We start from the raw sequence: 71,076 nt of genomic DNA, 5'->3' as shown, positions 1-71,076 counted from the left end.
GACAAAAGTATCTGTGACCTAAACTGATGTATCTTGTGAGGTGAAAAACTGTTTGCCTTCTTTGTGTTGGTCCTAATGCAGAGAAAAGAAGAACCAGAGAGGCCAGTTTGGAAGACTTTAGTTCCTACTGGTTTCCATGATGAAATTTCCACTGCAGTCAGGCTAGTGTCCACATTTGTCTCTACGTGACCATTCAAAATGTTTAGCCTCACCCGATCTCTGGATTTCCACTGAATATTATTTATATTAGTATTTTAGACTATGGGTTATTGAAATTCTTGGTGCTAAAGTACATGAGCTAACACTTATTTAGATACCCATCTTAAACACTTTGTATTCATTCACACAATGAAAAACTATGCAATCATTAAGAGAAATAAGTTAGAGCTATAAAGAACTCATGAATCTCAGTACATATTGTTCAGTGACAAAATTACATGATACCTAATGTAGCTAGCTAATTCATTGTATGTACTCACAGTCTGAGAGTCCTCTCTTCCTCTTGTCTCCTTTCAAACCCCCTCCAAAGACATCCTTATCTCCATGATCATATCTCCCTTATTCATGTTCATGTTCAGTCACTAACATCCATGTTACTGAATTGGATGATCAGCTCTCTTATTTAATCTGAATTGAACTGCCATCAATATTTGACACAGCTGATCACTACCTCCTTCTTGAGACATTGTCTTCATACGACTTCCTGGACACAACCCTCTCCTAGATTTTCCTTCTCTTCACTCAATATTTTCAGTCTTCTTTGTTAACTCTTTCACATCTTTATGACCTCTGAATGTTTGAGTGTCCAAGATTCAGGCCTTAAACTTCTATCTATGTATTAATTTTGGTGGTTTCTTTTAGCCTCAAGGCTTCAAATTCTATGACTATGCAGATGGCTCAAAAATCCACTCCATATAAATGTCTGAAGGCATCAACTAACTTGACACCCCCAAAACTAAGTTTCTGATTTTCACCTTATACACACCCCCAAAACCTTCCCCTTCCACAATCTTCCATATGCCAGTTAATGAAAACTCCATTCTTCCTATTAGTCAAGGTCAAAAACATGTCAACCTTGACCTCTCTCTTTCACATCCCAAATACAATCCATAAGAAATCACTGTGCATGCTACCTTCAGAATCATTTCAGAATCTTGACTGTTTACCACTTTTTCTGCTACTTCTTTGTCAAACTTACTAAGCTCTCTTGCCTGAATCATTGTCATAGCCTCCTAACATATGCCTGCCATTAGGTCCTTCGGTCTCATCTCAACAAGGAAGCCGTAATAATCCACTTGAAATATGTCAGATCAGGTTACTTTGCTGAAAACCTCGCAATGTCTTCTACCTCACCGAGGATAATATCCAAAGTCCTTACACTTATCAACAAGAACCTAAATGATCAGTTATCTCTCTCCCCCAGTTCTCCACATTCCTTAATGACTCTGACCTCTCCTACTCTCCCCTCTCTTGTTCACTATGCTTCAGACTCATAGAACTCCTTAATATTGTCTGAGCATTCAGGTCATTTGCTGTTTCCTCTGCTTATGATGGAAGTCTTGGCTCAAATATTACCTGCACGTTGAACTGTCCTATGACCACCCTTTTTATTTCCTATATATCTTCATGACTTATTTTTCTGCACAGCATTTACAGTTTTCCTCAGTACCATAGTGACATATAGTCATATGCCACATAATGATGTTTCAATGACAAGACTACATATATGACAGTAGTCTCATAAATTATAATGAAGTTGAAGCATCCCCATCACCTAGTGATGTCTAGCCATTGTAATATTGTAGCATAACACATTACTCACATGTTTGTAGCAATGATGGTGTAACCTACTGCACAGCCAGTTGTATAAATGTACAGGTCTGCCAGGCGAAGTGGCTCATGCCTGTAATCCCAGCACTTTGGGAAGCCGAGGCCGGTGGATCACCTGAGGTCAGGAGTTTGAGACCAGCCTGGCCAACATGGAGAAACCCCGTCTCTACTAAAAATACAAAATTAGCCGGACGTGGTGACACATGCCTGTAATCCCAGCTATACAGGAAGCTGAGGCAAGAGAATCTCTTAAACCCGGGAGGCAGAGGTTGCGGTGAGCTGAGCCCATACCAAAAAAAAAAAAAAAAAAGAAAAGTATAGGTCTACCTCATTTTCTTGCCTTTCAGATTTTTTTTTTTTTTTTTTTTTTTTTACAAATTGAAGGTTTGTGATAATCCTGCATAAAGCATGTGCTCACTCTGTGTCTCTGTGTCACATCTCGGTAATTCTGACAATATTTAAAACTGTTTTATTATTATTATTATATCCATTATTGTGGTCTGTGATCAAAGATTTTAGATGTTACTATTGAAATTGTTTGGGGATGCCACAAACCATGCCCACACAAGATGACAAACAATCAGCAAGTGTGTGTTCTGACTTTCCCCAAACAAACCATTCCCCAGTCACTCTCCCTCTCCTTGGACCACCCTATTCCCAGAGACACAATAATATTAAAATCAGGGCAATTAATAATCCTACAATGACTTCTAACTGTTTAAGTGAAAGGAAGAGTCACACATCTTCCACTAAATCAAAAGCTCGAAATGATTAAGCTTAGTGAGGAAGGCTGTCAAAAGCCAGGCCAAAAGCTAGGCCTCTTGTGCCAAACAACCAAGTTATGAATGCAAAGGAAAAATTCTAGAAGGAAATTAAAAGTGCTACTCTGGTGAACACAGAAATCATAAGAAAGTGAAACAGCCTTATTGCTGATATGGAAAAAGCTTTAGTGGCCTGGATAGAAGATAAAGCCAGCCACAACATTCTCTTAAACCCAAGCCTAATCCAGATTAAGGCCTAATTTTCTTCATTTCTATGAAGGCTGAGAAAGGTAAGAAAGTACAGAAGAAAAGTTCAAGGCTAACAGAGGTTGGTTTATGAGGTTTAAAGGAAAAAGCCGTCTCTGTAACATAAAAGTGCAAGGTAAAGTAACAAATGATGATGTAGAAGCTGCAGCAAGTTATCCAGAAGATCAAAAAGGTGACTACACTAAACAGCAGATTTTTCAGTGTAGACAGAACAGCCTTCCGTTGGAAGAAGATGCCATCTAGGATTTTCACAGCTAGAGAGAAGTCAATGCCTAGCTTCAAAGTTTTGAAGGATAGCCTGATTCTCTTGTTAGAGGCTAATGCAGATGGTAAGTTTAAATTGAAGCCAGTGCTCATTTGTCATTTCAAAAATCCTACAGTCCTGAAGAATTATGCTAAATCTACTCTGCCTATGCTCCATAAATGGAAGACGAAAGACTGAGTGACAGCACACCTGTTTAGAACATGGTTTACTAAATACTTTAAACTCACTGTTGAGACCTTCTGCTCAGAAAAAAAAAATAGGTCTTTCTCCATATCAGCAATAAGACTGTTTCACATTCTCATGATTTGTATATTTACTGATTTGTATATTATATATGATTTATATATATGTATATATTTGTATACATATATATGATTTGCATATTTACTAGTAGCACTTTTAATTTCCTTCTAGAACTAAATAGTACTGCTCTTTGACAATGCAACTAGTTGCTCAAGAGCTCTAATTAAAATGCACAAGATTAATGTTTTCATGCTTGCTAATACAGCTTCCATTCTGTAGCCCATAGATCAATGATAAAGACATTCACATGTTATTATTCAAAAAATACATTTTGTAAGTCTATAGCTACCACAAATAGGGATTCTGCTTATGGATCAGGAAAAAGCAAATTGAAAACCTTCTGGAAAAGATAAACCATTCTAGATGCTATTAAGAATATCCTGGGCTGGGCGCAGTGGCTCATACCTGTAATCCCAGCATTGTGGGAGGCCAAGGTGGGCGGATCACCTGAGGTCAGGAGTTTAAGACCATCCTGACCAACATGGAGAAACTCCATCTCTACTAAAAATACAAAATTTGCTAGACGCGGTGGCGCATCCCTGTAATCACAACTACTCGGGAGGCTGAGGCAGGAGAATCGCTTGAACCTGGCAGGTGGAGGTTGCAGTGAGCCAAGATCACGCCATTGTATCCAGCCTGGGCAACAAGAGCGAAACTCCATCTCAAAAAAAAAAAAAAAATCCTTGATTCTTGGAGTGGTCAAAATATCAACATTAAGAGGATTTGGAAAAAGTTGATTCCAGACCTCATTGATGACTTTCAAGGGCTCGAGACTTCAGTGGAAGAAGTCAATGCAGATGTGGTAAAAATAGCAAGATAACTAGATTTAGAAGTGGAGTCTAAAGATGTCATTGAATTGCTGCAGCCTCATAATAAAACTTGAATGGATAAGGATTTGCTTTTTATGGATAAGCAAAGAAAGTGGTTTCTTAAAAGGGAATCTATTCCTGGCGAAGATGCAATGAACACTGTTGAAATGACAAGGGGCTTAGAATATTACATATATTTATTTGATAAAGCAGTGGCAGGGTTTGAGAGGATTTACTTCAATCTTGAAATAAGTTCTACTGTGGGAAAATGCTCATGGCCAGGAGTGGTGGCTCACGCATGTAATCCCAACACTTCGGGAGGCTGAGACAGAAGGATTGCTTGAGCTCAGGAGCTCAAGACCAGCCTGAGCAGCATAGCAAGATTCCATCTCTATTAAGAATTTCAAAAATTAGCTGGGCATGGCTGTGTGTGCCTGTAGTTCCAGCTACTTGAGAGGCTGAAGTGGGAGGATTGTGAGCCCAGAAGGTCAAGGCTGCAGTGAGCTATGATTATGCAACTACACTACACCTGGGCAATAGAATGAGCCTCTCTCTCAAAAAATATAAATAAAATAAATAAAAATAAAATAAAATGCTTTTAAACACCATCTTGTGCTATACAAAAATATCTCATAAAAGGAAGTGTTAATTGCTACAGTAAATTTCATTACCTTATTTTAGTAAATTACCACAGCCACCCCAACCTTCAGCAACCACCACCCTGATCAATGCACAGCCATCAGTACTAAGGCAAGTCCTTTACCAACAAAAAGAAATATTACTTACTGGAGGCTCATTAATCATTAGCATTTTTAGTCATAAAGTATTTTTAATTAAGGTATGTACATTGTTTTCTAACACATAATACTATCACACACTTAACAGACTACAGTATAGTGTAAACATAACTTTTACATGCACTGGAAAACCAAAAATATTTATGCATTGTGCTTTATTTTGATATTTGCTTTATTGCAATGGTCTGGAACCTAACCCTCAATATCATTGAGGTATGCTTGTACAGCACATACAATTATGTGTGGTACACAATATTTGATAATGATAATAAATGGCTATGTTACTGTTTTACATATTTACTATATTATCCTTTTTTTGTTATTTTAGAGTGTATTCCTTCTACTTACAAATATATGTACATATATATATACATACACATATATATATATATAAACTAGAAACAGCATCATACAGGTCCTTCAAGAGGAATTCCAGAAGAAGGCATTGTTATTAGGAGATGACAGTTCCATGCATGTTATTGCCCCTGAAGACCTTTCAGTAAGACAAGACGTGGACGGGGAGGACAGTGATATTGATGAACCTGAACTTGTGTAGGCCTAGGATAATGTGTGTGTTTGTATCTTAGCTTTTAACAAAAAAGTTCAAGAAGTAAAAAAGAAATAAAATATTTTAAAAATAGAAAAAATCTTGTAGAATAAGGATATAAAGAAAGAAAATACTTTTGTACAGCTATATAATGTGTTTGTGTTTTAAGCTGCTACTACAAAAAAAAGTCAATTTTTTTAAATTTAAAATGTATAAAGTAAAAAAGTTACACTAACATAAGGTTAATCTATTATTGAAGATTTTTTAAACAAATTTAGTGTAGCCTATGTGTACAATATTTATAAAGCCTATACTAGTGTACAGTAATGTTCTAGGCCTTCACATTCACTCACCACTTCCTCACTGACTCACCCAGAGCAACTTACAGTCCGAAAAGCTCCAGTCATGGTAAATGCCCTGTACAGGTGTACCACTTTTTGTCTTTTATACAGTATTTTTACTGTACCTTTTCTAGGTTGAGATACATGTAGATACACAAATGCTTACCACTGTGTGGCAGTTGCCTACAATATTTAGTACAATAACATGCTATACAGGCTTGTAGCCTAGAAGCAATAGGCTATACCATCTAGGTTTATGTAAATGTACTCTATGATGTTTGTAGACAACAAAATTGCCTAATGATGCATTTTTCAGAACATATCCCCATCGTTAAGCAATGCATGACTGTACTTACTTATTTAATTTTACATCTGTTTGCCTCCCCTAAAATTTAAGCTCCATGAAGGCAAGAATTTTTGTTCATTTCATTCAATATTGAATCTCCAGTGCATTCAATTAATATGTATTAAGTAGAGAAATGAATTTATATGATACTATATATTTTCTATGGAGCGTGTGTGTGTCTTCAAACCAAGTTTAGCTTAGGGAGAGTCGGGAGTAGGATAATGGTAAATGGGTCATGATTGGCAGGGAGTGAAGGAGACTATCAAAATACTTTCTCCCTCTATTGTTTTCAGTTTTTAAATATGATATAGTCATTATCTTTATATAATGAAGTTATTATTTGTTAATGATAATATAATGCATGATATTACAGTATGCCTGTGGACCAGGGTGTGTATCTAATTCAAGCTGTGAAAAATCTGATTATTGGCCTGGTGCGGTGGCTCACGCCTGTAATCCCAGCACTTTAGGAGGCTAAGGCAGGCAGATCACCTGAGGTCAGGAGTTCGAGACCAGCCTCAACATGGAGAAACTCTGTCTCTATTAAAAATACAAAATTAGCCGGGCGTGGTGGTGCATGCCTGTAATCCCAGCTACTCGAGAGGCTAAGGCAGGAGAATTGTTTGAACCTGGGAGGCAGAGGTTACAGTGAGTCAAGATTGAACCATTGCACTCCAGCCTGGGCAACAAAAGCAAAACTCCATCTCAAAAAAAAAAAAAAAAAAAGAAAAAGAAAGAAAGAAAGAAAAGAAAAAGAAAAAAGAAAAATCTGATTATCTTTCACAGGAACTTAATTTAGAATTGGGTCAGTGTGGACTAAGTCAGTCAGAGAACTGTGAGGACTAGAACCATAGGTCACATGAATTTGAGACAAAGGTCAACTAATGCCACATATCAGGTGAATTTATGGAGAGATAAAGGGACCATGAATAAGGAAATAAAGCTTACATGAAAGGAAAAACAGGAGCATAGCTGCATCAGACGTGTGGAGACAGAAAGCACATGGCCTCCTACTTCTCAGTGCCATTCACGTGTAGAAACTACATTTTGTTTTCTGTCCACATTCTTTCCTTTCATAAGCATCCTTCAACTTGAACTACTTTAAATAGAATTTTATTCCTTGAGATAGTAGATTCTTAACCTAAATACACAATAGCTTCTCCTCTGGATAAACTAAGGCAATACCCCAACAGTTGAAAAAAAAATGCAAAATACCAGAAAATGTACTCAATGCTGAATACATGCTTTTAACCAAAAGGTATGAGAAGGCCAAAACCAAGGTGGATTCTTGCCTTTGCAGAGTTGTTCAAATGTACGTTAATTTGCACTACTCTCATTATTTCTTTTTAAGGTTAATTGCTATTAAAACTATTCTTTAATGGAAATCCCTTAATCCTGCCATACTGTCCCATCAATTAAAACAACTATTTTCAGCCTCAATATCCCAAATGCTTGGTGTGTAGATTTGCATGTAATTCACTACTAATAATGAAGTACCTAAATTTATTAGCTGTTTCTCCTTTCTATGAGTTCAAACAATTTATAAATTCCCATATGTGTTCAGAAGTAGAAGAGAAATTAGTGGGGGTTACAGCTAGCTCCACAGAGTCACACATTATCCTCAGTCTAGTTTACTATGTCCCAACCCTTACCCTGGAATATCCAAAGCGAGTATGTGACACTAGTGTGAGCTTCATATTGCCACCTTCCTATTGTACAGGTTGCTTACTCAGAAAAGCAGTCTCTATCCTCTCAGGTTAAGGTAACCAACCAAAAATGTCTATCATATTGTTCTGTCTCAGTATTGTACTTATCAGTATCCAATATTTCCTGTTTGTTTCTTTTTCCTTTCTTTCTCTTCTTGTCTTTCTTTCCCACCAGAACATAAGTTCTCTGAGACTTGAAACCCAAGAAGCTGTTTTCTTTATCACCATTCCCCCAGCACAACCCAGTAGAATATGTTATACTTAGCACAAAAGAGGCTCTCAGCAAATATTTGTTCAGAGGAATAAATGACTGGCTTAATGAACATGCCAAGCTAGGTGCCCCCCGCCCCAGGGCCTTTACCTTTCTCTTTACTCAGCTAGACTCGCCTACTCTTGTTATTTTCATGACTGGCTCGTTTACATCATTGAGGTCTCAGCTCAAATGTTGCCTTCTTAGACAGGCCACAGTTGGTCACCCTAGCCTCTCCACCCTCTAAAACCCTCTCTATCCCATCACTCTGTTTTAGTTCAAGGAAAGCACTTGTGACTATCTGAAGTTACTTTTTCTGTCATTTCACTGTTTCTGTTGTTACCCATCCCCCTGCTAGAATATAAGCTCCATGAGGAATTTTGACTTATTCATCTTTATATTTCCATAACCTAGAAGAGGTCCTGGCACATAGGAAGCATTAATAAATGCTTGTTAAACATGTGAATAAAACATTGAATATTGCAGTTTAAAAATATATGCTCACACATAGTATCGCTGTTTTTCAGTATTGGGATACAGACAACAAACTAAATTGCTATATGCGTAAGTAGTGTTTTTTACAATAAAATTGCACACATAATATAGATTAAAAGATTGCCAAATTATATTTTTAAATGCATTTAGAATCTTGTCTGTGTGCAAGTAGCTTATGATCAGTAGCTGTTCAACTCTGATTACCCTCACCTTGCTTCTAAGAGAAAACATTTTCTTGTATAAATTGGAAAATGAAATTGAAAGGAATCTCTGCTATTCAGACCTAAAAAAACATGTGCCACTATCCAACATATATGTGAATGCAAACAGACACAAATCCTAGAGGAAGAAAATTCCCAATCCAAAAAATCCTTCCCATGCCTACATCCCCAAATGTAATTAAGTCACACTTCATAACAGTCTCAGATCTAAAAGAAAAAAAAAAAAAGTCCTTCTATGAGTCCGATAATCACAATTACTACCACCAAAAGTCATTGGTTACTGAGTTGCCCATAGCTGACTGACTGGAATTGTCAAATGTAGAGATATTTACTACTAAGATCAGCTCCATCTTACAGTCCTGCAGTTCTCCAGCTATGTAACCATTCTCAACCAGTCTATAGGCAACTGTGACATCTCCCTTACACTCATCATCTTCTGGGAGCCTTTTCTGATTAACTTCACTCACTCAATCATTTGGTCAGTCAGTCAATCAACTATTATTTATGGAGTATCTATTATGTAACAGTCATGTTCGGGGCACTAGAAATATATCAGTGAACAAAATAGACAAAAATCCTCACCTTCACGGAGCTTACATTCTTTTTTTTTTTTTTTTTTTTTTGAGACGGAGTCTCGCTGTGTCTCCCAGGCTGGAGTGCAGTGGCGTGATCTCGGCTCACTGCAAGCTCCGCCTCCCGGGTTCACGCCATTCTCCTGCCTCAGCCTCCCTAGAAGCTGGGACTACAGGCGCCCGCCACCACGCCCGGCTAATTTTTTTGTATTTTTAGTAGAGACGGGGTTTCACCATGTTAGCTGGGATGGTCTCGATCTCCTGACCTTGTGATCCACTGGCCTCGGCCTCCCAAATGCTGGGATTACAGGCGTGAGCCACCACGCCCGGCCGGAGCTTACATTCTAATTGCATTGCATTCATGTTAAAAACAGGTAAATACAGAGATGGCGAAGAGTAGATATTTGGAAAAGATGAATATAGATAGTCACAGATACATCAACAGATGGGAGTGTTGATACATAATTATTCTATATCTCCTGGGACACCCAGAATTATATAACTAAATAGTATATTTGGTATGAATCAAGTATGTTGCTTTCCAGTTGTTTTCTTGTAACATTATGTCTGCATGTGATCTTCATTATGGGTTTCCCTTGGGCAGAAAGTATGTTCTTCACTTTCTTGATACTATATTCACGGACAAAGTTGAAAAGTGCCCGCAAATAGACTATGAGCTCATTAACTGACTGTTAAATAATACGTTGCATTTATAAGATGCTTTTTAACTTTTTAAAAGGCACTTTCCCTCATAGAAGTAAAAAGTAGAAGAGAGGTTACTGGAGGCTGGAAATGGTAGTGGGAAGGGAGGAATACGGAAAGACTTATTCAGGGTACAAAATTACAGCTAGATGGGAGGAAAGAGTTACAGTATTCCATACTACTGCAGAATGACTGTAGTTAGAAATAATATATAGCTTCAAATAGCTAGAAGGAGGATATTGAATTTTCCCAACACAAAGAATTGATACGTAGCAACAAAAAGAAGTGAAATTATGGATATGCTAAAATTACTCTGATCTGATCACTGTACACTATATGTATTGAAACATCACTATGTACCATATATATATATGATTATCATATATCAATTTAAACTTTAAAAATTTAGAGGCATTTTCATGTACATTATTATTATGAATAACATGTACATGTTCTCATTCTAATGCTAGATCAAAAAGAAGGCTAGGGATTGCAGTAAGGGGCATAGTACAAGTAGTATGTTTGAGACCACCAACTTTGTTTGCTAAGAGCCCAACTAGAGTCTTCTTTTGCTTTTTCTGAATGTCTAACAAAATTCAGACTGTAGAAAATACAAGCATCAGGCAGTTTTAAAGCACAATACTAGGCAGGGAGCAGTGGCTCACACCTGTAATCCTAACACTTTGGGAGGCTGGGGGAGGTGGGTCATTTGAGCCCTGGAGTTTGAGACTAACCTGGGCAACATGGTCAAACCCAGTGTCTACTAAAACATACAAATATATATATGTATGTGTATATATATATATATAGAGAGAGAGAGAGAGAGAGAGAGCCAGGTGTGGTAGTGCACCTGTACTCCCAGCTACTCAGGAAGCTGAGGTGAGATGATTGACTGAGAAGTCGAGACTGATGGCACTCCAGCCTGTGAGACTGGAGTAAGACTCTGTCTCAAAAAAAATATTAAATATAACTTATTAAAACGCAGATTTCTGATGACCACCCCTACCCCAGGCATTCTGGTTTATTAGACTTAAAGTGATGCCCAGGAATTTTTAACAAACACCTCCTAGGTGATTTGGATGCAAGTCCTGAGAAACACTGGTCTAGAGAAAGCTTACTTGACTGCAAAGAATGGGTGAGGGAAGGTCAGTAATTTGATGCCAAACTGGGCCTGTTCAGATATAGTTTGGTACCAAAGCTCTGTTACGGCAGGCATAACACAGTGATAAGCCCCTTTTTCTGAGTTCTATAAGAAGAACCACTGCTGCTGGAGATGTGTTGACCAGGATCTAGCTCCAATGGGGACAGAACTAGGATACTTCTAATGTCCTGGTCTCATGGTAGGGTCTAGGGCTATAGACCTTAGAAGATATTAAGGTCTCAGACAGTAAAAGCTAGTTATAGCAAGTTCAGGGAAGAAAACTAAGACAGTATTACACTTTGTGAGCCAGAAAGATAATTTTGCCACTTTGCACGACTTGCTTGTTCTCATCTCTAATATTCCGTATCTGGTTATAAAATGGGGAACAACAATGTAAACTAAAAATAAAGGCCTACCATAAAAACCCAAATCCAAAGATTATCATTTAATCCCACATTTCATAATGAATTATAGCTGAGCATGTGAATGTGTTTTCAAACTCCAGCAGGAATGACCTGGAAATAAAGTGTAAAGATCAACTATGTTACGGAAGAAGAAACAATGAGGCAGGAGTTAATTCTGAACTTCAAAACTCCACGTTTCCCACCAGGAAAGTGAATGGCCCAGCACTATGCTATAGCAATAATCTCATTTTAAAAACTATAACTATCATTATTTTTGCCACATACTGAGAGAAGTTTTGTCATAATCAATGCGGAAAAAAACTACTAGCAGAATGTAACAACTAGATATTTCCATAGATGTCAGAACAATTAGATCACAAACATTCAAGTAACTGCAAGTTTAAATTATTAAATAATATCGTTTTCTTGCAAGGTGTTACAAATTGATATGTAATATATAAGAAGGCCTGGAAAAATATGAGTCCCTATGTAAACCAGAGGGAGTATTTTTATACATGTGAAATTCAAGATTGAGAGAGGTTCACTGCTTTGTTGAACTACATATCTAGGTTGCCCAGGATGAGAGAAACAAACTTGTAACCTTCAAATTTTAAAGTTCAAACATTTTCATTAAAACTTCTGACTTCTCTGCTGATAGAGAAATGGATATGTCAACATTTAGGGGATTTTTCCTGTCTTTACATGTCATATTTAACAATTTTTAAGAAAAAATTTAAGCCTATGAAGAAGAAGAGAAAATACTATCATGAATTACCAAGTACCCATCACCCAGCAATGAAAATCTTGGTTCTTCTTACATTCACTCACTCCCTTCTCACCCACACTTATTTGAGGCAAATTCCAGGTATCATATCATTTCATCCATAAATAGTTCAGCATAGATCTCTAAAAGATAAGTGCTTTATTTCTTAAAAAAAAAAATAGCCACAACATATGGTTTTATATAATTTAATGACGTTTAAAAATTACATTTAAATCTCAGGCATAAACACATGAATTATTTTATTGATAATTGGGAAGTTGCTGTAGGTAGCTCAAGGCTGAAATCCAGTGGTTTTCAGTGACAGTTTTTCACACCATAGTTTTCTTTATACCAGTACAAGTTCATATGATTTTTTTTTTTCAAAAAAACCCACAAATTCTTACCATATCTTCTTACACTCAGAAATTTTTGAATGAATTATTTTTATTCTACCATACTTATTGGGCCCTGAGAATTATGAGATTTCCCACTTGAAGCTTCCATTTTCATTGATTATAATGATAATCAACTAAATTATCCTCTTCCTCTAGAGAACTACAGAGCTTCTTGGTTCCAGCGGCTAATAAAGGCTCTGGTATCGAATGCAGCACTTTGTTAAAAGGAGTGAGAATAATGACGCAAAACCTCAAACCAGGCAGTGTTCAGAAAACATACTAGTTGTCTTTGAAAGCCATTTGCTTGGTAACAATCATTAACTATATATCAGTTAAATAATAAATAGTTGCATATAAATAATAAGATATCTAGGATATGCTTCAAAATAATCTTGAAGGAGAATAGTGAATGGAAGTATATACAAAATGAGATTGACCATAAATTGATAAATGTTGAAGCTGGATGATAGAGGTTTATTATATTATTCTCTCTATTTGTGTATATGTTTAAAATTGTTCAAAATAATTTTTTATAAAGAGAACATGAATCACATGAAAACGACAAAATATACACAAAACAAAGTATTCAAACACTCTTTGCAAATGCTCCTGCCCAAATTCACTCATCTAAACAGCTAGCAAGTACTAATCAAACTGCTGTATGTTACACCACTCTCCAATTGAATCAAAGAACAGCAACAAAGGAGTGAAAACAGGAATTTATAGAATTTGAATGCAATCAGTTTCAGAGAACATGAATTATTCCCTGGTTTCATGAGGGTTACTATCGATGTTAAAAGCAGGACATAACATTTTCTTTAAAAATACTGCCAGAGAACAAGTCAGTCTCAGGGAAAGGAAAAATGTGACTTAATATTTCAGAATAAATTGAAAATTTATGAAAAATTTGTGAGTCCCAACACTTTTATAGTAAATACTTTAAGCTGAATAAAAATGAACAACTGAACTGTAATAAAAGTAAGAAAAGGCTTATTTGCTAGTGACAAGGAAATCTGTATTTAAATCTAACAAGTAATAAAAGGGGGAGGAATACTGCATAATTCTGCAAAGTTTAAGTGTTCTGATGGCCAAGCAGTGTCTTTTTTTCAAATCTTTTTCTGGAGTTGTTAGAACTTGATCTCTGCTTGGTCTGACACCCTTCAACCATGAAGTGGACATCCTGGGAGCAAAATGCTCTGACCAGCCCTGGGGCCCAGCATTCACAGAGTCTAAGCCCATCATGGGAGTCCAAGCTAGCTGACTGCAGATGGGCACGCCGACAAAACTGCCTCCAAAAGACAGAGGCCTAGAGAGGATTCAGACAGCGAGCTCACAGCACCTTTTAAAAATTTCATATTGCCTTAGGTTCCAGAGCTAGGATGAGGAGAAGAGAAGGAGGAAGAGGCCAGAAGGGGAAGGGAACAGGGGATGGATGAAGGAGAAGTTTGGGATATATTTTGTTCTTATTGAAAAGAGCACGTGACACCCAACATCTTCTAAAGAGAACCAAAAAGTTTAAAAATTCTAATTTCATGTATGCTTCTCTTCTGGTAAATACTATATTTTACTTTGTATATGGTTTAACTATATATGTCTCTCCTGTTAAATTCCTGGCGTGAAGAAAGTATTTGGAATTTATTTTTGTAATGCAATAGTCTATATAACAATGGTCATATTTGTCTTTAATGTTTTTTGAGTTAATTAATTAATCAATCAATCAATCCATTCAGGTGCAGTCAGCTGATAGGTAAGTAACAAGCCACAGCTGCAGAACCTGTAGGTTGAATAATGTACTCAACATATTTTACTCGTCACACTGATCCAGCGATAAGAATATGTAGAAGAGTTGTTATGCTTTCCTCTTATTTTTATTGCTTAACATAGTGAGATTTATATAGCGTTCAGTGAATATAGCAAACATATTTCACATATATTTATGAATGTCCAGAACCTAAAGTTCACACTCTACCAAATGCATGCCCTTTAACAACTGAATTTAACATTGCTTCCATCTTGTAGGTACATTCTATCCCCTATTCGGAAAAATATTATGCATTATTATTCACATAAATAAAACATTAGGACAGTATTTTGTTTTCAAACTAAGAGAGAAAGGTAGGTTTTCTGTAATTTCCCTTGTTTAACAGAGTGCTTATTTCTGAAACAAGACTCTCAGAAAAAGAAAAATTTTAACAATGAGGTTTCACAGTATGAATTGTTAGTTAACTGCATTTATACCCAAGTCAATTAAGTAGACTACCCTTATTTAAATGTTTTTATGAATAAAATACTATCTTTAAAAGTTTCTTTTCTTTTAATCGATAAGCAAGAATAAGCCAAATCACTCCTTTCAGAACTGTACAAAAATGTAGAAAGCATGTTGTCCAGGACACTGAAGTTAACAAGTAAAAAAGCTAAGAGCCAAGGACATCAACTGACTTTACCAGATCAGAGAGTGAAATCATAACTGAAACATCACCAAAAATCACATAACCCCAATAGAATATTGTCTAAATTGTACAAGTCACCTATTTGAAGGCAAATACACATAATGACATTAAAATTTGACACTTCCATTTAATTATTGGTGTAAATCTGTAAATATTTATTGATTTGAAAACCATAATAATATTAGCTGAATTTTTTAATCTAGTGGATTTCCTGGGATTTTTTTCTGGCCAAAGTGTTATACACATAGTCTGCAATATATCTTAGACCCACAAATTTCAGCCTGCTGTACCAAAAATAGCAGAGTCCTCAAGAAAGATTTATAGTACGTGAAAGAAGTGGTAGATAAAACAGAAACACAGCACTGAAGTTCCTGAATGCTGATTAACTGTTGCCCTCAATTCCAAATATTTTTCAATCTCATTAACACACATGTTTGAAATTTTAAATAAAAGTCTAGGTATTACAAGCTGTAAAAATAGTTAATAATCGTTAAAGAAAAAAATTTGGATGCTGAACTTTTACTTGTTTTTATTTATCCCAAATGAGGTTTCTTTTCATTGTTCTTATTTTTGTGCAGGTATCTCTTTTTTTCTAATACTCTTAACACACCAACTCCTGAATGTTTTTATTGATGCATGTTTATGAAATTTTATACATGTATTATTGTGACCAACTTAGCTTTCTAAAATTCACCTTCATAAAGATTTAAATACCACAAATATATTATCCTTTATATGAGAATGAGCTTCCTTTTCACTCCTATTTTATAAAGTAATTATTACACATTTCTGAGAAATCAATATATATGTGTTAAGTGTTTACCATGTAATTAATGGTTAAAAATAAATCACTAAGTTAAGAATAAAATCACCACCAACATAATTCTGGAGAAAAGCCCATCTACAGTGATATGAAATTTCCAAAAGAAAATTAAAATTTAGTTCATTGATTTTTCTGTCTATTAAACACTAAACAAGTTGCCCTATAAAGTACTTTTCTGGATATTTGTACCTCCTATAAAATATAACTAAAGAGCTTTTTATTCTGACCCTGTAGATAACTGACAAATACATTTACATGCATACTTACAAAGATAATCTTATATTTTCAAGAACTGCTATTTACTGACAATATGCAGTGATACATGTGAGTTCTATTTTTTTACACAATTTCTTCCAGGAGGAGTTTTTAATTCAGTCAGTTAATTTCAAGGAAATTAGTTATGACAAATGAGATAATAGTCAAGTCACTGGAATTTGCAGAGCATTGTTTCCACTTATATAAAAATTATCTAAATTTGGGTAGGTTTTAACGTTTAATTCTAATTTCTCTTTGTTCTTTTTCCGGCAAATCACTTTACTATCACCTGTGGAATTCCGTTATGAATGACATTTTTTTTTTTTTTTCACTTTGCAAGGAAGAGCCCAAGAGAGAATTCGCTTCACAACAACCCTGCTCTGTCCTGTATTCATTCGGCAATGATCCTCAGAAGAAGGATTTTGAAAATGCATTGGAACTAGAACCAAGAACGCATGTGATTTTGAAGACTTTATTGCTCCCTAAAATTCTATTTTTTTAAGCTACTTCTTATAATTCTTTTTAAAACAAAAGAAAAAAAGGAAAAGTGCTTTTGCTGTAACAAATGAAAGGCTATGTTCCTGATGCCGAATTTCACTGTTCATTTCTTTTGGCCTTGTTGGTGTGGGGAGGGGCTGTTTTTGTTTCCTTTTTATTTAATAATAACAATAATAATATCAGATATTGGCTAAGGATCTGACCAAACGGAAGGGGTGATATGAACAAGATAAATCCAGCTTTAGGAAGCAAATACCCTTCGGCTGACAGCCCCTCATGCTGGAATCTACAAGGAAATTGTAGCAATGTGGTTCCCACAAGAACAAATATTGACACTTCCACTAGGAATCCCCCACACCAAGTGGAAAGTGCGGAGCTCATACCTACAAAAGAGTGGACCCAAGGGGCAGACCTGGAGGGAGGAGGGTGAGAACTTAGTAACAACGCCTTAAGAAACCAAATCACTGTTTCTTACTGCATTTTACCTTTTCCTTTCCTGCTGCCTCCTGCCAGAAGAAAAATATATATATATTTATCGGTTGCCAGCAGAATAGCTTGCGCTTTCTTTGCAACATTTCGTGCCTGATAATTAATGATGCCCACGCCGGGCGCCTGTGGCCTGGACTCGGGTTCCAGCCGCCGGCAGCCCCTGACGTCAGTGGCTGAGCTGCCTGCGTCAGGTCCCCAGCAGCCCCCGGGTGGCCTGGACTGGAGCTCCGGGGGCATGCGGGGAGGGAGTCCTGTGCAGGGTCGGATAAAACCTCAGAACTGGCGAAAGGGGCTTTCCTCGCACTCGCCCGAAAGTCCTGTCGCAGTTAGAATGGCAGCGTTTGCTGCTCCGGGGAACTCACAGGCACTTTAGACTGCGACAGAGTCTGGAGGCCCAAACCCGTTATAGGCTCTTGGGGTAAAACGGGGTTAAAGTTCTAGAAAAAAGAACCAGGGAGAAACAGGGCAAGTCTATGAACAGTGAGTGCTTCCTTCCCTCCACTCTTACATGGGTCAACGTAATACTGTTTGCCACTGACTCCAAAAACGTGGACCTTAAACGAAATGGACCCACCGTTTCTACCTCAACTTGACACAACTTGGAAGTTGGAGATCCCGGAGAGTTTCTCATCCGTGAGCTGGTGCTGGAACCCGCCACTGAGGGAAAATGAACTTGACCTCGCACTTAACTAACCACAGTCTTCCCTCTTTCCTTACTCTCCCACCCTCCTCCACCTTTTCCTTCTTTCCCCATTCTTCTCACCTTTTACAACCCTCCCACACTGGGGAGTTATCAAGATTATTGAAAGGTTTGATTTTCCAAGGGGGATCTTGGACTCTATCGTCTAGAAAAGTGTGTTCAATCCCCCGCAGTTGCCCGTGTACTGAGAGTCGGGGGACCCGAGTTTGGGAAGCCATCGGCGCATGCTTGGGACTGAGTCTACAGAACTACGTCTGGAAAAAACCCTGTAGCTCTCAAGGGCCCTATCCTCTCTGGATTTCTTCAGCGTAGGCTGTTGGGAAATAATTTCTCTTCCCTGGAATCCTCAGAGTATCTTTTTTTCATGATAGTGGTTGCCTTTCTCATTTAACTTTCCATCTTTTCATCTACAGCCGGAGGACAGGGGGGAGTGAGGCAGAGACTCCCTGAATAAAGATTTGAGACCACAACTGATGTTTTTTTGCGTTTTCTCTTGGAATAAATTCAGGTCCCAGGAACCGCGCCTGCATGGCTCCGGCAAAACCCGGCGGCAGAAAACAACACTCAGGTGCGGAAAATTGCCTCTGCCGCTGCGATCTGCACCCCAGGACAGCAGCTGAAGGAAGTCAGCCATTGGAGGGCTGCGGGGCTCAGAGCTAGAACACAATTTCGCTTCGCCCTCCCGCTTCCACCAGTGGCGGGAACTCGGGCAGGAGTGAATTTCTCCCCTTCTCCAGTTGAAAGCAGTTAGCGGGCTCTGTTATTGGGGGAAAGAGAATAAAAGCATTTTCTGGGAATGCGCTTTTAAAACTTAGAATTTTAATGACAACTGAAGTAAAAGAACCCCTTTGCCGAGCCGGTCAATAAATACTGGGTGAGCCGCCTCACCCGCCAAGCAAGTGGCCTCCCAGTCCTGGCCGCAGCGACGTCTCCAACTCCAGCCCCATCTGTGAGGCCGAAACGCTGCAGGTTCAGCCGCAGAGCACCAGACCAGGGACTTAGTGGCCAGCCTGCCTTCCCTTTCTGAGCTCCAAAGTCTGGGAATAAGTCGAACCAAATTAAATCGAGACGCATCTACTTTCAAAAGGCTTTAAAAACCTGTGACTATCCCCTTTCCATGTGCCCCACTGCCTGGTGGATATAAATTGTCACACTCTAGTATCTCCAGCGAGTAAAACAGAAACACACACACATATGAATCTCAAAAAAAGTATTGCCATAACTGTGACACTGTCTTCACAGTCTTGACTGGTGTTAGGATTTCTCAGAACAGAATTCATTAAAAAGAGGTGATTAACCTTATTTATAAGCATTGCCTCAAAGTGGCGACTTAAAGGACTTTAGGAATTATTCAAAAAATGTTTCTGTTTTGTTGTTTTGCTTTGTTTTGCATGTTTGTTGTCGTTTTTATTTGGGGGGTTTTGTTTTGTTTTTAAGGAGCTAGGAATGTGTCTTTTACCCGGTGTCCTTCGCTGCCCTTTTCAGGGAGCAATCGGGCTGCCTGACACTTGATTAAGCCTCAGGACTTAGAAAGATCATTTCCTCGAACACTAATTTGAGCGAAATCTGGATTGAGAGTGTAGGTTTACACGCCCAGCTCGAATGTCTAATGTATCAAATCCTCGTTAACGAACGGCCCGCTCCGTGGCCGTGTCAGCCAAAGGTCAGCCCCTTGCAACAGGGCACTGTGGTTCAAAAGCAGTCTTCCAGCGCCCTACCTCCCCCTCCCACCCCAAAATCCATCTTTCACATTTCAATAATAAAGCGTACGGAGCTCCAACTAGAAACGCCAAGGCTGTTTTTCTTTATTTACTTCTTTCTTCACATTAGTGACATGTAAACGACATGACCTAAAGCAACTATTGAAAAATTAAGTTTATTTTTTCCAGTGGGAAGGGAGTGCAGTCACTGGACAAGGTAATTGTCGAAGCATCCTCAAGAGGCACATATATTTGAAAAGCTATGACTCTTAGAAACCTTAACTTAAAATAGTAATAGTAACAATTTCACAGCATTCAAATGGAAACCGCCCAGTAAACTTTGTTGGAGACCTTAGTGGTTAGAAACTGCTTAGGGAAAGGGACAATTCTCTTCCCCCGCTCCCCCTTTCCTCTTTTAGAGACCAGCAGAAAGCTCATTCTTAAAAGATGGCTTTGGTGTCCACAGGACCAAGAGGATCCAGAAGAGTGGGCCTGCACTCTTTTCGCTCCCGCCTCACTGGGGGGCCCCGAGACAATCCTGACTACCCTGGAGTGTACCGCGTGTAAACGTATACACCCCAGCGGCAGAGGACGAATTGGCGCGGCAGTTCCAAATCAGCCCAACTCATCGGCGCGCGCCTCAGGCCACGCGCGCGCACGCTGTCGCGGGCCGCGTCCGCTAGTGAGGTGGTGGGGCGGGGTAGGGGAGGAACGCGACTTACCAGGTCTGGGATCTAGATTTCGGGCAAAGTTGGTAGCTGAGAGGCCAGCAGACAGATTCAGTCCTACCGGAGACGGGCAATTTGGGGAGGGCTACGGCGCGAGTGGAGGGAAAGGAAAGCACCAGTGCGGTTTGGGGGGGTCCCCCTTCCCTTGGTCCATGCCCACGCTCCCGCCGCCGCCTCCACATACTAAGCTCGGCCTGGCCGGGAGAGGACCCAGAGCCCGCCTCGCCGCCATCGAGCCAGAGCCTCCGGGGCTCCCGGGCTCTGGCGCCGACCCCAGGGACGCCTGGGGGCGGGGGAGGGACGGCGCCACTCTCCAGCCCGGGTACCCGCGTTGCCGGCACGGACGCTAGCTGCCAAGCTGAGCAGCCGGACAAGTCCGCTGCGCCGGGCCGCTGGCTTGCAGACCCCGACCCGCTCCCGCCCCCGCCCCTCCCTTCCCTCAAGCCCCTCGCCAAATGAAAAGGGTTCTTTGGGCCTTGGCCTTTTGGGAAAGACGCAAGAACCCACGCTGGGTTTGAGTTTTCCGTTCAGAGCGAGGCCCACACAGGTCATCGTTAGCTTGGAGTCCGCAGAGTCTAAATAGCCCACTCTTCACAATACTCAAACACAAAAGGACCCAAATCACGAATGGGTTTCTTCTGAGGTGGTCCCTGTGGCGGGGGTTTGGAGAAACAAGGGTTTCTGAGCCCCTGACTAAACGCTGGGAGCCCTGGCTTCCAGAACCCTAGGACAGAAGAACTCAAATCCTCATGCCCCGGCCACTTTCCTCCTAGTCATGAGTAGTGAGGGGTGAGTGGCTTCTGCCAGGCCTCTGTGGGCCTAGCACTCGGTGGCAGTGGGTGAGGGTCATTGAGTCCGGCAAAGAGACCTGGAGCAGATGCTCTTCAGCCATCCTTGCGTTATTGAGCTCGGAGACTCGGGAGTTTGGGTAGGAAGAAAGGCACTGTCCTGGCAGGAACATTTCCAAAGCCTCCCTCCCTGCGTCCTCAGGTTCCACGCTGAAGGGTTGGGGAGTTGTGGTTGTCAGGTGAAATGATACTGTGGTCCCCGTATTCCAGAACTGGCACAGATGGAGCTGGCCCTGGGATAAACTGCAGTGCGAGCCGGGCACTGACCTAGGCATCTCCTGTTCCCAGTAAGGGGAAATGAAATGATAGACTCCACGAAGTGGGTCTATCTCTTCAGTTGAAAGTAAAAATCTAGAGTAGGATTGGAATCTGTCGGCAACCACTACTGTTGTTATGGGACCCAGGATGCTGACTAAAACACCCAAAGGCTGTAGATGTTCCTCGGTCAGAGTTTGGAGTGACCCAGGGACCCTCCCTTGCCCCTCCTCTTTGTTTACAAGCGTTGGCCACTCCACCTAGACAGATTATACGCTCACTCTGGAAATGTCAGCACATTGGCCACAAAATACCATGCAGATCCCCAAGGACGTCACTACAGAGGAAAGCAATAATCCAGCGACTGAATTCAGGTGTCTCTCACCAAACCCTACATTTTCTGGTCTCTAGGCCAGGGCAGATCCTCCACCAGTCCCGACGTTTGCACTACTTAAGCACGTTTGGATTTAACAGCACCATTTCAACTCCAAGACAGGCAAGCTGACTAGTATTATTTCCAAAGGGTCAAGTGGAAACCATGGAACAGTCGTTCAAGCAAATGGCTTCTAGTATCCCAAAGGGGGCGGTGGGAGGCTGGGGAAATGCCAGAGAGCAAGAGGAACTAGGAAAAAAGAGTGGGAGAGAGAGGCGGAGAGACAAAGACAAGCCGACACCCAGACTTAGATCTGGGCAAAGGATGAGGGTAGGGCCTAGGAAACCTCCCCCATGCCGCTGCCCGGTCACCTCGGGCCTGAGCTCTGACTAGGGGTAGGCTAAGTCTTCTCCGAGGGGCTAGGGATATGAGAACAGCCGGGGCTACAGCTCCGGCTTGGGAGAGGATAAGAGAAGAAGGCCTCCTTGATAGGCCCGGTGTGAACCGGAAGCCCAGCCACCCGAAGCACTGCGGTGTGGCCGGCTGGGGCTCCAGCAGGCCGCAGCCCCCGGCCCTCAGCGAAGGAGAGGCCCTGACAGGCCCGCTCAAGTCGCCATTCCAATGGCAGCAGCCCCAGGTTGCTCTAGCCTCTGCTGTCGGCTCGGCATTGTGAACTCACTTAAACCAGCGCGGTTTGAAAACAAACACGTGCAGCTACCCTGCCGCACTATTTTGGGAGCCTAGCCAGAGACTTTCACAGGCCGGAGCCTCTGCGTGGTTCTCTCTCCAGCCCGCGAGGGCGGGGGAGTCTCATGCATATTCATCAGCACGTGGAACCGCGGGCCGCAGGCCGCGCATGCGCACATCTCGCCCTGCCCGGCCAGAGCCTGCCGCCACGATTTGGAAAGCGCCCGCCGGGCTGCGGGTGGCTGGAGGGTCCCTCAAATGCTGACGACCCAGCTTTCCGTGGAGGTATTGTGGGGAAGTCTCGCTGTTGCACCCCCTACACCTACCCCCGAAGACTGTTTCCATGCTTTCAATAAATCCACCAATGCAAAAATTTCCCTTTTCGCACTTCATCTCACCCCTGTCCTTTCTCCACAACTTTCAGTTTTCTTAGTCAGAGGCTAGATTTTCCCGGATGAACGGAACATGTTTAGAAAGGAATCGCGATGCAAGTTTCTCTCGCCGTTTACGTTCCCGCTTTCTGTAACTTAATGGACATTGATACACAAAAGAAAGATGTAAAATAACAAGTTTTTAAAGTTTGCTAAGGTCGGACGGCTTGGGTTTGCTTGCTATTGTTGTTTTTAAAGATTGATTCCAATATGTTTATACCCATGTTCAATAGTTGATTCTTGTGTGTACTGTAGGTGAAAATGTCACTGTGTAACTTTCACAACACGTGAATTTTCCTGCACATGCTTACAGAGATGTCTCACAACCATCAGAGGCAACCAAAGTATTGTGAACAGTTGACACACTGTCAGTCTGTAGCATCTTCACTGCCAAATGATATTTCCACTCTAGATAGCTAAGTCCGGTTTTTTAAAAACTCACCTTTATTATATAACATCAGTTGGAAACTTCATACTGTTTTAGTTCTTCACTCTAAAATGGATATCAACTTTAGGAACTGATGACAGATCCCAGCTTCCACAGTAAAAATAGCCTCTGGTTTGGCCTGGTGTGTTTCCTCTTGCTAAGGAAGAGACTCTGGAGCAAACCAGCCTTGCATAGATTTAAGGAGAACAGTATTCATAATTTGCACCTATTACGCCATTATATTTGCAATAAACTTTGAGGAAAAGGATTGACTGTGACATAAGAAGTTAACATTTTTTGTATTTCTTGGCCCAAAATAGTGGTTATCATTTTTTTAAAAATTGCTGTATGCTTACCCATAATAACCCTACTTTCTATATTTAACTAGTTTAAATGGTACATATTACAGAAGATGGACAGGGTGGTTAAAAAACTGAAAGAGAGACTCTCATGAGTAACTTGTACCTTTAGCGGCTTGAGGCACAGACAAGATCAATCCTTCCATTGCCACACTATTTTCAATAATTCTAAAACAGTTGATATCAACTGTGACTATCTTTATGAAAACGCTTTCCCCCCTCAAATATGAACACATAATTCTAAGAACTAACTACATTTGATGCTACAAGGAAGACAGAACTCTGTACTGAGAGAGGAGGAGATAAATTTGTAATCAGTATTTTAAGTTGGAAAAAGAAAATAAATGGAAGTTAGGAATGTGTAAGAGCTGATGTCTTTATATCTAGTCCACAGCCAAGGGCACAAGTGCCTTTATTTTGAGCGTGCCAGACCACATAGAGTAACTCCTCATAACATCTTAAACTAAATCCTCTCTTTAAGGTCTAGGGCCTTCTCCAACTCACTTCCTGAACAGCAGTATGCTCAGGTAACAACTCCAACAGCACTGACTCACAAGGGGTCCCAGACACTGATTTAATGTTGGCCTCAAAAAGAAAACTTCTGGAAGGTTTTGGGGCTAGGTGAGGTACTTGAGGGTATAATTCTCTGGCCAGCCCTTTAAAAGTTCTGAGAAAACTTCACAATAAAAGCATCTAAATGCCAGGCCCATCAGCAAAGAAGGTTAGTGCTACTTTCATTGTCAGAAAAAAAAAAAAAAAAAAAAAAAAAAAAGATAAGCAGATGGGGCAATTGAAAGGTTACATCTTTCTTTTGGAGGTGGTTTGCTTTTTAAAGGTTAACTTGAATGCTTGACTTTAAAAAATCAAAATCATCAGCTGCAAACGCTTAAAGCAGTTGGGGGTAGCTTTTGAAGAAGAAAACAAAGGATCTGAAATGTTTGAAAATTACTTAGCCCCCACATAAATGGTGCTTGTATATTTATATGCTTGCTCTATAAATGCACATACACACATACCACAACTCATTTCTCTTCATTTCTCAAATATGATTGCTTGTACTTAGGCATTTTCTGTTGACACAACATAACTTTTTAATAACTTGTTAGCTGTTCTAATCATTTGATATTATTCAGAATACAATGCAATTACAAAACGAACCAGGAAAGCATTCTGCCTAAGTCAGAATCTAGAAACAGGAAACAGGCCATTTGCAGCATCTTCAGCTCCTGCTAAACAGAGTCTAAGAATATATTTTGCTATTCACATTTGTGTATTTCAAAACCTAATAGTCCATGAAAAAAAGTATGAAGAATACATCTCAAGAAGCAAATATTAAAAGTGCCAGCAAAATAATAGACTACATTTAAGTTCGAAGCATTATTTTAGGCCACCTACATCATTAATGACTTTTTCTTTGTGATAGGTGTTGGAAAAGAGAATGCACAGGAGGGTTGCCTTAAATGTTGGCTTCTATTACATTTATTTGCTGTGAGTGAGATTATTCACAAATGCTAACGCACTACTCTTCAAATGTTTTCTTAAAAATTATTTGGCCTTCAAAGTCTAAATAGATATTTGAAATATGAAGTCATTTTGAGGTACACACTTACCCCTAAAATGTATCGTTAAAATATCCTACTTAAATCATATGTCATAGTGTGATATTTAATTATTACACTATGATATTAAAGCAAAAGGGGCATCAGATACATAACAAAAATTAGACACTTATAATTCCAAATTTGAGGTAAACTACACTTAGGAATAGGAATGTTCAAAGAAAAGACGAACTCATCATTTACTATTTTCTTTTAAAAACCAGCGAAATTACAAAAGTACCATTATTACCATATTTGTCATTATCACACTCATATCAGGTTATCAGACAACCTGATCTCAATGAAAGTGGGAAGGATTATTAATTGCAGTGTTATCTTTTCTAGAGAGAAGAGATTTCTTTATTCCTCTTTCTGTTTTTAACTATTATACTTAATGTCTGGAGTCACTTCAAATGCAATTCTGTTAATCAATTTCAAACTTCCAAACCAACTGGGGCTAGCTTTTGCTTCACAAATTTTTGGAGCTAGCAGCAGTTCCTGCTTAGGTATTCAACTTCCATAAATCTCACTAAACTTTGCAAGGTGGCGCTCTTTTCATGAAAAAGCCAATATTATTGTTATAATCAGAATAACATTTTTAAAAAGTTAAACACCACCCTCCCCAGTGTTTGATGTGCAGCAAAGTCCTTACTCAGCAAATAAGACTTTGTTGACTAACAGTGACAAATATAAATAGTAAGACATGAAAAGACAAGTCAACAAAAGATTCTTAAAGAGAACTGAACATTTTTATCTTGTAATGGGCCAATGGTTTAATCTGAAAAATTAATTTCACTTTAAAATAGATGTATCCTAAGGGGTTATTATACTTTGTGGGGTTTTTCCTCTTGTTTTCTTTCTCAGAGTCAAATATGGTCTATGGCTTCCTGAACACATATAGTATATTAAAGAATCAGGTCCACGGCCCTCCTTGCCCAGTGAGGTCAGTTTCTGCCGCCTGCTCTGCACCTCCACACCCTAGCAGCTACAGCCAAGGGCCTGATTTGTGATCTCCGGCTACGTTGTCTGCCTAATGGGGCGATCATGCAAGCTACAACCAGAGACAAAGAAGCCTGCGTTCCTACCAGCGCAGCTAACTTCATGGAAGCAGCATAGCTTGCAAATCTATCAAACTAAACTGCAAGAAAGACAATCTGATTTAGAGAAAAGGCGTTCTGCCACAGTCATTAAGCACAAGTAATTTAGATTTTTTATATTGTCTCCTCATTTACAAATTTACTGTATCAACGCCAACCAATGGAACGAATTTCTTAAGTAAATGAGAAATAAATAAAAGAGATAGAAAGATAATCAAATTACTTAAAATAATCCTCTTCCCTAGATGTATTTTTGAGAGAACTAATAACACTGGCAAAATCATAGGAATAATAACATATCATAGGAAGTAATTAATTTAAATTAGCATCATGTTTGAAGAATATAAGTGAAACGCTTTATGGACATTTACTTTTGTACAAAGAAGGAAGGCCTGGAAAAGCATGCATCGACATCCTGAAAATTAGTTATGGTCATAAACGGTTTAATTGAAGACAGCAATTTAAAATATGATATTGTAAATCTGCAACTCGGTTTCAGCCAGGGGAATTTAATCTACGGGGCAGCGGAACCCTCGGCTGCAAGTTCATTTGCAATGTTGCAGAGCGAGCCCCTGAGCTTCTGACAATTCGTCTACATTAATATTGATGTCGCCTGTGCAATCTATTTCTGTTATTTTTATGGTTGTTATTCTACATCTGCAAAGGTCATTTAAATTATACCGCGACCGAAAATTTGTTTCATAAATTTTGATATAAATACTAATTACACTCTCTCGCAGAGCCAGCAGGGTAGCATTCATTTATCACGTTTATACGACCTGCAATGACAGAAAGGGAAGGCAAGGGAGACTGCAGAGCTTTTCCGGAGACCCTTTAAGACTGGCAGAAGAGGCAGCAGGTTGCTGGTGGGTGAAGAAGAAATTCCTACCACAATCACTGAGATTTAAGAATCTTTAATAAGGTACGAAAGGTTACCAAACAGTTCTGGAAACTAAAGTGTACATACGAGTTCTTCTAACCATAAATATTGAAGAGCTGTAACATGGATAAACCGGCCCTTTACATGCGGATAAATATGGAAACTAGGAATTATATACATTATGTGGTTGTATCTTTTGCCAAAAGTAACGGACAGTTATAGTTTATATCTTTTTTAATATCACTTTACATAAACAAATGGAACAGTTTGACACGCAGATCCAGGCTCGTACTATACGAATTCTTGACAGGACGGGAAACAACATTTTACTGCACTAAAGTACTTAGACTTTTGGACGAAATGTTTGCACTTTATACAAAAAAAGCACATTAATACCAATAATATTCGGTTAGGTCGACGTGGAGACTGTAATCGTACAAAGTAATTCACATTTTGGTACACATTTACTAGAACATTCTTGCCATTCAGTACAAACAGTTGGCTTTCGGCCGCCCACCCCTCCCCCTCCCCCCACCCGCCCAGCCCCTCCCCCCTCCCCCAATGCAAAGACCACAACGCCACAATCCCACCCACCCGCTCCAACCGCGATATAACTATTTACAGAATTCAACAGTACAGTTTTAAGCTAATAATTCTGTATTTACAAGAAAACAAAGAAAAAAAAGCTGAAGCCCCAGAGAGCCCGTACGGATCCGACAAGAAACTGGCCCTCGGGGTAGGCGGCATTTGGTCAGGTGGCCTCCTCCCCCTAGACCCCCTACCGCACCTTGGGTACCAAGCCTTCGCCAAAAAAGGAAAAATAATGAAAGCGAAAGGAAATTTTTAAAGGTTGATACTTCCTCTGTTACTCGTCCTGGGTCTATTGGCAGATTTTTTAAAAAGGATTGCGGGGTCTGTGTGGGGGGTTGTTTTGATTCGCAGGGTTCTTTCAGTAATGTTGTGTATACGTGTGTGATCAGTCTCTTAAATAGGGTTTTGTTCGGTGTTTTGTTTCTGATTTTAAACGTACCATTCGTTAAAATTGGAAGAGAGCGCGCTGTGGCCGGCTGTGTGGTGGACTGCGGAGGAGGAGGGAGATAAGGAGCTGGTGGTCGGGTTGTCTGTGGAGGGAGACACGATGGTGGGAGGCGTGGAGGATTCGTAGCCGGAGCTGGCGGCCGGCGAAGGCTGCGAGCCCTGCGAGGAGGATTCGTGGACCTGCAGGAATAAAGTCGCGTTTTTACGGACATAAAGAGCCAGTGTGGCGGCCGCCTAGAGTGGCGACTGCCGCGAGTGCCCTTCCTCCTGGACCTCTTGGAGCCCCCTGAACACAGGCGAGGCCCGATCAGCGGGACCTTGGGCTTGGTGCCCTTTCACAGGCCTGCAGACACCGTGCTCCCGGGAAAGTCAGCGTCCCCAAGACTCACAAAAGAAAAATAGGTCTCGGAAGGGGGAGCGTGGATTTGAGGCTAGAGACTGCACTTTCTTTCCCTGAACTTTGCTTGCCCGTGTTTAGGTGAGCCGGAGCTCAGGCCTGGGCGCAGGAGTCCAACTCTTGAGTCTCACCGGCCAGCAGCAAGGGCCGCAGTTTCGGCAGCGTCAACCCCCAGCAAAAGCCCTAGCTCCGGGCCAAATTCAGTGGCGGCCATTGCTCGTACTCGCCTCTTTTAACTTTTATTGTGAAACCAAGAATTTAAAACGGCCTTGGGCACTCCCATCCCCTTTTCCAGGTCCCGCCCTACCCTCTCTGCCCAGCTCCACTGAGTGGAACCTTTGCCTTCCCGCTTCCTCTGGCTCCCGCCACCGCCTGGCTGCCACTCGCCGCTCGACCCCAAGCCGAGAGCCAAGAGAGCTCCTGCCTCAAAGGGGACGACGAGAGCGCGGCGATTACCTTCATGTGTTTGCGCAGCGAACTGGGATGCGTGTAGGACTTGTCGCACATCTTGCAAAGATAGGGCTTGTCGCTCGTGTGCACGTGCATGTGCTTCTTGCGGTCGCTGCTGTTAGCGAAGCGCCGGTCACAGCCCTCAAACTCGCACTTGAAGGGCTTCTCCCCTGGTGCGAAAGTAGAATGAGAGGGGTCTAATTAGAAAAAAATCCCGCGGCCGTTTTTCAAAAACTAAACAAATGTAAAAAAATAAAAATAAATAAATAAATAAAAAAGCCAGCAGCCCAGGATTAGCGCTTTTTGCAAGTTTAAAAACCCGGAACGTCAATAAATTCTTATATCTGCAGTTGAATTATAAATATTTTAACTCTATTTTAATCCCTAATACAATTAGATCTACATTTTATTTTTAGGTTTAAAAAAAAAATAGGAGGAGGAGGAGGAGTCAGTTTTTAGCATCAGGTCTGGAAACTCGTATTACCCAGAGTTATATACACGATTTCGAATTGCTTCCACCTGGCTCCCGATTTCTAGTTTTCACGTTTGCGGCTTATTCTCCTGCCCTATTGCTTTTCTCTCCTCCCCCTGCCCCCTCCCCGACGCTCCGCATCCCCTCGTCGCCTCCTCCAACCCACCCCACTCCCTACATACACTCGCATTTTATAGCGTAATCTGGGCGGTAGAGAACTCAACACCGCAAATTCTTCCCTGACTCGGGCGTTAAACCCAAAGTCCCAAGCACGGTTCTCAGACCTCACCCGGGAAAATCAGAATAGGAAAGCAGACCCAATTCCTGGCCTCGTGGGGGCAGGGGGCCCAGAATGTTTTGCCTGATGCCAGGCTACAACCCTGAGCTCGCGGGAACTTTTTTTTTTTTTTTTTTTAACTGTTCCGGACCTGTGTCTTAATTATTTTTAAAGGCCAAAACGGGGAATCCGGTGTTTTGAAAACCACCCTCACGGAGTCTAACAGACAAAAAGGTCTTCCTTGCCTTCCTCGGACTTTCTCCACCCCTCAAGCCCACTCTTAAAACTAGTCACTACTAAAACTGAACTCTTCAAATGTACATAAATCTCCAAAAGTCTCCGTAATCCCAAATTATTTCTTTTCTCCACTCTGTCTCAATTCTTTCTGTCTCTATTTTGTTTCTTTCTACGCCCTTAATCCGGCCTCCTCAATTTCCTCAGCTCATTCCTTTGGCAAAGTCCTCAGTGAAGTGCACGGAGAGAGATGTTGGCAGCAAGCAAGCGTTTAGATTTGTCTGCAGCCTGAGCAGCTGGCGCCTCCGTGGCTGCCCGGAGCCAGCCACTTTCCCCGGCTTCGAAAGCACCAAGGTCTCCGCCAAACCAGGTTTGGCTTCCTGTTCTCCGACCTTTTATGTTTCTCATTTAAACAATCTGTATCCCCAGATCCTTTTCGTCCGCCCTCTGTGTGGAGATATATATATATATATGATTTTTTTTTCCCGTAATTTCAAGCCCCAAACTAAAAATCAGCGCACAATTTCCCTGCCTGCCTGCCGGAACCTGACGCCCGGGATCCCACCGAGGCTGCGTTTGTGCGACCTGGCCGCTGACTTTCGGTTTGGGTCCCAGGCCCAAGTGGGAATGGGTAGGGGTCCTGCAGCTGTTTCCGTACCTGTGTGCGTCCTTTTGTGGATCTTTAAGTTCTCGGAGCGCGCGAAGACCTTGCCACAGCCAGGGAAGGGGCAGGGAAAGGGCTTCTCCCCCGTGTGCACGCGGATGTGGTTAACCAGTTTGTATTTGGCTTTGAAGGGCTTGCCCTCGCGCGGACACTCCTCCCAGAAGCAGATGTGATTACTCTGCTCCGGGCCACCTACGTGCTCCACGGTGACGTGCGTGACTAGCTCGTGCATGGTGCTAAAAGTTTTGTTGCACGACTTTTTGGGGTTGGCCAGCTGCTCGGGTTCGATCCACTTGCAGATGAGCTCTTGCTTGATGGGTTGGCGCATGTAGCGGAAGAAGGCGCCGGCGCCGTGATGCGCGGCCATGTTCACGTTCATGGGCCCGTAGCCGTGCAGCTGCGGCGCAGCATAGTGCTCGGAACGCGGGCTGGTCACCTGGCCGTACTGCTCCGGTCGCGGGTACATATCCCCCGAGAAGCCGAGCCTCATCTGCCCGTTGACCACGTTAGGCGACGCGTGGCCGGCAGCCTGCTCGTGAAGCCCTGGGAAGAGGAGGTGGCCCGCGGCGTCCGTGTGGCCGTGTGGGCCCCCGAAGCCCCCGGCCGATGCAGCAAAGAGGCTGTGCTGTGCGCTGGCTGCCGCCGCCGCGTCGCCAAAACCCCGGTTGCGGAACAGAAAGTCCCGCGTGGAGTTGAAGGCTGCGCTGGAATAGGAGCCGACGTGGCCCGGGTGATGGTGATGGCCGAGGGCCGCAGCAGCCGCGTAGCCTGGCGCCTGCGACGTGAAGGCTGTCTGGCCGGCCGAAGCCAGCTCGTGCGAACTAGGGTTGAGCTTGAAGGCGCCCATGCCGTCGGCGAACGGGTTGATGCCCAGGCCCACGTCTCGTTCGGCCACGTCGCCCGCGGAGTGGTGGCGGGACGCGCCAAAGGTGGTCACGCCGATCGCTGGGTACTGGGGGCCGGCGTCCAGGAGCATCGTGGCTGCTCGGGGCGAGCCCCGGCCTCCCCCGCCCCCCCCACCCTCGCCAGCCGAGGAGGGAAAATCGGGAGGAGGAGGAGGAGGAACAAGAGGAGGAGGAAGAAGAGGAAGAAGAGGAGGAGGGAGGGGGAGTCGACCCACCTCGCGAAGTCCTAGCCTGCAGGCAACGGCGCGGCGCGCCCGGGCGTTGGCCCGGCCAAACGCAAAGTAGCCGGACGGCTGCGGGCCGCGAGTAAGACAGGCTCCAGCGCCCGCCAGGCAGACCCTGCCGGCCCGGCTCGCACTTTCTCGCCGCTTAGTCTCTGCCGGGAGGGCCGCGCGTCAAGGCTGCCCGGGGAAAGGCATGGAGCATCTCAGCCCCCCAAAAAAACTTCCTCCTGGATTTGTAGCATAGAGGAATGTGAGCGCCAGAGCCGCGACAGCTTCGCTCTCTCTCCGCCTCGCGCCGCGCGCCCCTCCTCACTTCTCCACTAGCCCCTCGCTCTTTCTTTTCTCTCTCTCTCCTTTCTCTCACGCTCGCCTCCTCGCTCCTTCACTCTCCTTTTTTCCCTCTCTGCTTTTTGCAAAAAAAAAAAAAAAAAAAAAAAAAAAAAAAGTGGGTGGGGGGAGAAGAAAGAAAGAAAAAGCCAAAGAAAAGGCGCAAATCATGCACAATATTGTCTTTTGCGGTTTATCTTCCTGGGGAGAAACTTTCACCTCCTCAGCCGGGCGGTGAGCGCGAGACTGATAGCAGCAATCATTCCTGCAGATAAATGAATTGAAAGGACGACACCGTCCCCCCCTTGATGAATGGGAGCAGGGGGAGGTGTCACGTGCTGCCGACGCTGGCGCCCATTGGTGCGTTTGCACTCCCCCCGCCCGCAGCTGCCGCGCCAACGGAGGGCGCGCCGAGGCGCCGCGCGCAGCTCATTGGCCCGCCCGCCTCATCAATCCCAGGTATTGTAAAGCGCTTGACATCCCCTTTTGACAAACCAGGGCTGCCAGGAGTAGCAACTTTTTTTTTAGTCAAATTTTTTCCCTCTTCTCACGGAAATTTTTTTTTCTTTTCTTTTCTTTTTTTCTTTTTTCTTTTCTTTTCTTTTCTTTTTTTTTCTTTCTTTCTTTTTTTTTTTTTTTTTTTTTTTTGCCACGATGTCTTTTCCTTCTCACAGTCATATACATTCCTCCTTCTCCCTTGCCCCCACCACCCCCGCGCGGCCCTTCCCGAAACCTACTCTTCGCTGAGCGATTAGAGATTTCGGACGTCTCCGGGCGCAGGAGGCGGGGATGGGGCTGGTAAACACAGCAAAGGCACTTCCAGAATGTCCCGATTCAGCAACTTTCTTTTCTTTCTTCCCCCTTCCCCCCCGCTTCAAGGGCAGCAAAAGAGGCTTTTGTTATTTGCTCCTTTTGAAGTTTGTTTCCCTCTTGCTTGGTCCCCCTCCTGTTTATAATTTAAGATCTTGGGAGCACACGGGCACTATGCTCTCTTTACAAGAAATGTAATTTCTCAGTGTAACCGGTAGCCTCTGTATTTCTCGCTTTTATCTAATCAGACTTCCTGCACCACCGCACCCCCTCCCAAAACACACACACAAACACACTCACATTCACACACACAGGTGGATGAACGCTTAAGTTCCCAGGTTATTGAGGTTTGAGTTTTTTAATGGCAAATTTGAAATGTTGTTGTCAGTTTCCTTTACTTTTTCCCTGTCTTGCATTATTTTTCTCTTTTCTCCCTTTCCGTTGTCTCCTTCGACTGCCCCCGCTAACCCTGTCTCTCCTCACTCCTGTTCCCTACTTGGGCCCCTTTCATTCAGGTAAAACTGTAAATTTCCCAATGCGCCATTGTTCCCTTGGGCTGCCCAAAGCTCCCTAGAGATCCCCGAATACTTTTTTGGTATTTAAATCCCCAGTAGATAGGACCAATGTAAATTTTGTGACATTCAAACCTTTTCTAGTTCACAAATCAGTCACCCTTGTCACAGTTATTGAAATTCCGCAACTCGCCACACCAGGACGGTGGAAAAAGCGGGCGCGGTCTTTGTTGCCGACCAGGCTTTTGATCGCCAGAGAAAATTTACTTACCTTCAGATGAGTGAGCAGAAAAAGAAATAACACTCCCTTTGATTTAGTTAGGAAAATGCAGACATTTGGATTCAGTGCAAACATACAACACTCGCTTGTTTTCGCGATGCGGCCCTCGATTAACCTGTCTTTGCCTAGCGCAAAGTCTATTCAACAACTGCGCGTAGTTTCTTTTTGTCCCTTCCACAAAGAGCCATTGACTATATATTAAAATGATTGTTGAAAGGTAGGGGAGTATGGTACTTAAAAGCAGGAAAAAAAAAATCCCTGTGACTCAATCAATTAAGCCGAGCAACATTTATGCATTTCAAAAAATGCACGCGGATGCGGGGGGTTGTGGGGATGAAGGTTGCATTTCTCCGCAGCTCTGTTTAAAACCCAACAGTCCTGGCCGAGGGTTTAGCTGAAGCGTCTGCATATTCATTAGGTCTAATTATTTTCTAGTAAGGAAAACACAAAAAGCCAAGAGTCGGAATCCTTCAATTTACCCTTTGTTTCTAACTTCATTTGGCTTCTTTGCAGCTGAATCAAAGCCCTAAACTCTTTTTCCAGACAAAGAAACCTCAACTCATCCTTTCACAGGCGGCCCGGTTAGGAAACTCACCAGTGCCCCAGCGAGAGGAAAATGAAAATGAATATATTTTTTGCCCTGACGCCAGCGCTGACTGCACCGGCTGGAGGAAGGCAGGGTCAGCGTCCGCCGCTCCTCGCCTGTCTGGTTTTCTGGTCTTCTCACCGACTAGATTCTCGCTTGGGGCTGGCCGGCCGGACTGCCCTTTCCATGGGCTGTGCTTGCTCACAAGTCGGCTTGGGTATCCGAGATGATTTCCCGGTGCCTGAAGGGACCTGACTGAGCATTTGTGCTTGTGCTGGGAAATAGAAATTCGAGAAAAAAAAAAAATTGTCCTGTTCCCATCAACAAGTCTGAGTCTAGCAGCCCAGCATTTCCCACCAAATTTGAGTGGAATGGAATGAGGAGTGGAGGTAAGGAAAGGACTGAGGCATTTTCAAAAATTATTATACACTTCGTTAGAAAAAAAAAAAAAAGATATATCGGAGCAACTAAGTCTTTCTACCTACAAGGGGAAGTTGGATCCTACTTCCCCTAGAGTTGAGAAAACCTCATCTGCAAGAAGTTTTCTCTAGAGGCTGTATTCCTCTCACTAGGGAGAACATATATTGAACCCACCTCGTCCGCATTTCAGGAAACACACGCGCGCGCACACACACACACACAACAAGGGAGGGGACCTAAGGGGGAAGGGTAGCTGTTGGGAGGGGGAGAGGGAAAATAATTCTTCAAAAAAGAAAAGTCAGTCTTCTCCTCTCCAGTCTGTGGAAAATCCAACGGGGACGTTTACAAGAGGATATTTTTAGGAAACACATCCAAATACACAGGGGTAAGAGTGAATGTGAGAAAAAAAAAAAAAGTTGTGGGTTGTAGAAGTTATCAAGTGGGATTTGCGGCGCTCTCTGCAGGAAACGCGAGCGGCTCCAGTTCAAAGCCACATGCACCAACGTGACATATAAGCCATTAAAATATCATCCTGACGGCTCATTTCTGCTTCATCATACATTCCCTAACTGCTTCCCGAAAGCTGGAAAAGGAGAAATGAAGGATGACCGCCTCGCTGGAACCACAAAAGAGAGGCTTGGAGGGGTTTGTGGTCCCCTCTCAGCCACCCCGAAATGATGTGCAGAAATGAGGCGATCCTGGCAACAGGTGGAGTGGGGTAAGTGCGTGAGTCCAGGGGGCAGACAGATAAGACCTGTACCTCCAGCGACCGGGTAGCAAGTGCCCTCAAGCGGGCCACTGGCACCCAAACCCCAGTGGGGGAAGAGGCCCAGCCAGTCTTTCTGCCCCATCTCCTCCTTCACCCCCCCCCCCCCCCACAACCGTGGATACAGGCCCCACCCCACTGACAATGAGGGGAGGAGGGGGGCCCTTCTGCAAAGGGGCAGCGCCGAGGATGAGTCCATCCCTTCTTCCCAGGAGGAGGGAAAAGGGGGAGAAATGGGGCTCCCACTGGTACAGGAACCAGGAGCAGTTTGTTGCCTGCCTGTCTTCCCTTCTCTCCTTGTAAATTGCCTGGGTGCCCCACCGTGGGCACAAGAATGGAAGTCGTGGCCCAGAGCTTCCCTCGCGAAAAATGAACAAGGCGGGTGCCGGGAGGGGGGCTTTACAGGCGGTATCTCTGCTCTGCCCCCAAGGGGATGGCTAGGAGGGTCTCTGCTTCCCCTCTCCAGGGTCAAAGAGCCAAGTTAGCCCAGATGGCAGCAAGACGACGGAACTTCTCCGCCCCAACCTGACGGCAGATGCCGCCTGAGTCACCTCCGGGCGGCTCCTAGCCCTCCCTCATCCTGGTCCTGCCTCAGGAAGCTGACTGCTGGGATCTGCTCTCTGCGCGCGGCCAGCAGTGGGTTCGGGACTTGGCTTTCTTTATCTCCAGTGCGAACAAGAGCAGCAACTAGCTCTCTGGGGAGCAGGCCGCAGCTCCTAGGATTCTGGCCCCTAGCCTAGGCCCAGGGACATTGGAAATTAGGGGCAAGTGAGGAGGAAACAGAGCTGAGCTGTGAAAGAAAGCTAGGACTGGCTCAAAGGTTGGACCTGAAAGTTGGGGCTGATGGATGGCCCATGGCAAAGTCTTAGGAAAGCGGGGGGGCTTTGGAGGGTTGCACTTCGACCGTCACCGTCTTCAGGAAACTCTCTTTGGATTCCAAGGTTATGTTTTCCCCGCTTTCCGACAGTATTGGCCTGGCAGCGACCCACACCACTGCACGCCGCTCTTTTTTCTCCTCTTACCCGCCTGCAGGTTGGGGGAGGGGTGATTCAAAAGGAGGCCGAAATGCCAAGCCTGATCCTGCAGGTGATCTACTGATGCAAACTCTATTCTGGGCACCCGGAGGCTGCCCACACTTACTTCAGCCCCGAGCTGGGAAACCCAAGCTTCTCCCTCTAGAGAATAGGAGAATGAGTAAAAGCCCCTGCACAATCCAGTCTCAGCAAACTCCTGGCCCTTGAGGGTCGAATGGAGGGAAGCCAGGAAGGTGCGGGGTGCAGATGGGGAAATCAGGCAGCGGGCAAAGGCCGAGGTCAGTTTCCTCTCTGGCTCGGAGCTCCCAGCCAGCTTTCAGGGTTTTTGCTCTGCGCCCGCCAGCGACAAGTTACAGCGGAGAGGTGGGCATGCCTTTCCCGCTGCCGGCTAATCAGTAAGCAGCAGCTCGGAAACTGAAGTCTCTAACTGCAGCTGACCTCTGACCTTGGGTAGTCCTGCGCCGGCTAGGTCGGCCCCACAACTTGCAGCTTCCGAGGCTCCCCCAAATAAAAATGGTGCTTTTTGCACCTACCCACTGTCCCACCTTTTTGGCTCTCCTCCGGCACTATCAATCACTGGAGCTCCCTGGCACCAGTTCCTCTTCTCAAGGTGGGGGCAGAAGGGCAGATTCCAAAAAGTCTCCAGGATGTGCTATGGACTGGTAATTAGGAGGCCGTGGTTGAGGTGGGGAGCAAGCCTTTGGGGAAAACGAAACTGAGTTTCTACATGCCGTCGTTATTTGAGACCTCAGGTCCAGGGGCCTCAGGATTGCTCCCAAATTTTCTCACCTCTCCTTCAGCAAGATGACTGGCTTGTTTGCTAAGCGGTGTCAGAGTTTGCACGAAAGGAGATGTTTACCCTGGTTCCCTGTGTAGGCTGGGTGATGGAAATGCTACAGAGAGACTCCTAAGGTCCCAGTTGCCTGCCCTAGCCCGACCTCTGCAACATTTGTTTGCGTGTCTATGGGTCTGCAGTGCACAAAAGGCTGACAAGACCTGGAGCAGAAGTGATCCAAACCTCTTAGAAGTTGGGTTGGAGCAGCCTTATGGGTGGACAGAGATCTCTAGGGAACCTCACACCCATTTCCCCCAGAAGCAAAAGAGTAAATTCTATTGTTGCCAACCAACCAGGACTTCTCCATGCCAGACATCCTGCCATGAGGAAATTTCAGAGCGAGGACGCCCAGCATGCCGCCCTTCTGTAGGAATGCAAAGTTAGGCCTCCTTTCTTTCCTGATTTGCACTGGAAGGAGCTTATTACCTTTGGGGAAGAATGCCTTTTGGTTAGAAATAATTGAAAATAATAATACCCTGTGGGAAAAGGTGAGTCTACCCCCCTGCCTCCCAGGCCTGGACCTAGAAAAGAGGGGAGATAGAAAGGTAAAAGCTGCCAAGCTAGTTAGAATTCTTGTTGGAGGTTGAGGGGGAGAGAGAGAGAGAGATCTTTGTGCACAGAGAACTGGATACCCTTTAAGATAACAGAGTCCCACTTGGATTTGGCCCGTGGTTCAACAAGTTAAACAACTGCTTGTTCTGTGGGCAGACATCCCCATTGACAGAGGACTTGCTGTGTTTGTCCAGCCTGAGACCTTTTCAATGACTGTTTTTCTTTCTAGGCCAAATTGAGGGTGGGGGCCGGGTAGATGCTTCTGTTTGGCTGCTCAACTGCCTCAGCCTTGCCTGACAGGATGCAGAGGTCCTCAGGATGGCTTTAAGTATTTAAGGCGGCCAATGGCTTGGTAGTTTTAACTGCAAAGTGAATCTGATAAGTAATGTGTACATCTTATGGGAGGTGTTATTTCTACCCTTCTCAAATATGAAATGTGGATGATTTGAACCAAATGATTAAAATTATACCTTTTTAATCTGACAAATTTTATATTAACTTTAAAAAGTCAACCGGTGATGAATCCCAAATGGGTCTGGGGTGTGGGAAATGTGAGGCTAAGGAATTCTGCACCACCACAGGCAAAGCAGGATTTGAAAACCTGCAAAGAAATTCCTCTCTTCTTGGTTCCAACAGTTATAAATCAAATTTTAACTGCTAACCTCTCAGAGTTCAGTAGACTCTCCCCACCACACCTCACTAAATTTCAGTTAATAAACTTCAGAAAAATAATAAGATTTCTTATACAATTAATTCAAATTCGAAAAGCTACAGATTTTTGAGCACTGACTAAAAGAGAGCTTACTTCTGATTGCAAGGCAGAACAACAAAGGAGTTTCAAATAAAAACCTAGCTGGGAAATTATAATTTTTCAATGTTTTTATCACCAAAGATATATAATTTTGCAAAATGGGCAGTTCCCGGCAGAATCCTTTTCTTTAGCTTCAAAATTTGAAAATGATCAAAGAAAGACCGAAGGATCTTCAGATCAACACCTTCTTTCGTTCATACATTCAAGCCACAGAATGTTGCCACACAGATGTATAAAATTGTTTAACTAGTGACTGTCACTCTTTTCTTCCCAAACAGGCTCAAAGTCAGAAAATGAGATACAAGACATCCTTGGTGATGAGGAAACGATTACGGCTTTACCGAAACACTCTGAAAGAGTCAAGTAAGTTAAAATCCTCCTTTGAATATTGGTTTGCTAGTTTCTTTTCTTCTTCTTTCTTTTCTTTTTTTTTTTTTTTTTTTAAGTAGGAAGTTTTGTTTTGTCTTTCGTTTATGTTGGGTTGAGAGTTTGGGTGGAGTTTCTTGAGTTCAAATGAAACTTAGAACACCTTGGTGTTCAATACATTTGCACACAAATCAATGACACAACGTCCCACCAGCAGCCGGCTAATCCCCCTCAATGCCTACTCATCTGGACGTTCCAGAATTAATATTTGACGATTCTCTCATTGAAACTACCACCCCTGACCTTCTGCAATTCCACTGTCACGTTATTCTATGACATATTCATCTTGAATTCATTTCCAGACAATTTGATTGGAATGAGGTTTGACATGTATTGGCTTCCATGAAAGAAGCAGACTTTGATCTGGATGATGGGGTTTACATGATATACATCATCTTTACCAGGGATACCAGCCTTTTGCAATGTGGTAGCGACGAGGTTCCCACAATGTGGTGTCTGACCAGGGAGTGACTGACAGCTGCTCTGTCAGGAATACCTTCATTGTGAAGAATTTAATTTAATATTCCATTTAGAATAAGCATATGATTTAGGGTTGGGTGTTTTCCCTTCCAGGCGTCTAGTTTTCCTCATTTCAACTATATCACTAGCTGATGGTTGCCTCCAAAGATGTTCCCTCATTGGTAGGCAAAGGAACCTTCTTAACCAAAGTCAAATAGACAACTCAGGAAATGGCTCTCTATATTATTTGGGGATGATTTGATGGCAAAAGTCTCAAGAGAGGTATGAATTATTATGTAAATTCAGTTATTTCGATTCCTTAATGCTGTTTTGGAAGGTCCAAAAGCAATGTTTCCTAAGCTTTTGTCACAGGATGCTTTGTAGAATCCTTGCTTGGAAATTAAAGCCAATCCAAGCATATTTTCTTCCATACTCAGTTCCATTAATGATGTTTAAAACTCAAATTTCCATAGCAGAGGAGAAGAATATCCTCCTTTATTGCCAAAATCCTAATAGATCTCATCTCCTTTGCACAATTTGGGCTTAGAAATATGGATGGGCTCCTAGGGCTTACGTTATTTCTTTGCATAAAAATAGAGACAGCCTCCCTCTGTAGGAATCTTGAAGTCTGTCTGTGACTAGCCTTTAAAGAAATTTACCTCTGTTTAGGATTGCAACTGGACAGAAACAGGGAAGAAAGAACTGAACAAGTGACAATTGATTCAGATGCAGAACATTTAAATGACAAGACTTGTTTCTAGCCAGGTTCTATACAGTGGCCCTCAAATGAGTAGGGCCCAGCTGCTGATCTGGGCATAACTTACAACTAATAATCATCATTTAATTTAGCATTGCTTAAAACATTAAAATGGAAAAATAGCCGAGCTGTTGATTTGAAATATCCTCCTTTTTTTTTTTTTTTTTTTTTCCTTTGCAAGAGAGTGAGATCAGACATTCAAACCAGCGATTTAAGGAGCTCTGGCAGATGCTAGGGCCACCAAATGTTCTATTTCTAGAAAGTAGAACTAGGAAATCACTTGTTTATGCCATTATATTTGTCTGGGTAGGGTGAGCAAAAGTGCTTAGGGCATGATTCTGGGCACTGGTTTGCAGAGGCTCTGAAGACTGAGAGACATTTGGGGTCTAGTGATGCAATACGCTCCAAATAGGTCCCCATGAAAACAAGCTCCCAGTGCTTCATTTTGACATCTGCTAAAGATCTGTGGGTTGTGAGATATTCTTTTTCTCTACAAATGAAGCAGAAAAGTAGACTTAACAATGCTATAGCTCCAGGCATGGGTAGGAATAGAATGTGTCAGTCAAGCATTTGGTGTTGGGGGCATGTATAGTGAGATATTTCTGGAAAAAAAAAAATCTGAAGACCATTGAGGAGACACCATTCCTTAGCCTGCTCAATTGATAATATCTGTAGTCTGGGTTCCCTGCTTCCCAGGCTCTGGAAGACTCAAAATAATCTCTCTAAAGACTACACTCTGCCTCTCAGATGTTGATGCCCTATCACCTTTAACTGGATACTGCTTTGGGGCTTATTTCAAAGATAGACCTTGAAGACCCCTATGTAATTGCCCAAAGTTCCTTGTCTGTAAATATTAGTTGTACAATTGGTTTTCCCTTATTGCTGTCTCTGGGGAAATGCCCTTCTAGGAGAATGTCTGGTCCCGTTGCTGGGTTTAGCCAACCAAGATATAGACCATATGCCTCTAAGGAACTTCCAAAGATCAGGCAACCTCAGTGACCTGCAGGCCTACTGACCCCTGGCTACTCAAGCAAGAAGCAGCTACCCAAAATAGGTCCAGATGTTTTCAGCTTTCAAGAGAAAGCTGCATCTGGGAAGGAGCTCCATGGGGCCAGCCTACTTTCCATGATTTTGGCTGAATCAGATATGTTTGCCCTTTTGCTGCTGGCACAAAAAAGTCATACACAAGTTCAAAGCTTTTCAAAGGCAAAGTGACTAACAGAGAGTGTGTAGTATGCTAGCAGACTATGTGTATAAAACCTCTGTTTCTTATCCCTGGAGTCCAGAGAGTCAGTGGTTAGAACTCCAGAGGGCCCATAAACTTGAATGAGAAAAAAACGCATCTTTATTTTCACAACCTTCTATTAGAAAGTTAGTGTTTTCTTCTATGATGAATATGTGCAGCAAATACTGGACTATTAGGAGTTCAACAGACTCACCAAGCTTCCTAAGGGTTCCACAGCCTCAAACAACCAAAATCCCTTCTTCTCCTGTCTGTCCATACTGTTATTCAAAGCTTTTGATGGAGGTGGGGTCACAGTGTATATATTAAGAAATCCGGTGGGTGCAGTGGCTCACACCTGTAATCCCAGCACTTTGGGAGGCCGAAGCGGGCAAATCACCTGAGGTCAAGAGTTCAAGACCAGCCTGGCTAACATAGTGAAACCTGGTGTCTACTAAAAATACAAAAATTAGCTGGGCATGATGTTGGGCGCCTGTAATCCCAGCTACTTGGGAGGCTGAGGTGGAATAATCACTTGAACCTGGGAGGCAGAGGTTACAGTGAGCTGAGATCATGCCATTGCACTGCAACCTGGGTGACAGAGCGAGACTCTCTCTAAAAAAAAAGAAAGAAAGAAAGAAAAAAATCCATGTTTGTGCAAATCAGAGTCTTAAAGCTAAAGTGAATGAGTTTGACAAACATTCTGAACTGTAAGTTGTAGATTACCTAGGTTCCAGGGAAGAAAAAATATTTTAATTGCCAGACAATTGCAGAAGTGCCCCTGCACTTAAACCTAAATACCACAGAAGCTGAATACTTTCGGTGTTAAGATGTGGATAGTAAAAACAGCTGGGCAAGGGGTTTCAGAGAAGAACGCACTCTGGCTTTTGTTTTGCTTTTCGGAGCCCTTCATGGGTTCAGTCCAGAGTTGCCTAGACAATTGCATCATTCAACATACACCTGTGAGGTGGGGAGATGTGAAATGACTCATTGAGATGTGGAAACCTTTCGCTGGAAACCTGGCCACACCACTGCTTGGATGAAGGGAAGACAGGGGAAGGATCAGAGACTTGGTGGCTGTTGGTGGAGGAGTAAACCGTGGGAGAAGGTGAAAGCCAGGGAGGCATATCCTGAGAGTCTGGTCTCAAAACTGCTGTGTGGAAGCCCTTGGTTTTGAGAGTAGGGAGTGGGGGTCTGGCAGTCAAATACTCTTCTGTTTTTTGTTTTGTTTTGTTTTTAATACTGACAGAGTATCTATTGGTAGAGTTATCCAAGCTCTTCCTGTAGGAGGAGCAGAAAGACTTGGACGTGTCTAAGTGGAGAGAAATTGTTGTGGAAGTTAATCCCTCCCTAAAGTGCACCCAGGGGAGGAACAATGTATTAAATGAAGGTCTCAAAGAATCTGCCAACTGTTATACATCAGTTAATTATTTAAAAAAAGAAATTTTTTTTAACCCTTATTTACCGACCAGGAAATGTAAAAGAATAGTCCTTGGTGCTGGGGATAGGGGGAGGGGCAATTCATTCCATTTATATTCAGCGTTGCTGGTAATCTGCCGGAACTTCTAGCCTCTGCTAAGGGGTATGGGATATTTTACTCAATCTTTAAAACTTTTCTTAAAAATACAAGCCTTTCTCTGTTTGGGGGGCACTATTTATGGCCGCCAGGGAAGTCCAAGCACTTAGACTGGCATTTTCGGCTGCAGCGACAAGGTAGGAGTCCTGGCCAGCAGCCCTTTAAATCCCCGGACGACGCAGCTGATCTTAGCCGGTCCGCTCAGACAAAGGACACCCTCCTGCCCCCAAAGCCCCCCAATCCCCCGCCTCTCGGCTTTTGCCACACTCGACTGGGCCAGAACTTAAGTTTTTTTCAACCGATCGACCCCCGTCGCACCAAAGTGGCCCCCCTAGCACTGGAGGGCATCTTGTGGGAGGCAGCCTGTCGGCCCTCTCAGAGCCTGGACGGGGAAACGCGGCGTGCACTCTCTAGAGAGGCCTAACACGAGCTAGGAGGAAGCAGAGGCAGCTTGGACCGCAGGCAACAAGTAGCCGAAGCTGAAAGTGGAAGTCACCCTTAAATCCCCTTTCCCAGAGGCTCCTTACGACGGCAGGGTATAGCGCTCAGCATCCCTGATTGGCCCAGGGAGATTCCGGAGCGAAAACCTGTTTCTCCTGGATGCACGCCAGACTCCTTTGTTTCTTTGGAAAGCCGGCCCGCCGGTGGGTGTGACTTGTGGCGGGGCGGGTCCTTTCAGGAAGGCATAGGTTCGAGCCCAGCCTTTCCAGGCCGTCACCACTTCCCGCTTAATCCTGTCCCTGGTAAGGGCCAGATCCTTGGGTATCGCGCGTCTTTGAGCTCTCCAACACCGGGGAGGAGGGGCCTGCAAGGCTAAATGGGAAGAGAGTATAGAGGAAAGAGAGGGGGAGGGGAGAAGCAAGGAAGACGAAGTGAGGTAGAGGGTTTGGGGAAAATAAGAGAGACGAAAAGAACCCGAAAGATGAGGGAAACGAGACATTTCGGAGAAAGCCAAAAAATAAAATTAGGCTCAACGACTGCTAGCCTAGGAGTTTCTCAGCTCCTGGCCCCCGAGTCAGCAGTTTCCTTTGGTCCTTCGATCCCGACCCCCTCCTCTTGCAGTCTACAGGGACAAACTGCCCAACCAGACCGCCATCTCTGCGCACACTATGCTAGCCATCAGCCCCGACTGAGGTCCCGAGAGGACTTTAGGCGCAGCGCAATGCTCCCTCCCCAAAGTTGTGGTGAAGGGTGGCATAACCCAGTCCCGAGTACTTCCAGGAGCCCTGAGTCAAAACTGATGCACTCAGCTTTCCGGAGAGGAGGGGGAGGAGGCTCAAGGGGAGAGAAAAGGATTTGTGCCCAGGTCAGAGCGCATGAGCAGTAGAAGCGTGAGATGCTGTGGGGGTGGGGTGAGGGAGGGAAGGAGGGTGTGTGTTTGAGGGAGAGGTGTGTGAGGGGGTTGGGGGTGGAGCGAGGAAGTGAGAGAGAGAGAGAGACCGTCCGCGTGCGGCAGGACCTGTCATCACTGACGTAGGACCCGGCCGCTGGCCAATGGGCGACCCAGGCAATTGTTCCTCTCTGTGGGTCCCGGCCACAGCCCTGAATCTCTATTGACTTCCTAACGCGCCCTGCTGCTACTTCTGTAGTGTGCAGGATTTCGCGTAGGCATTAATAGCCAAGGGGGTAGGCGCGCCCAAATCCAAACCTTGAGAAGAAGGAGAGAAAGAAAGAAAGAAAGGGAAAAAAAAACTTTACAGAAGTTTTTTGTGTGGTTTTCCTTTCCCCTCCCCACTGTCAGGTGGCAGTGGTGTTAGTGGCCCGGTACAGGGAGCTCCGGGGAACCTGGGCCGGCATGCAGCCGGTCGCTCTCTCCTAGCCAAGCGGGGCACTGAAAATATATATGGCTGGGGCGCTTCCGAACCACCACCACCTCCAACACCATCATTTCTATCACCTCCACTCCCCGGCAGGGCACCGTGCCCCGGAGCGCCCCGGGGTGTTGGCTGCCAAAGTGCGCTTAGGGCTCAGGTCCTACCCCTCTGGAGCAGAACCCCCAGCAACCCACAGACTCAGCCCTGCGCCTTCCATTACCCTTTACATCTACTGTGCGGCTACCATCCCTCTCCAGCTCATGGCACCGCAGGTGACCTGGCCGAACAGCAATCCGGTCCAACGGCAGCGGAGGTGTTTGGCCTTGCTCTGTCCACCGGGTTCACTGCTGGCGCGGTCTGGCTCTGAGTTCCACGGCTGACTGCAGAGTCCGTAGTGCGTCTGGGCTGGGCCTGCCCCCCGGGGCCCAGGGAAGAGCGCGCAGCCCACCCCACCGGTTCTCATGCGTGCTATTTGTTTCGACAACAGGTAGCAGCTCTGGACACCATGGCCCCCAGCTCGCCGCCGCCTCCAGCCCCTCGGTGTTCCCGACCCTCCATGAGGAGCCTCCCCAGGCCTCCCCCAGCCATCCTTTGAATGGACTCCTGCGTCTGGGGCTCCCTGGAGACATGTACGCGCGGCCAGAGCCCTTCCCGCCAGGGCCTGCGGCCCGCAGCGACGCCCTGGCAGCTGCCGCAGCTCTGCATGGCTACGGGGGCATGAACCTGACGGTGAACCTCGCTGCGCCCCACGGTCCTGGCGCTTTCTTCCGCTACATGCGCCAGCCCATCAAACAGGAGCTCATCTGCAAGTGGCTGGCGGCCGACGGCACCGCGCCCCCGAGCCTCTGCTCCAAAACTTTCAGCACCATGCACGAGCTGGTCACGCACGTCACCGTGGAGCACGTCGGCGGCCCGGAACAGGCCAACCACATTTGCTTCTGGGAGGAGTGTCCGCGCCAGGGCAAGCCCTTCAAAGCCAAATACAAACTTGTAAATCACATCCGCGTGCACACGGGCGAGAAGCCCTTCCCTTGTCCTTTCCCGGGGTGTGGGAAGGTCTTTGCTAGATCAGAAAATCTCAAAATACACAAACGAACTCACACAGGTCAGTATTCGGCGCTGTCTGTCGCGTGCGGACCCTCTGGGGAAGCAGGCCCTCGGGTCTGGATTTCCTCAAGTCCCAACTGAGGGGAGGGGGAAGATATTTCGGTGTTGTTACCATGAGCCAAGGCCATAAAATATTAATTATGCGCTTCTATTCTTAGAATCACAGAAGTTTCCGGAGGCTGTGTGTAGGGAGGATAGTGCGGGATTTCCGTTCTGGGGGGACAAGGGTGAACGTGCCTAAGACCCTGTGTGTGCAGACATGTGATCTCTGCTTAAGAGTTTGATTTTGAGATATTTAAAAACAGCATTGTTCCCCAAAGTCGTAAAGACATAAGAACAGCTGTCTAACTTTTTTCCTGGTCCCTTTGGAATTGCGGGGCAGAACTCTTCCACCTGTCCTCCTGATAACCTGGCCCACCTGGTCTGAGGGTTTACCAGGCCCTGGAGCCTTCTTTAGGAGTTGGGAGTCGAATGGGCTAACTTTGTACCTATTTTTGAGCCTAGGTGGCCAGACACTAGGGATGTTTGGTGAACCCTCACTTTTGCTTTAGCACAGACCTAACGGGACCTAGCCACCTTAAATATCATTTACCAAGTTGTTAAGGGAAATGGGGACATGTGTCAACTACATCTGCTATTTCTAGTTAACAGAAAAAAAGGAGTCCCGTTTAAGAGCCTGCAAAATTGAACTCCTCTGGCCAGAGCATCTCTAATTAATGCAACTGCAAGGAGAAAGTTTTCACACTTCCAGGATAGCCTGTGAAGTTACATTAATTAGTTTAGCAGCCATTGTTTGTACTCTCCTTAGTTAGGGTTTTCTCGCTCCTCCTCCCTGGAAGTTTAAGAAATCAACATCTTCTCCCCTCCCCCATTTTGGGGGCAGGAGAAGGGGACTAGTGGGGACAGGAGAAAATAAAATAAATTCCAGCTTGGTGCCCCACTTCTCCTACTGCCCGGTGCCTTGCCTTACTCGCCCCTATTCTTGCTGGAACGTCGACAATTGCTGGAGTCAAAGAACTGACTAAGGCTAGTTGTGCTAAAGCCTATCTTCTCCCCAAACTCTCCCTTCCCGGGGAAGGTCCATGGCCCGGACACTGGCACACGCGGAGACCAGACCAAAGTCCACTTGGAACCTGGCACTTTATTTCTAAAGCGTGTCTGGAAGTGTACAGTTTCCCTGAGCTCTTTTCAGGGTTTCCCACAATGTCGCAAGGATCTCACCCCCTCACCCGAAGTTTTAGCTCCGGGAAGGGGCGGTAGGTCACTCTCGAATCCTGGTCCCAGGCCTGCTACTCCGGGAGCTGGCGGCGGACACCCGGAAGGTAGATTCGCAGTCCTGAGCTGGAGAAGGAACTCATCTTTAATGGCAGAGTTGTTGTTTTTTAAAACAAACAAACTTTTACAGCTCTTTGCCGGCCCACTGTTTGAAGTCTGTGAAGCAGAAAATGGTTAAATTCTTAGCACAGTCGACCTACAGCAGAGAAGCAAGTTCAGTGCGCCCGCGGCTGGCTCAGGTTTTCGTCTTTTCAGGACAGAATTTTGTGCGTTCTTTCGGATCCCCTGATTCATTCCCGGTGGGGGTGGTGGTGGGGAGAACAACAACAACAAACAAACAAACAAAAACACACACTATCAACAACAAACTACAGAGTCTGGCCTGCTCGGGCATTTCCCTCAAATCCGCCTCCTAAGTAATAAAAAGAGGAGAGAGAGAGTGAGAGAGAGAGAGAGAGAAAAAAAAATGTTTCTCAAATGGCAATAGACCTCAGTACAAATTATTCATGAAGACAGTTCTCGATTCAACAGGAAAATAATTGCCTTTTCAAATATTAATGGCGTTTCATTTCCTCGAGTCGCGGAAGTGGCAAACAGGAGCAAATTTCTCAGGAGTTGAGATTCTCCCTGACCTGAATCCCGGGCCTGGCTTTGAAGGCGACTGTCCGCACCGAAAGCATTCACTTTGCGGCGGTCACAGCGATCCCGGAACAATGGTGCCTCGAGGAGGGAGGCGAGGGCCAGCTACCGCGGTCTGCCTGGCCACCGCCACCCAGCTTCTCTCCTGGGACCCCTCGGCCGGGGCCGGGAGCTCGTCACACCTTCCCCGGCCTCTGAGGGCGAGTCAGTGCTGGGGATCCGAGGTAGAGGAGAAGAGACCGCGCCGGGGCGCAGTCGCCGGGACAACCAGATCCAGCCACAAGTGCGAGAAAATGGCGCTGGCCCAGCTGCCCCGAGCTTCCGAACTTTGTCCCGCGGACCCGGCGCAGGGTCGGAGAGGAGGCCTTTCCGGGCTGCGGAGCCTCTGGGATGACAATCTGGGTCTCTCACAGCTCAGCCCCAGGCCTAGGACGCTCCGAGCGGGCTGCAGGGGCCTAGCCCAACGCTGCCTCTTCACATTCACCCACCCACCCAGGGCGCGGTGCAGGGAGCTGGAGGGAGGGGGAAGGACTGGAGGCCGGGAGTTGGCGGGGGGCGGGGGTGATGTCAAGCGCGGAGACCAGGGCGCCTCCTGCAGCTCCGGAGCAAGCTGGGGCGCAGCCTCACCTGGCCTCCAAGGGGCCTGCGAACTTCCCGGCTGCCGGTATCACTCATTGCACTGCTGTTTTCTCCTCTGCTCCTCGTCTGGAGCGAAATAATTGTTTTTGTTTTACGTGAATGTCCAGCGAGGCGCTCACGAGATCGGATAAGCGTTTGGCGGGATTTTTGTGGCGCGGGGGCGGGAAGGGGTTGTTGGGGAGGGGCACCAACCTCAAATTCCATTTCACCTCTGTTTTCTCAAACTAACCTTGGTTTCTTTTGCAGGCCCTGAATTGTACGGTTTTTTTTTGTAAGGTTGTTGTTTTTTTTTTTTTTTTTGAAAGAGAAGGAAGAAAGTTTGGGTTTGCAAATGCTGGCAGGAATCAGAGAAGATAAAACGAGGGGCAAATAGGAACACTGATTTATTCCGCATCTTTCTCTCACTGTTTTATAAAATGGTGCCGGTGTTCCGCTAAATGGCAGGTGCCAACACCTTCCAGAGGGTTCAGTGTACTAACTGTGCTCCTGTAGGGTGGGAATCCAGGAACCGGGTGGTGCCGGAGACCCGGGCTCAGGAGGCGCTGATTGCGCAGAAGTGCGGATTGTGCGCAAACCTCTCTGTCCGAGCCTCCACAGGGCTCGGGAATTGGGGCTTTGTTTGTTCTAACCAGCCCCAGGAAAGCGCCTGTCTTTCCTGGATGCGGCGGGAGAAGCAACTACAAAGACAGCAGTTCTCCAACTGTGCGTCTTCCTCCTTAGCTAGACGCTAGGTAGCCGGTCCCTTAACTCAGAGCGCTGGGAGGCAGCCATTTGTTTAAAGCGCCCAGGAACCTTCTTCCCCCATTTCCGCAGCACTTGCAGCTCCGGCAGGAATCTAGGCTTCCGGATTCTCGGGATCCTTTCCTCTCCCACACGTCAGCGAGTTCAGGTGGCCGTGAGCTCCCCGATTGGGGCTCAGTCCGGCCAATATTATCACTCTAACGTGCACTCGCGCCTTCCCTCGGCTCTACAGGGCATCGCAGCCACCGATCCCAGCCCCTCCCGGGCCTATCCCAGCCACCCGGTCGCCCTCCAGTCTGCAGAGCCGGGCCTGCCCTGACAGCTGCAGCTGTTCTCTTCCCGAAGCCTCAGCGCTCAAGGGCGTGGTTGCGGTAGAGACCTCGGATCCCACTCGGCCTGTGCGGACCCTACTGCGCCAACCCCTCGTCTTAGGCCCGAGAGACCCGACAGCCAGGTGGGGGTGGTCTAGGGAGACTGGTCGACATCGCAAGTCAGTTCGGACTGGGAGGGCCAGCTGCCCACAGCAAGGTCTCCGGGAGGCCTCTGGAGCAGCGTAATAAAATATTATTGCTGGCGAGCGTATCTGGAGGGATCCCGGACGGTTTAGGCAAGATTTGAAGAATGCTGCTAAATGTTTGCCCTCGGGGGGTAGAAGGGAAGAGGGAGGGGGCTCCACATCCTGTAAAAATCTCCTCTGAAGTGAATCATTGCTCAGAATACCTTTCCCTGCAGCACGAATCCACTTTATGCACACATCATGTGCATCGGCTGCGCATCCTTAAATTATTTCATCGCTTTGACGTTTGCGCAAAACCTACTTTAGTAAACAATTTGGGCCAAGATGGGAGTTGGGAGTGGGGGGGAGATGAACGGCTGGGCAGGGTAGGGGCAAAGACGTTTGGCTGAAACAGCAACTTTAAATCGAGCAGATGTGAGCTTCCCCGTTAACTATATTGTGAGCTCCTCCGTTAATGTATTTCCAAACAGAGGTGCTTCTGGTTCCAAGTGGAGAAAATTTGGAGGAAACAATCAGAGTGGATCAGGATTTTCGAGGATGAAAACTCGACTAAGATGGAGTCACTGTCGCTCCTCCTCCCTACCCTCCCCCTGAGCCCAGACCAGGAAGGCGGGAGGGATGGAGGCGCTCAGGAGAGTGCATCGGGGGCGCTCTCTGCACGAGGGAAAGGGGTGCTCGACTTGAGCACCTGGAAAGAGATTTCTGAAAATCTTTTGTAGTTCTTTTCCAGATAATGAGAGACGAATTGGGGGGAGAGGGAGGGTGGCGAGCACTAATGTCTCTGCGTTGCCTCCGCCAGGCGAGAAGCCCTTCAGATGCGAGTTCGAGGGCTGTGAGCGGCGCTTCGCCAACAGCAGCGACCGCAAGAAGCATTCGCACGTGCACACTAGCGACAAGCCATACACGTGCAAGGTGCGGGGCTGCGACAAGTGCTACACGCACCCCAGCTCGCTGCGTAAGCACATGAAGGTGCACGGGCGCTCGCCGCCGCCCAGCTCTGGCTACGATTCGGCTACACCGTCTGCCCTCGTGTCGCCCTCGTCAGACTGCGGCCACGAGTCCCAGGTGGCCTCCTCGGCGGCGGTGGCGGCGCGTAGTGCCGACTTGAGCGAATGGTATGTGTGTCAGGGCTTGGGCCCCACCGCGGCTGCCCCCGCCGCGATCCTCAGCCAAGAGCTGCCACCTGGCCCTGCTGCTGCCGCCGCCGCCGCCTCCGGTATTAGGGCTGCCTCTGTGGTTGTTGCTTCCGCACACACCGGATGCAGAGTAGGCCACGTTTCTGAGGCATGAAGAGGGAGAGGGCGGAAGGAAGGAAGGCAGGCCGGCCACCTGTAATAGTTGCTAGAGCTCACTGAATACGCTAATATAATGTCCATTATTTTAAAAGATAAATATGGTCCCCCTATTTATTCTATAGTCACACTCAGCACCATCACCCCTACACGCGCCTTCATGATTATCATAAAGCCAGTGTTAGGGGTGAAAAGATAGGGAGATGGAAAAAAAATGGAGAATTTAGGTGCAATCCTGGCCACTTCAGATGACAAAAGTAAAGCCACAAATTTCCCGCATGCTTCGCAGGATGGGAAATATTTTTCTCGAGAACTGGGCCTCTCCCACCCCCACTCTAATACTTCCCTCCCCCACATTAATTCCAACCTCAGAAGTTCAGATCAACAGAAGGCGGCAAAGGGAATTCCAGAGCCGTTTTCTTGACTCCAGTTTCTTTCCTCTTTGCCTTCCTATGGTTTCCCCTTCCCTAGGTATCCTTTGAAACAAAGTATACACAAGTCTTAATTTTTCCGACCTCCTCTATAAAGGAGATAAGGGAGATTCATTGTCTTTTCAGCAGGGGGTGTGTGGGTGGTGGTTACACGCTGCCACCCCTATGTAGTGGCCTGGGCACACAGATAGATATCTGCCTGTCGTCCACAGACTCGATATACATTGTATACTTGGGGTGGCGAGTCAATTCAAAACAACAAGAAATACAGACAAAGGAACGCCAGAGAGGCTTCAGGATTCAATGCTGTGAGGCCTCCCCGGGCCCTTTTCCCACCCCAGCCCCTGTAGAGGCGTTGCCTGTGAAGTCTTCTAGGTTCTTGGGCTCCGGGTGTAGAGCGAGCTGATGACGTCACTGAGTCGAGGCCTCTAAAGTGGAGGGACCTGACCTAGGCGGCCGTGTCTGGGTGAATCGCGTCAATTCGGTGACGGTCTTTGTCAGTAATTGCACAATGTTGGTTTTATTTTTTAAAAAGTGTAGGAGAGACTAGAGAAATGATCAACAATAATAAATATTGTAAAGGCAAACAACCAGCGAGTCTAGATGGAATGTGTATTTGATATGCTGCGTATGAAGTCTCCAGAAAAAAAGAACCAGATGTTGAAGGAGGGGGCGAGAAAGACCTTTGCAATTGTTGCCAAAGGGAAAAAACTCAGGTCCTGTTTCCCCCCCTTTCCCCCCTCTGCAGGGAGAATAGGGCTGCCCCAAAATCCTAGCTACGATTTGAAGAAGAAGTAAAAGAAAATAAAATAGTAAAGCTATGGCAGATTCATCCCAGTTCCCTAAGAATTTGAAAATCAGTGTGTGTGTTGGGGAGGGAGGTGGGTTTTCTCTTTGGGGAGGGCCCCACAAAAGAGCTCAATTTTAAAATCTGAGCCCAACAAACAAGTCCTGGCCCTGCCACTAATAAATTTTCTTCTGCTCTCTCCTCTTCAGACACCATTAGACAATTAGCACTCCTGCTCACAGTCCCCACAACTTTCATCAGATGAAATAACGTCCTAACTGGAGTGGAACTATTTTCCTGACTCCAAATAAAAAATGCCATCTTCCAAATACACCCTTAGTGAATCCGTCCTTGAGAAAGGGAGACTGAAATTCCTGCCTCCCCCTAATACAATAGGGCCCAGAGGCTGCCTGACCCAGCGCGGGCAGTCGGCAACAAACAACTCTTTCCCATAGTCAAACGCCAACCCCACCGCTAAGGTGCAGAGGGCATTTGCGGAACTTACTGCTTCTGCCTATGTTTAAAAAGTCACCCTTCCTGAAGTAGGACTCTTTCCTTTCTCCTCTGTTTCTAAGCCCCTCCCCCCCATTTTGCCTTCTATCCTAATCTAAAATAATGAAACAAAACAAAAATGTTTGGTCGGCCACTAATCGCCTTTAATTTTTCATTTGCTTGTTACAGATGTCCATCGCGTTGCTCGCAAGGTAATCTCGCTCCGCGCAGCTGAGCGCCCCGCATCTTGCGCCTGCTACATCAAAGGGCCCGCGCACAAAGCAGTGTTTCTTCGCCACGGTGCATCTTCATGGTAAGTTAGGATTTCTATGGCAATGGGCAAGTCTCACTGAAATCCTGAAAGGCCAAGCCTGGAGCCCGTCCAGGCTTTTCATTAAGGACATAATATTTACGTCTAACAGACCTTTTTTCTTGTGTATACAAGTATATATTTTTGTTTGACGCGGACTAAATCATTTTCATTTAATTTCCGGTAAACAAAACCCACGCGAATGGGCACTTGTACCCGATCATAATAAAAATGGATAATAATGTGAAGGAAGAAAAGAGCCGCTTGAATCGCCGCTCAGCCCCCTTTGTTTCTGCTTTCTGCGGTGATCAGAGGGCGCATTTGGGTTTGATGGCGAGTTTCTAAAGGCGAGGAAATGGTTTGTAAGAGGGGAAAGAAAAGGAGAAAGGTCTAATCAAGCTTGGGTTGTTCAAAGAGTCGGGTTTTGGGGTTGAAAGTGTGAGTTTGACGGTGCATCAGCATGCCGCGTTAGGCTCGCCATGGAAATACGCGCGGGGAGCGGCCGCTTCAAAGGCGGCACACTTCACTACAGACACTCTATTAAGATACATTTGCGCTGACCTTTGCTTTCACGCCATTTAATACTGTCACTGCGCTCTCCAGTATATACTTCCTTCCTAGAACCCGACTTGCCCGCGTTTAGGGGTTCACCCTGCACCCGGATGTGGGAGGCTTTGGAGCAGGGGACACTTTCAGGAAAGGGAGGAGCACAAGGACTCTGTGCATCTTGACTGCGCACCAAAGAGCTCCAGGATCAGGAGTGAAAGATTTTAAAGCAGCCTCCGAAGCTTAACAAATGAGCATTCCAAACTCAGTTTTGTGCAAATCGCCTTTCTGACTCTTGAGTAGGATGGAGGCTTAAGTTTAATGGGGACTTGTGGGGAAGGGAGCCACCCTGGGGGAGTCTGAGGAGTTCAGTCTGTGCCCTTGGGACATTTCCACTCTGGCTTTCCTTACCACTCTTCTTCCTCTCCATCCCATAAGTCTCTTGCGGCCCCTCAAACTTGTTTCTTTCTGAGGCAGGGTGTGTGGTACCGTTAGGCCTGGACTTGTCCTAGATGCAAACTCAAGAGCCCAAGGCCAAGGGGATATGGGGAAGATGGCAGGAAAGTTAGAAGTCCATGTTCCCTTAATTGTCTTGTTGTTTATTTTATCCAAGTACCCCAGTGAATAGGGGAAAAATAAACACAGTGAAAAAAAAAATCAAACAGTGGAGTCTTCTTTAGTGCCAGTCCTTGTGGTTGAATAAAAAGGATGGTCCGCTTTCTATTGAGCTGAGAAATCTTTGAAGTGGGAGTTATTATCTGAGACATTCCTGCTTGTCGTCCTAACAACGCTGATGAAACGTAAAAGGTTCTTTGTCAGCGATTTGTTCTCCTCTCTGTCAAACTCCCTCTGCCCCGTTAGTTTCAAACCGTTTCTAAAGAGATAAAAATCAAACTTCTTTTAAAAAAATATCCACACACTGCACCAATACATAACTTTAGGACTAAGTCTTGCTAAGGGATAAACAAAAGCAATGCCTAGACATCAGGGTCAGGGCCTGGCCTGGTGAAGTATGCAGAAGTTGGGGGACCCTCGGGACAAGCTTTGGGACATGAGGAAAAGTATGCAGAGAGGGTCCAAGCAGAATACATACCCTAAGCCCATAATTGTATGTCTGCTTTCTTCTGCTCCGACTTGCACTCAATCAGCCCAAGTTGGTTCACCTGGATGGGTTCCTTTGGGTACCCCTCAAGCTGCTAATATTCTTGCCCAGGATCCTTGGAACTTAAGATTGCAGCCAAGCAATTGTTAATATCTCCTGCTCCTTCAAAGCCACCTCTGCTAAAAATAGACCCATTGTGTATTTCTTCTCACTAGCAGCAATCAACAAGCCCTTTCTGCCATTAATAAGAAGGAGAATAGCTGAAGGAGAGAGATGTTTTATTAATTTCCTGTTTCCTTCAGAATCTTGGCAGTTGAAGCTTAGAAGATTTGGTCTACAACATAGTGATCGAAAATGCATGCAAATGCCCATCCTTCCCCTCATTCACATGTGCAGTTGTTCATTTTATATTGTGCCCAGGAAAGAAACTTTCACCCAGTTCAGGTTTCCCCAAAACTCCTGTTGTGGTTTTAAAGGTGGTTTAAATAAATAAGGATGTGCTGGTCCCGCTACACTGTGTGTGCTGAATAAATGACTTGTAAAGTTTTTCCGAGCTGTAACCCATGCTGTTATTATAGTTGCTGCAAAATGTTGTTTCTGATATTGATTTTATTTGTTAACTGGAGGTCTCCATATGTTTGTTTATATTGCTAATTTATGAGAAAATGTAATAATCGCAATGAATGTGAATTATACAGACAGGCAAACATTTTGTAATCATAATTCACATATACACAAAAGCCTGGCTGAAACCTTAGACTGTTTGTACCCTCTCTACCCACACTGTTTGTGATTTATCATCTGTCTCCTTAGTGTCAGTTAAATTATGAACTAACTTGAAAATAAAAAGTTGTTTGACTGAAAGTGATTGTTGAATGAACAACAAAGTTGAAAGCCATGGCTTGATCTTGTAAATATGTAAATGTAAATGATATTAAATCTGTGATTCCTTTTCCCTCCAAAGGCCTTTGTGTACATGGCACTCCATTTGGCTATTTTCTTTGGAAATAAATGATGTGATGTTTCCCTTCCTCTTTTGAATCCTGGTGTCCTGTTATTGTTTCTTCTTCTTGGGAGAGATTTGAGGCCCTCCAGAAGCCTCTAATTCTCTCCTCAGTCTTTCTTCACTGATTCACACAAATATCTCTGGGGGCCTAGTCTCAGGACAGCAAAAAGGAGGGACTCCCTAAAGAAGCCATTATGAGAAAGACTTCTCTCATCCCAATTTCACCCTAATGACCCTGACATCATCAACCAATTTATTAATACATTATAGAATGGAAAAAGTTGGAAGGATGCTCTCAGTGTCTGCCAGGAAAGGCTACCTTTCTGCATTTCCAGCTCACAGCAACATCTAATAAACCACGTCTGAATTCCCAGAGAAATGTCCAATAGCTGGTGGGAATGAAAACAAGGAAAGAAAAAGACAGGACAGTTCCGCTCTAAGACCTGACTAAGCGCTGGTGGAGTGTCTCAGGCACAGTTGCCCACAGAGATCTTCCTAGCTGGACTCTGCCCCATTTGAGAGAAGTGATTGCTCAGACCTCAAGGCTCCCTTCAGATACCTGCGAAGGTCTCTATGCCTGAAGACTGGGGGGCTACAGCCCACATGACACTTTCCTGGGCCGCGATTGAGATATCTGGTGAGTTTCAGCATCTGATACACGCCACTGTTACCTGGCCCAGCCACTGGGAAACTTATTTCAAATGAATCACCAGAGCCATTTTCCTTCCTCCACTGTGTGGCCACTAGACCTCTAGATACCCGCATACCTTGTTGCCCCTGCACCTACCGCTCAGGAGGCTTTCGCCTGACACTTTTTTTAACTTCTGAGAAGTTGGTTCCCGTGGGCTTGGTTGGGGCAAAGGGCTGGATGGAGTGGGAAGACAACGACTCCTGGGGTGGGAATGCTGGGTCTCCTTAGAGAACACCTTGTAGACTCAATTCGTAGGGCAAGGGCTGCAGTCCTGGGTAAAACATTGGGAGAAAGGACCCCAGCGCGCAAAGGTGCGAGAGAGACGCACGGGTGTGATAAAGGCGGCCACGAGGGGAAACCAAGACGTGTCCCAGTCAATGGGATCCCTGAGAAAGGAGGTCCATGGGCGTTAACACTGGAGTTAGCGCCCCCTCCCGTTCCTTTCGCGGAAGGGCCTCCTTCCTCTGTCTCAGGGACGGATTAGAGGGGCCTCTCCTCAACCCGGCCTCTTTGAGAAAGAGCACTCATTAAAGCCCTTTAACCGACTGAGCATTGTGGTGAGGAGCAAGTGGGGATTAGGAATGAACTCGGGACTTCCAGTCAAGGCTTTTCTGGGGCTCGGAGCTCTCTGCTCAATCCTGCTGCCTGGAGTCTTCACAGCTGTTCCTGCCCATGGCTCCAGAGAGGATCCCAGCCCTTCTACCCACACCTTCCCATTCCTCCCAGGAAAGCCTTGCATGAGAGGGCACTCAGGAATTGAGGTCCGAATCATTCCCTAGAATGCAGAGAAAAGACAGGGTGCCCAGGAGGCTCTGCTGTCCTTGACATTCCGTGAAACGGTTTTGGAGAAAGAAAGGCCTGTCTTCAAAACTTCCAAGTTCGAACTGTGAGGCAGTAGAAGAGGAAAGAGAAAGTGCTCTTAGACACCTCAGTGCCCCAGCCACTAGGAGAGCTGAGATTTACTTTGAGTCATTATTGTTTGGCAGAGTTGAATAGTGTAACCTTTGACAGAGGGTTGAATTTACTGGTCCCCAAGTGCCCTTGGCTAGCCTCACCCTAGAATTATCTCACTTGCTCTCTGGGGAAGTAACCCACCCCCCACCCTGAACTGACAATGCTCAGAGAAGCTTGGGTGCGCTTTAGTCATCTAATGATCCCTCCACCTCATCCTGCTCTCTTCTTCGCTATTCCTCGTTAGAGCACCAGGTAGAAACTGCTGGCCTGGTGAAAAGATCTTGGATAAGAGGAGGCAGTCTGCCCACTTGTCCACCTACTGGCCCTGTGCCCCTGGATAAATGATGAAACCTCTCTGTGCTTTAGTTCCTTCATTTGTAAAATGAAATTAAAATGAAACTCCTTTGCAAGCTTGTTTTGAGTGTTAAATGAGATAATCCTTTAAACATTTAGAATGTACTTGCTAGTGCTAGTTGTTATTACTATTACTTATCTTGGGATTCTGTCTTTCAGAAACATTCCCCTAGCTCCTCATTGAATCAGGTGAATATTTTCGGTCCCTAGCAGAAATAGTGGCGCCCTCAGGGACCCTAAACTCCATAGCAGTGTGCACCTCCTTCAGGCAGTCGGAAGGATAACTGAAAGCCCCGATGTCACTTTGTTTTCTGAGATCAACTCTCTGAGAAGTTTATTATCTGAGAGTTCCAGAGCCCAGGGCACCCAGGCACTGAGGCAAAAATGTAAATTAGTTTTTAAAGATACAAGAAAAGTTAGAAAGAATTGAGTTTATTTTGGAGAGGAACAAAGCTGAAGAAACCAATTGCCTTAATGTCACCTCTATGACTTGTTAAGACTGGCATTGCAGTAGACACAATGGTTCAGTCTGCCTTGTGTCAATTTATCTTATCATAAGCCTGTGCGGTTTGGGTTTTTCAAGTCTTGGGTGTGTAAGGTGGGAAAATGTGAGTTGAGAGAGGGGACAGGCAGCTAAGGGTCTGAGGACAGGGTGTTTGGGCAAAAGTCACACAAAAGTACTTTTTTCCCAAGAAGACATCGGGACCTTTTTCACAATCATGATTTTTTTCTTACTAAATCCTCGTTTCAGAAAAATTAATAACATCTTGATCGACAAGTGACTGAAGATCCCCAAATTACATACTTTACCAACTTCATTTCTACGAATAAGGATAGGTTTGCCTTTTCACCCAAATATCTCCAATGAGAAAAACAAGTGGGAGTTTCCTAGGAATGTTTTGGGGCTCAGAACCCAAAGTCCTTCAGGAAAAACAGAAATTCAGTAGACACTTTGGGGAGGTCTTGAGTTTTGTCCCTGAATTGTCCAAACTGTCTAGTGGCTTTGCAAACATCCAAAGCAACTGCGTGGATAAGAAGAGAACGAAAAAAAATACCTTAGGGCATGGGTACAGGTCCATCTAGTGTAAATGTGACCATGAGGATACACTTTGAAACTTGTCCTACCTTCTTCTTTTCTTTTTTTCCCTCATTTAGAGCCAGTGTAGACTACGTGAGCCAAAATGCAGGGCAAAACAAGGTGAGCAAGGCTGTACATGATTTTGAATCAGAACAGCCTTGGGAAATGTCTGCAGAGAGAATAAAGCAAAATTAGAGAATTATCTATCATTATAGCTGTGACATGTAGTTGTAGAATTGCAAAAATAAGAAAAAATAATCCACCAATAACATTAGATGATGTATATAGGCTATCAGAAGGATGATTTAGTTTTCCCTTTTCTATGACTGAAGGCTAGCCCATGCAAGACCAGATTAGCCACATGAGAATAGTATTCTTTGCCAAAACTAAGGAGAAACTGCAGACACCTCAAGGTCCTTGCTTTGTGTCATTGCAAGGTCTTACTTAGGGTTTAACAGAGGCCTCTAGCTTTTGAACTGATTAATGTATTCATTAATCCTCTAAAGAGTACACCCAGCATCTTGGTGAAAAACGTTTTTCCTGAAATGTTCATATTTCTAAGCTATGAAAAATAGGCATCTGCCCCCAAAATATTTGCTTATTTATTTCCTCTGAGAGAATTGAGTTGCCTGATGCACATAAGCAGTTCCTCATCACACTTTAGCCACTTTCACCTGAGAAAATAGTTTCAAACATACCACAAATTTTTCCCTACATTTCCTGCCACTGCATTTAATAAAAAATTTATAGTGAAATGTTTTCTATTGCCCCCAAGGCTGGAAAACTTTCTTTTATAAAAAAATAAATAAATAAAAACCTGTTGTAGAAAAACAGCCTTTTAAAAAATGTGAAATATCATTTCATTGTAAAAAGTAAAAAAAAAAAAAAAAAAAAAAAAAAAAAAACGGAGTGGTAATCCAACTTCCGGAAACTGTTGTGAATTATTTCACCAGACCCTTTTAAAAGGGGATTAGCAGGGCTTTGGGAGCAAAATCCTTCTGTTTTATTCAATCTCTGATTTTATGTTATAATTACAAGCTGTAAAGACTCTGGAATTAGTATGCAGGCACTGTCAGGACAGATGCAGGTGCTATTCTAACGGTTCAGCTTTTTAATTAAGAAAAGAGGTAAGAAAATCGAATCATAAAAACACTTTTGTGAGAGCTGAGAACATTGCAGCAACTGCATGAATAAAGCCTTTATACCTTGCCCTGACAGGTCAGCTACTGAGGCTCTGACTTACGACCTTTTCAGGGCCAGACAATAGTTAACAGCTTTCTCACCTTGTCCCCACAGAACCTTTTCTTCTAGGACGGATCTTATGGAAATTGCCTTAAGTAGCTTCACTTTCACAAAAGATATTGCAGTTAGAATGGATAGAATGGATACATATCCATATTGAAATGCCTGCTCTTCAGTCCCAACTACAGATCTCTTGTTCTCTGGATCTCTTCTCATGGGTGGGGGAGGGTGGTGTCTAGGAGGCACAGAAAGTAGATGAGGGAATAAAATCTGCCCTGAAATAGGCATACAGGGGCACACAGAACCAAGGCCAAAATGAACACCCCCACCCCTCCACTCCTGAGAAAACAAAACAGAAAAAACTCAAAACAACAACAGCAAAAACAAGTTTAAAAAAACACCCAAGTCATGGGATGCAGGCTGTTCTTGGCTTTTCTGAAGTGGACTCTTCTTGCAGGAAATAAATTTGGCCTGAACACTCCATAGTGGCTTTGGAGGCAGCCAAACCCAATGGGGGTGGCTTAGTCCTTTGTAAGTTTTTCAGCTCCTTAGTTACCCCTAAGTGTTCTTCACCTGTGAGTAAAATTGTTCTTACTCACAATACTTCAAGGCAAGTTCCCCAACTGTTCCACCGTAGTAAAGCTGGAGCTGCCTCAGCCTTGGAACACTTGACTGCGTTAGACCTGTGGAGGCCCTGGAGCCCCCACTATTCTCCTATCTCCGGCTTTGCCACAGTTCGGATCCCAGATCGGGACTCTCAGGGAAGACCGCACTCTGCCTTCCTTGGGCGTCACTAAAGCAGGCCCTACCCATCACCTTTTCTTCTCAGACCCTGACAGGGTGTGTGATTGGGGACCTGGTCCACTGCCAGCAGCCCAGGCCTTGCCCTTCCTAAGGAGGCCGGGCGCGCCTGGGCCAGGCCCAGACAATGCAAGTATTAGGATATCAGCCGCCCTCGCAATGATCACGCGTTCAACGATTTTGTTTTCACGGCTGAGGGGGCTTTTTTCCAATGTAAATCAAGCGCTTTAGTTATTAGGGCCGAACACTAATCTCCAACAACCTTGACATAATGTGGCCGGGCGCGCCGGCCCACTTCGCACCTGCAGTCTGAATAGGGCTCCTTGTCAATGGGGGACACGCTTGTTGCCCTGGCTTGCAAAGGAGGGAAGTGAATAAGTCAAGCTTTGTGAATGTCCATGCGCGCTCTCCCTCTCTCCTTTGATCACGGAAAATGTCTTCTAATTTGTCCCTTTTTCATTGTAACAACGTTTTCAAGGCCCTTTCTATTTTTCCAAACCACATTTTTATAAAGGACATAAATCGCCCCCCGAAAACAAAAGGGGCGCGCCCTGGCCAACTGGCGCTATCACGCTTCAGCGTTTCAGGGCTCCAGAAAGATTGTTGGTTCTTGAGGCTTCCATCTCAGCAAACACTGGGCTGGAAGGCCCCAGTTCTCCAGAGCTCCAGATCTGGGCTTCTGGGAGGATGATGGCGACTGGGCCCCTTAAAGGGGAAAGTAGAGGGGCCTCCTTTTTAGTGGGTGGGGGATGTAGACACTCAGAAGAGCAATGGGGCTAAGACTCATATACTAGGAACCCAGGGGAAGATGTGTCTTTTAGGAATGTGATGCAGATCTCCTGGGCTAACCGGAACTCATCAGGCAGTTTCTGGACTTCATGAAAGTGGAAAGGAGTAATCCACCTTTCTTACACAAGGCAGGTGCTGGCGCTCACTGCACTCTGACCACAGCGTTTTGCAAACTTTTCTTCCCACTTCACCTCACTCCCTCAATTGGCTGTAATCCTGCATTCTCCAAAGAGCGAAGGGAGTTGTGGGGGCATATGGAGGGGCTTCCTGCCCACAGACAATACCCCAGATCTTTTGTGGGGGGCCACAGAGTATTTTAGGAAAACTCTCACCCCATACAAATCCTACAGGAAAACAGAGGATTAATACGATTTTACACTGGGTGGAGAAGCAACCTCTGTTGGATCTGGCTTTCACTTCGGATGGGAATTCACTCAGTCTCTCTCTAGGAACACAGGGACATTAATGACGTTGATGTCTCATTTGGTGGGATATTAATTATCAGGTTGCAAATCAATGAGCAACCTCTGCTCTTCCTCCCTCACCTCCACTCCCAACATTGATTCAGTTTGGATTTTCACATGTTTTAAGGACCCTCTTGCCAAGAACACTTTTCTCCTAGTGTTTTAACTTCCTCCCTTTATCATAGAAGATCAAATAATTTTTCTAGTATAGAGATGTCTAAGACTTCTTTTTTTCTTCCTCCTTGGTTATTACTTTAGATCAGGCTCTGGGAAGAAAACTAACATAACCTACTAATACAGTATAAAACACTTTGATGTCTTGCCAAGAAACACACTTCCTTCAGGAGAGGAGTCAACATTTGTTTTTCACATTAAATGGCATGAGTTGCCAGTGGAAAAAAAAATTCTAAGGACCACTTTTTAATTCGATGGATAGCAACCACAGGGGTCTAAAAGAAAATAACGACGATAGCTATAGACACAAATAACTAAATTACCAAAACGTTAGTATATCTCCCGGCTTCATTAATATGTAACAGACTCCCCAGTTAATCTCCAAAAGCTAGTGTTCCCCCTGTAAAATAGCACTCTGGGACGAATTGTACATGAGATCAATCACTGCTAATGCAGGAAGGTTTACTGCAGGAAAGAAAAAAAAAAAGCTATTTACACCTTCAAATAGAAGCTTTTCAGATTTAGGAGTAAGAGCCATACATCACCAAGAGTAAATGATTATGAATTGGTAAATGCGCCCTCCAGCGATTAGCTATGCGAAGCTATTTATCATTTCTTGGGTGGTGATGATGGTGGAGGGTTTTTTCTTCCTCTCCTTTTCCTTCTTCTAAAACCATCCGACTGTTTGGAAGGAAACAATTGACAAGTAGAGGGGAAGAAGAAGAAGAAGAAAAAAGAAACACTGAGGGAAACTTTGTTTTTGCATATACTGTAAATCATCAAAGCATGGAGGTGCAGATTTAGGTGGGGTCACGTACAAAAGCTTAATAGGAAACAATGCAGCCATTTCATTGTTTCATTTATTATTAGGAGATTATTTGACTATTGGTGTTGACACCTCAGCAGGTATCATTTTTCCCCTCTCCTCTTCTCCTTTTACTCAACACTCCTCCCCACTACATTTCCCCCTTGGTGGGTAGTTTACCATCTGACAAATGCATTCTTATATCTATTATTATTCTTTTCCCCCTCCTCCTTTTTCTCCTTCTCCTTTTCCTCTTCCTCCTCCCTCTCCCCCATCCTCCTCCTCCTCCTCTTTCTTCTTTCTTTCTTTCTTTCTTTCTTTCTTTCTTTCTTTCTTTCTTTCTTTCTTTCTTTCTTTCTTTCTTTCTTTCTTTCTTTCTTTTCAAGAGGGAACTTTCCTTTGTATGCGCGGGGCACGGCCTGTCTGAGCTGGCGTCCTTGCGCGTGGCAGTGTGTCTGCGCAAGATTACTGCCGGGAGGCCAGCTCAGCCACAGTCGTCCAGGGAAACGGCGCTCCAGCCAAGGCATGGGGTCAGAGACTCCTGGGGACCCTGCTTGCTGTTTGCAACACAAAAGCATATGCAGCCCCTAAACATTCCAAGAGAGACAAAGGCTGGAGCCGAGGACTGACTTTAACCCTGGTTAAAACTAACTCACAGCTCACCCTCTTGCCCGATAGAGCTTTTGCAGAGTAATGTGGGGGCTTTGAGACCCTCCTAGGGTCAGGAGCTCCCCTACTTACTTAGGCCCCTGCCTCTGCTGGGCTAGGGATCGGTGGTGGGGCAATTTCTGGTGGCAATGTGAAAATAGGTTCCAATGCAAAGTGGAAGGGTGACCCACGCCAATGAAAGGCAAGAAAGGGGGTCAATGATCGCATCTTGGAGCTCAAGCCTTTCGAGATGCCTGTCTATCCGCCAGGAATGCCGACTTGTCTGATCCTTGATAGGAGAGGGGCGCTAGCTTTGCCTGAGGGTGATAGTAGCGTGAGCAGCATGGCCAGTTGGGTCGCAAAACACCTAGCAGGAAAAGGCGGGTTAGAGCAAGAGTCTATAGTAAGGACTTCAGGAGTCCGGTTCGGTAGATCTGGGACTCACCTGCCCACACTTTCAAAGAAAGAGTTGGCTACCTGAACCTAGCGATGGTCCAACTTTAGCGATGGCCCACCTTTGGTAGCTGAAAGGGCTCTATGGGCACGGACATACTTCAAAGGCTCCAGTACCTTTGCATCCACACCCACACTTGAGGATGTTGAATATTTGAACGGCAGAGGAAGGTGAAGCTTTGGAGGCCATTTACTGTGGGTTGCTAGGATAGCCAACTGAAAGAGAAGAAACCAGTGCAACTGTCACATACTTCCAATGCCACTGTAATTTGGATCTAAGTTGGGTCTAGGGCCTGTTTTTTAGGTTGAAGATATTTAATACAGGTGGGAGGGCGTTGTGGCTTTAAGTCTGTCACAGCAGGTAATGTTCCCTAGGGGATATTTCAGATAAAAGTACAGAAGGCCCAGTAGGTTGTCTCAAGGTTATGAAACAAACTCAGGGCAGTGCCCCATAGGCAGGAAAAGGTCCCATTTCAGGCTTGCATTAGGATTGATTTTTAAAGCTAAAATATTTAAGAAAAGTATTGTACCTATAAATACAGAAGAAAGGAAGATTCTCTCCTTTCAAAAAAAAAGTTGTTAAGAATAGTTTGAGACTGAATCTATAGTATCTTATCATGCACTGCCAGTTTTAGAACATATTAAGGAAACAGTACAATATAAATTTTGATCTGGGGAGTAGGAGGAGATATGAAATATTTCTAGTTTTCATTTTATGCTTTATTATGCAAACTTTCCTTTCATCTTCCTCCAGCAAATTGTCTCCCATTTTGATAACTCCTGACAGGCTAGTGTGCTTGAAGGGTTGGTTCGCACAATACTGATCATAATGGAATAGATATCTCTTTTACTTTTCAAGGTTAGCACAGCCCTGTACTTTAGAAAAGAGAAATGGAGAGAAGGAATCACCTCACAAATTTGAAAAAGGAAACATACATTCATCTTGTATCTCCCTCCCAAGAAGCCTTTAATACTTTTCACCTAACAACTCCAGAAAAGAAAAAAAAAAATTGAAAATACACCCTGTGAAATAAGCAAATTGGCATCATGAAGATTTATTTTTGCAGCTCCAGCATAGTATTCATTTACTATTGTTCTTCAATATTTTATCTAAAGTTTTAATTTTAATGTCCTTATTTTCTTCTGTACAAACCATTTTTTATATAAAAGATTCCCTTTATGATATGTTTTCAATAGTGAAAGTCTCTAAAGATCTATAATATTATTATTTATCTGAATTTTGTAGCTCTGAGGGCTGTATACACGATGTAATTGCTTTAACATGTTTTCATAAATTACATTCAGAAATGTGTCATAGTAAATTACCTTTGTAATAAAATGTAAAAAATGCAAATGGCTGTTGTCTTTATTACGTTTTAAACCATTGGTTTATCTGCACTATTTCACTTGTCACTTGCACAATATGTTGGCTAAAGGGGCGGCACAGTTTGATAACAGAAAGCTAGGTCCTGTGTGTAATCTTGCAGGCACGTACAGTTTGGGTCATTTCCTCATCTCCTGCAGAAAAGACATTATCCAGCTCATATTTACATACTTTTCAATATTTGTCAAACAATCATAAATTATAAATTAATGAAATGTTCCACAGTCTTCAGAGATCAGACTAATGAAGACGTTTACCTTTTTAGTGATTTTGAGTCTCATCTTTGTAAGTTTAATGACATTTTGGCGCTCACGCTTTATTAGGCTTTATTAGATTTGTCCTTCACTCCCGCTGTCATTCAGATGTCTCTACAGAAACATCACCTGCTTCAGGTATAAGAACAAATTGACTTTGACCAGGAAACATTAAAAACAGGGACTCTGCAACCTTAGTTTTACAGAATTAATGCCGAGTTGGGTTTAAAAGATCGCTGGAAAATTTTACCCTTCTTAAATTTTTTAATGAGAGTGTTGTTATATTTATTTCACCAGCAGGCAATAACATGAATACTTCTGCATATGTACAGGCTGATATACTATGATTTCAAAGTGATTTACAACAGCATTACCAGAAATGGTGAAGATCAGCCCTGATCCTGATTTCACCTTTTGGAATTATATGAAATATCATTTGGATTAAGGCTGGGACACACAGTTGCCAAATTATCTCACTAGTCCAAAGGTAGGGAACTAGTTTAGAACTGGTTTAAAACAGACAGTGGGACACCATCTCATCCAGTCAAGGAAAATAATAACTAAAAAAACCCTTCTCCCAAGTGCCACCACCCATTGGGTGTTACATTGACCTTGGATCTTCAGAGGAAACCCCAGGTACCTGCCTGCTCAACTCAAGATAGAAAAGGGATGGTGGAAGCACCATGTGCCAATGAAGATGACACATTTTCCTGGAAAATGTTGGCTCCCCATGCTCCCATTATGATTGATGGCCACTGGGCTTTGTAATAAAATTATAGGTGATGAATTTAGTTCAATCCAGAGAGGTCAAATTATCAACCTTGACTTAAGATTTAAATAGTTAATCACATGGAACAAATGCACATCGTCACCACCCATCCCCAGACAGGATGGAAGTGAGCTGGGGTTTTGGAGCCATCTGACTCTAAACAAAGGGCAAGGAGCCCAGGAAGTAGGAATGTCGATGTCTCTGTCATCAGGTTGGGTAATTTTATTAGCTCTCTTGCAAATTTCATCAACCCGTGTTAGTACACACTACCCTGTGGGGCTGCCAGACTCCGTGCTTTCCTAAGCCTCAACCATGAGGAGTTTTGTAGCATTTGGGATATTGTAGCATTGGTGAAATTTGGAAGGGGTGCTGGAAGGAGCAGAGCATTTCCAGTCCTCACTTATCTTTAAGCGAAAGTGTGTGTGTGTGTGTGTGTGTGTGTGTGTGTGTGTTGTCTATCTATCTATCTATCTATCTAGAAAGAGAGAGAGATGGAGCCAGACAGACAATTTTAGAGGCAGCGGCTCAGCTGCATACTTTTATTCTGGTGCACTACATCCTCTTCTGCCAACCTGGCATCGAGCATAGGTGAGAGGCATTCTCTGCGTGGAAGGCAAGAGAACTCCCATTCCCTCTCAGAGCAAGGACTTAGAGTTTAGCCTTTGCCCCTTTATAAAAAATACATCAGGAATAAAACAGCACCCCTTTAAAAGCCACAATAAGAATGTATTCAAATGTTGGGAGGGACTTCAAAATATTTCCAAACACTACTTTTTTTTTTTTTTTTTTTTTTTTAATACGCAATGGAGAGTTATTAAACGGCTTCTTGGTGCAGGGGACATGGCTTCCACAATCATCAAAAATTGATATGTACCACTAGTAAAGTAATTATGCACCATTCTGAGGATAAGGAAGCCAACAATTGTTAATCCACTTGCACACCCGTTGACTTGCAACATCAAGTTGCAAATAGCTTAATTAAGTCATACATGTGGACTATAACCATATTGCTCCATTGCATTATGCACAGTATATCTCAATTTATTGGGACAATTAACGCCGGGACCCCAGCTCTGGTGGGCAGGAATGTTAGCCACCCAATGCCCAAGTTCCTTTCCATTGATACTGCCCAACATAGAAAGCCACAAACAAGTGAGAATTAAGAGAGAGATGGTGGGTTGGGAGTGGGAACATGATTTGTCTTGTGCAAACTTTTGGGGTCTCTGGAATTGTCTAAATGGAGTGCCACAAAAGCTGAGGTGAAGCAAATGAGTGCTTTGGATATACCACAATTTGTGAAGTACAAAACTGGTCAAGTATTTAAGTGGGTATAGTTTCTGATAGTTCCATGAAAATTGTAAAGCACAAAGCAAAGTTCATTAGTCAGAGAAATCTTCATCTCAGTAGTTCAGGGATCTGTCAGGACAGATATTTAAGTCAGCTTCACCCCACTTCCACACACATCTATTGGGCACAGACAGATTGTTTTTTCTGAGTTTAAACTATGGAAACCTTCGGGATTTTCTTTATCTACAAACAACCAAGACACCAATTTCTGTCCATGAATTTCTCTCTGTTCTATCTCCATTCTTCAGGGTGTGAATATTCCGATGACACTTTCCTGGGAATTCCATCATCTACAAGGTCAGGAGCCTTAGCAGTAGGGGTGGGGTGGCTAGCCGACGAACTGCTGCAGCCTAAGCAAGCAGCTCTTGGCCCTAGCTTGCTGCAGGTGAGAGAGTCAAAAACCAGGGCTAGTGGTGTTAGACTCTTGATAGTCCCTTCTCTTGAGGACGCTGAGTACCTGCTCAATTTCTAACTTGGGTGCCAGGCAGGGCTCCATTTTGAGTCTGAGGCATGAGACATCCTGGGAGTCGTTGTGGCAGTCAAGATTGGGAAAATATTGACAGAAAGTTTAGTCCTCACTGAATCCTGAGTTCTGGTAGATACCATTCTGCACTTCAAACCATTCTCACTTCAAACATTACAAATAAGTGGGGGAATTCCAAGCAGCAGTCAAAGCACCTCTCCTCTACGTGTCACTAAGTGCTAGTTGAAGTAAACCGGCCCCCAAATCTTGTGGGTTTTCTTTTGTTTTGTTTTGTTTAGTTCCTTTGTCCTACAATATGAGGTCATTAATTTTGGCAGTGTATTTTAAAGGTGTGTCTTGGGTTCCGAGCTGCAGTTGTGCCTCCTTTTCTCAGGTCTGGGGGCAGCTGGAGGTCGCGACTCCCACTCAGGAACCAAACTCTCCCTACCCAGACCCCCAGCAGTCCTCCTGGAAAAAGAGGTTTCTTCCCGGCATTCTCTGCAAAAAAAAAAAAACAAAAAAAAAAAAACTTCAGTGGGAAGACTGGTGATGTGAACCTGAAGTAGGCTGTGTGCGCTGGTGGGAGCCTCTCCGTTGCCGTGACGCCTTCCTCTGGTTCTCTTACTTTACTTCCCAAAAGGAGAAAAGTGAGCGCCTTATCTTTTCCAAAAGAGCTTCTCCAGTCCGTCTTTAAAGGTTTCTTCCAGTGTCGGGGCATCTTTGAGAGACCAGGTTGGGGATACCCTCAGGTATTCTAGGGAGCTCTGCAGCTCAGCGCAGGGAAAGGAGGGAGTTGCCCAGACCCCGATTGGGTCGCGGCTCACACCTCTCAGCTTGTGGGCTTGATCCCAGTCGGGGAGAGGCTCTTATCTTGTGAGTTTGATTCCAGAATGGTAGAAGTGCAGGAAGGGCTCTCGGTGTCCAACTCTGGACACTTTTCAATCTTCAGAGCTAATAGAGTGAGGGCATGGGTCCAACGAACCGCTCGTTAGAAACCTATATTTTGTGGTAGTATCGCGGCAAAACCTACTTCAGCATTTATAATCAAAACAACAAGTGGCAACACCCACAACACACCAGTATTTACTGTGGATTTGCTGGAAATGCTTTGTACTCACAGCCCTGTTTAAAAGAAACAAAAAACTGATTTGAAACAGATTTTATTTTATGACTATTTTACAGATGAGAAAATGGAGGATTGAGGTAGTGGTTAAAAAACTTTGCTGGAGTCACTCAGCCTGAAAGTAACAGAGCAGGCACTTGGAGCAGTGCACTGCCAAAGGGTCCACTGTTTTGTTTCCTTGGACTGCCTGCCCACCCGCCTCCCCGCGTAGAAAGGCTGGGGCTCAGAAAATCCAGTTCAGAGTGATTACCTCCCCTTTCACTGCAGTAGGTTCTTTGAAGCCAGTATCACCCTAGTGTTAACCTTCAACCTGCAGGATCTCTCTGGTCCCCATTCCCACCATACCCCCAAATCCTTGCCAGTGAGTGATTGGCGAGGAGTGGTCTTCTGGGCTGAGAGTCCTCAAATTGCCAAATCCTTTTGAAAACCTGCCCTTGCCACACTCTGTTCCTTAGCCTGCAGAGCTGTGGTTACTTTGGGTAGGGTTCATTCGGAGGACTTCCTGGAAGTGGCAGCCAAACTCACACACCAGACTAAATCCTGTCAGGGCTGGTGCTGAAAAGTGGGATCCTGGGTGGCTTCCAATGCACCCCCACCACCACCCAACCTCTCTCCCCTGCTTCCTTTCCAGAGGAAGGGCTTCAGGGTCTAAGTTTGATCTTTGTTCAGACTTTCAAAGTAAACTTCCAATTTCTTTACCTCACTCTCCCCCCTCCACTTTTTTCTGCTTTGCCAACATCCGACTCCAAGAAAATGGCTCAAATAGGATGCATGTTAAATTCTTAATTCCCATTCCAAAATCTGAGAATCCACTGTGATCACCTCAGTTTGTGTGTCCCTCACTTCTAAGAAAATTATGGGGAGAAGTGCTGATGAATTTGCCAGGAATACAATGATCTGCAGTTGCGATTACAGGAAAGGGAAGGATCCATGAGCGTGTAAGGTTGAGGATGAGCCAAGCTCTTCGGGTTTTCCCCAGTTGTGGTGGGGAATGGGAGGGGTTGGAATGAACATATTTGTCCTTATATTCAAAAGCCA

General features: G+C 44.7%; 2 protein-coding genes across 4 annotated transcripts; one reads left to right on the top strand and one right to left on the bottom strand.

Moving 5' to 3' along the window:
* Nucleotides 1–27,531: 27,531 nt before the first annotated feature.
* Nucleotides 27,532–32,558, bottom strand: ZIC1 (Zic family member 1). Its single transcript, XM_005546033.4, has 3 exons — nucleotides 31,040–32,558; nucleotides 29,405–29,568; nucleotides 27,532–28,731 (listed from the first exon to the last, which is right to left on the bottom strand). Exons 1-3 carry the CDS (start codon nucleotides 32,019–32,021, stop codon nucleotides 28,534–28,536), a joined length of 1,344 nt encoding a protein of 447 aa, XP_005546090.1. The 5' UTR covers nucleotides 32,022–32,558; the 3' UTR covers nucleotides 27,532–28,533.
* Nucleotides 32,559–35,646: 3,088 nt separating this feature from the next.
* Nucleotides 35,647–56,280, top strand: ZIC4 (Zic family member 4). 3 transcript variants are annotated; one of them, XM_005546036.4, is made up of 5 exons: nucleotides 35,647–35,827; nucleotides 39,386–39,470; nucleotides 45,849–46,466; nucleotides 51,079–51,394; nucleotides 53,471–56,280. In XM_005546036.4, coding segments are annotated over exons 2-5 (1,005 nt in total). In that variant the 5' UTR covers nucleotides 35,647–35,827; nucleotides 39,386–39,400; the 3' UTR covers nucleotides 53,472–56,280. The 3 variants fall into 3 exon arrangements, 2 of the variants coding, with proteins under 2 accessions (XP_005546093.1, XP_065396152.1); XR_012430788.1 differs by lacking the exon at nucleotides 35,647–35,827 and adding an exon at nucleotides 36,146–38,232 and having other exon boundaries at nucleotides 45,849–50,216; XM_065540080.2 differs by lacking the exon at nucleotides 35,647–35,827 and adding an exon at nucleotides 36,146–38,232.
* The last annotated feature ends 14,796 nt before the right edge of the window (nucleotides 56,281–71,076 follow it).

This window comes from Macaca fascicularis, chromosome 2 (genome assembly GCF_037993035.2).
Source record: "Macaca fascicularis isolate 582-1 chromosome 2, T2T-MFA8v1.1".
NCBI lineage: Eukaryota > Metazoa > Chordata > Mammalia > Primates > Cercopithecidae > Macaca > Macaca fascicularis.
Note: the sequence above shows the minus strand (reverse complement) of the source record. Positions and strands in the feature narration are given on the sequence as shown.

What these genes read in the sequence shown, in the direction of transcription:
- ZIC1 (XM_005546033.4), bottom strand. Translation starts at nt 32,021, where the DNA reads ATGCTCCTGGACGCCGGCCCCCAGTACCCAGCGATCGGCGTGACCACC. An exon ending in CCACAAAAGGACGCACACAG is followed by an intron (nt 29,569 to 31,039) that starts GTACGGAAACAG and finishes CTTTCGCACCAG; the next exon opens with GGGAGAAGCCCTTCAAGTGC. An exon ending in CGCTGCGCAAACACATGAAG is followed by an intron (nt 28,732 to 29,404) that starts GTAATCGCCGCG and finishes TTATTCCTGCAG; the next exon opens with GTCCACGAATCCTCCTCGCA.
- ZIC4 (XM_065540080.2), top strand. Translation starts at nt 38,098, where the DNA reads ATGCCGCCCTTCTGTAGGAATGCAAAGTTAGGCCTCCTTTCTTTCCTG. An exon ending in ATAATACCCTGTGGGAAAAG is followed by an intron (nt 38,233 to 39,385) that starts GTGAGTCTACCC and finishes CTTCCCAAACAG; the next exon opens with GCTCAAAGTCAGAAAATGAG. An exon ending in AAACACTCTGAAAGAGTCAA is followed by an intron (nt 39,471 to 45,848) that starts GTAAGTTAAAAT and finishes TTTCGACAACAG; the next exon opens with GTAGCAGCTCTGGACACCAT.